The 72089-nt window shown below is 35.6% G+C and overlaps 3 protein-coding genes and 2 long non-coding RNA genes across 10 annotated transcripts; 4 read left to right on the plus strand and 1 right to left on the minus strand.

Moving 5' to 3' along the window:
• The first annotated feature begins 2776 nt into the window (after nucleotides 1–2776).
• Nucleotides 2777–7488, plus strand: LOC110868808 (AP2-like ethylene-responsive transcription factor TOE3). 4 transcript variants are annotated; one of them, XM_035975342.1, is made up of 9 exons: nucleotides 2778–3656; nucleotides 5508–5533; nucleotides 5621–5651; nucleotides 5734–5821; nucleotides 5910–6055; nucleotides 6128–6172; nucleotides 6264–6373; nucleotides 6972–7063; nucleotides 7192–7488. In XM_035975342.1, the coding sequence occupies exons 1-9, from the start codon at nucleotides 3106–3108 to the stop codon at nucleotides 7366–7368; spliced, it is 1266 nt and encodes a 421-aa protein (XP_035831235.1). In that variant the 5' UTR covers nucleotides 2778–3105; the 3' UTR covers nucleotides 7369–7488. The 4 variants fall into 4 exon arrangements, with proteins under 4 accessions (XP_035831236.1, XP_035831235.1, XP_021973757.1 ...); XM_022118065.2 differs by having other exon boundaries at nucleotides 2779–3656; nucleotides 6987–7063; XM_022118066.2 differs by having other exon boundaries at nucleotides 2779–3656; nucleotides 6990–7063.
• Nucleotides 7489–7500: 12 nt separating this feature from the next.
• Nucleotides 7501–18168, minus strand: LOC110868807. Of its 3 annotated transcripts, none has more exons than XM_022118062.2 (12): nucleotides 18066–18168; nucleotides 17673–17772; nucleotides 15773–15900; nucleotides 15537–15687; nucleotides 15350–15459; nucleotides 14440–14523; nucleotides 14305–14353; nucleotides 13267–13358; nucleotides 10749–10887; nucleotides 8942–9755; nucleotides 8437–8535; nucleotides 7501–8172 (listed from the first exon to the last, which is right to left on the minus strand). In XM_022118062.2, exons 2-12 carry the CDS (start codon nucleotides 17766–17768, stop codon nucleotides 7610–7612), a joined length of 2325 nt encoding a protein of 774 aa, XP_021973754.1. In that variant the 5' UTR covers nucleotides 17769–17772; nucleotides 18066–18168; the 3' UTR covers nucleotides 7501–7609. The 3 variants fall into 3 exon arrangements, 2 of the variants coding, with proteins under 2 accessions (XP_021973754.1, XP_021973755.1); XM_022118063.2 differs by having other exon boundaries at nucleotides 18062–18162; XR_004862861.1 differs by having other exon boundaries at nucleotides 7507–8172; nucleotides 8437–8595.
• Nucleotides 18169–18244: 76 nt separating this feature from the next.
• Nucleotides 18245–21427, plus strand: LOC110868810. Its single transcript, XR_002552771.2, has 3 exons — nucleotides 18245–18646; nucleotides 20426–20468; nucleotides 21176–21427. It is a non-coding gene; the product is annotated as an uncharacterized LOC110868810 (long non-coding RNA).
• Nucleotides 21428–57803: 36376 nt separating this feature from the next.
• LOC110868806 (probable membrane-associated kinase regulator 4) lies at nucleotides 57804–58958 on the plus strand. The gene has a single exon (XM_022118060.2). It carries the CDS (start codon nucleotides 57846–57848, stop codon nucleotides 58791–58793), a length of 948 nt encoding a protein of 315 aa, XP_021973752.1. The 5' UTR covers nucleotides 57804–57845; the 3' UTR covers nucleotides 58794–58958.
• An 11879-nt stretch (nucleotides 58959–70837) lies between these two features.
• Nucleotides 70838–71926, plus strand: LOC110867394. Its single transcript, XR_002551570.2, has 3 exons — nucleotides 70838–71243; nucleotides 71316–71376; nucleotides 71724–71926. It is a non-coding gene; the product is annotated as an uncharacterized LOC110867394 (long non-coding RNA).
• Nucleotides 71927–72089: the final 163 nt, after the last annotated feature.

The raw sequence follows: 72089 nt of genomic DNA on the forward strand, positions 1-72089 counted from the left end.
AATGTCCTCAGATTTATTCCTAGGCTTTATTCTTCTCTCTTTTCCCCTCCCAAAGTAGCCTGTGGACCTGTATATACAAAAAGTTTACGGAATGAGCCGAATGCTCAGTACGGAATTTTAGGCTCAAATAACAAATAATGCTTCATATGAAATCTTATCCGGATGGAACTTTAGGCGAAAATGATACGATGCAAGAACAAAATTTCATAATCATATCTTACGGATGTACCCATGAGCAAACTTAAAACGTGACAATACACAGGTAGCTACTCCTGCATAATTATCACATGAGATGGCGAATTGGCATACCCGTTATCCACCTCCTTATACTTAAATTCTAGGATCGATCCATACGCCTCCTAATAGCCTTATGTACCACACTTGTACTTAAGAGACGCCGTGAACTGATCTCTCCGTCACGGATGGAGCACATGATGTTGATGCCACAACAACATGCTCGTGGGACACTCCACGAGAAGCGATACTCAGGGTATCAGAGTACAAATGGTCTTATTCACATAACTTATAAAACTTATTTTCATAACAAAACGGAACATATATTGGAACATGCGATAATGAGTATAACAACATAATACTATCGCATGACATGCAAGTTAAATCAAATGATTAGGATAGGAATCGAACGGACTGTCAAATGAATCGATAATCAAAGACGTGAGGAGTTTTTAACAGATGTAGTAATTTAGTGGTTTTATAACAATTTGAATATGAAGCAATAAAGAGTGGGGTAAGGATCCGTACCTTAATAACTCCAAAGTGAAGCTACCTTGTGCTAATGTTTTAGATTTATACAGGCAGAGTTTAGACTACTGATTAATCTTTTAACCTAATTTAAATAACATGCACACAAACTAGGTTAGTAACTTAATACAACATTTACGTCAATTCACGAGATTAAACCTTCACAACAATTAACAAGTGCAATACTTCAACTCATTTATCGAATTATCGACAAACGACAAAGTATAATACTTAATAATTCGATCGGATTCACAACGAATAACAGAGCATAGTCCGAATTCGAACAGCACTCAAATATTCAAGTCGAAATCACGATGAACAATAAAGTATAAGCTCAATTTTGAGCAGCACTCGGACAATCGTCGGATAGTTATAATCGATCGGATGTTGAATCGTAATAGCGATCGAGTTATTACCCTGATTGCGGCAGCGATTCGTGAATTGTGTGTGTTGTGAACGATTTCTGCTATAACTCAGCGTATACTGTGAGTTTTTTTCGTCGTTCAAGTGCCCAATTTCAAGTCCCAGACTCCTCTATTTATACCCGAAATTTGACCCTGTCGCGTAGCGCGAGGGGTACCCCCATGGGCGTCGCGCTACGCGAGGGGTAACCTATGTTTATAGGGTAGCTACGTGTGTAACTAGGCTTGCTGTGTTGACAGTTTCTTAAATTTCGAATTTGACAGATAGTTATGAGGATAATCGTAACTAGGGTTTTGCCCCCCCTGAGTTTTAGGGGCCCTGATTCTGATGATTCTGAAAATTTTAGGGTTAGTGCAGAATTACTTGGGTGTCTTAATTAGGGTTTTCTTAGTGGTTAATGATTTTAAATTTATGGGCATTACAATTTTCTCTCTCCTCCACTCACAACCATTTTTTATACCCTTTATAATATAAAAACTACCCCTCACATATTTTGATGGTTTGGATGAGAATGCTCTAAAAGCATTCACATCCAACTCCCTAAAAATATACATACATTCCACTAAAAAACAACTCCTATATCAATATATTTTCACTAAAAACAAATACTTTTTCTCTCTCATTTTCAATTAAATAATATTTTTATACCTTTATTATTACATTTTTCTCTCTCCTTCACTCACAACCACTTTCAATATATATTAAAAAATTATAGTGGGTGAACAGTGTCCCTCCAAATATACAGATGAACAGTAACATTTTCTCTCTCCTCTACTCACAACCACTTTTTATACTTTTTATATTTTAAAACCCCACACACAGATTTTGATTCCCAGGATGTGAATGCTCTAAATGCTCTTACAAAACTCCAGGACATTTAGATTGGGTGGAAACGAAGTGTTTATCGTTCAATATTTGAAACTTCAATCTTTTTTAATAACATGGTCATCTTTTGGAAACCGGCCCGATTGAGAATAAGCCACCTAGTCGGTTAGGATTGTAACAATATAATTTGTTAGTGGTAGGTTGTCACAGGCTTAACTAACGGGTCAAATGGTATAAAAAAAACTTTTTTTTTAATTTCTAAGTAACTAATTTTTTTTATGAATAATAATTTCTAAGTTTTTTAGGATAAATACACCAATACCTGCACACCACAGGATTGGAACTACAAAGCATTTGATTGTGAAACATACCACTTAATTACCAAGATATCACAATTGGGACATTTATATTTAAACTTTGAAAACAAAAAATATACACTACCACTAGACGTCACCCATTGATCTGTCCCATGACCAACAAGAAAGAGTTAAATCATGCATCCAAGAGTAAATTGAATAGTGTTGGGGTTTCTCTACAATGTATTTCTACCTTCCATCCATCTAAGAGGTAAAAAGTTTAAATCCCGTAAAAAGTATTTAAAAGTAGGTTAGTTACCGCTAAAAAAATAAAATGCGTTTCAATAATTCGATGTATCAAATTTTCAAATAATAGAATTACTCAATAAAACAAAAGTATTTAAAATTAAATTAAATTAAATTAAATATACATATGTATAAAGTAATAGCATACGCTTCACGTGTTATTTCAACTCCAATGAAAAATCCCCACCTCTTCTTCATCGTCACTATCCTGCGACCTTAAACGGCGTCGTTTCATCAATATTCCATTACACACACTTAACCTGTGTTTGCGTGTGTAACAAATCAACACAGTAGTTTGTTATAACCGTTTCAATTTCCCTCCATCTCTCTCTCTCTCTCTCACACACACACAGAGCTAATCCTTTCACGAGAATCACATGATTTGATCGGAAACCTAAAAACCGGTTCTAGATTCATCGGAATGAGCTACGGAGCTTGTTCCGGTTGAATAATCATACACCTCGAGCTTGTTTTCACGCTTCAAGGATTGAAGATGCTAGATCTTAACGTCGACGCAGATAATAACTGTAATCGCAGTGGTTTCAAGACTAATAATAACAACAATGCTCTAGAAGATCGTCAATCGGAGATTCATTCCGGTGCGTCAGTTTCCTCCGGCGTGTTCTACTCCGGCGAGGATGATATTCCTCTACTCGCCGGTGACGGTGACGGTGATGTCGACGTTGATGACGATGACTCTGTATCATACAACACTACTGATATTTTAGGTCAAAAAGGAAAATCGGATGAAAATTCACATCAATCATCCGTCGATTTGATTACGAGGCAGTTTTTTCCGGTGGCTGGTGATTTAGAGTTAGGTTCTGGATTGATGACGTCACGTTCGTCGGCGATATCTGTTTTTGGATCGGACTGGTTGAATCTCAAGGTTCCGGAGTATGCGCAGATGCCGAAGAACACGCTCACGCAACTGGTGCCGCCGCAGAAGGCAAGGAAAAGCCGCCGTGGACCGCCGTCTAAGAGCTCGCCTTACCGTGGAGTGACGTTTTATCGTCGGACCGGACGTTGGGAATCGCATATATGGTGTGTTGTCTGTTCGTTCTCTTATCGTGTTTGAAACGTATTGCAGTTTTTGTATATTGTTGAATGTTGATCTAGTTTCTAATTTAGGAAGTTTTTTTGAGTTTTTTTTTATCCTAAACTGGCTTTGGTTGAAAAAATATTTACCGAAATAGTATTCATCGAAAACCATTTATTAATACTCCAGTGGTCCGTCAGTGATCCAAATTTGCCGTTCAAAAAAAAAATGGTGTTTATTGTTTATTTGCTTTTCTTTTTAAACAACATATGGTGCTTATTGTTTATTTTTATTTGCTTTTCTTTTTAAACAACATATTAAATTTTTATAATATTTTTTTTTAAATAAATCAAGTATTTATTTTTTATTCATTAATGATAATATTTTTTTCAACCAATCCAATATTTTTTTTAGTTTTTTGATTTCTTTAATTTCTCCGATTAACTCTTTATATTCTTTTTAGCAATAACTCTTTAAAAAAAACATATTAGCTTTCTTTTTTCCCTATACAATTAAATCATTATCTATTTCTTCATTCTTATATTACACTTATGTTTATAGTAAGTTGAACCACTAACTCTTTTTATTTATTTATTTTTTTACGAAATAAGAATTGATCTTTTATTTATCTTCATCTTTAATAGTATTTTAATATTAATTCACATCTTTAACAGTATTTTAAGATTAATCCAAGTTATTATTAGTTATTACTAATAATATTAAAATAAAACTAACTAGATACCGGGCACTATAGTGCCCCAAGAATTTTTTAATAATGTTCAAATTTTGCCACATATGTTTGTTATTGATAATACCACAATCAACAATAAATATGTGTATTTGTTTGTTGGGTTACGCACCAACTGATGAAACAACCAGAATCGAATCATTTGGCTTTGTATTTTTGAGTTCATCTTTATTCCTTAATTTCTATGCCAAAAGTTGGTAAAAAATATTTTAAGATGCAACATGTAAACAAAATTTTAGTTGTGAATTGTAATAATCTCAAATGGCATCTTTGTTTGTATCAACATTCCGAATTAATTTTTTAACACTTTCGTTTTTATTATATATGTGTTTACGAACGTAAACGAGTTATAAAAATATATTGGAGAAATCAAAATAAAAAATATTGGATTGATTGAAAAAATATAAATCATTAAAGAATAAAAATAGATACTTGATTAATAAATACAAAATTAACAAAGAACACTAATTTGGTAAACAGTTTTCAAGAAATATCATTTTGGTAAATATTTATTCCACCAACACTAGTTTGGAAAAAAACTCGTTTTTTTTATTATGTTAGAGACTTAGAGCATTTTATTGGTTAATAACTTATTGGATCTGCAACAGCTTAATTTAATCATGTGCATCATTAATTGTACGGTACAATACGTCACTGCACGTCTCACTTAATGGTTAGAAGTTAAGAAGTCTGTGTTTAAAGCCTCTATGAATTTGAGTTCTTATTGAAATCAGAATATGAATTAGTAGGTTGTGTAGGTAGGGGTGTTCACGGTTAAAATCATCCAAACCGGTCAATTTACATATCATAGTAATAGTACCAGTAATCGACTCATGAGTTATTGTTTTATATTCTATATTTCTCATGTGTGTGAACTGTGAAAACGTACATCATAAAATTGGTTGGAAAACTGAACTATGCGAGTGTCATTTCTAGTTTCTATTACAGTTTCAAACCTCAATTACAAAGCTCAAACCGTGAAACTCTGGTTTCGGTTTTCGATGATCAAAAACTGTTACCAACGGTTGGCTCACAATTTGACCAATGCTGCTTCTTGTTTTGTTTGATGAAATATGAATCTAATATCTTCATATTTAATCTTGTTCAGGGATTGTGGAAAACAACTGTATTTAGGTAAGCATGCTTGATATCTCAATATTATTCAACTCACAAATAATTAGTTTCACTTTGATATATTAGCTTATTTTTGTATGGTTACAGGTGGTTTTGACACATCCTATGCTGCAGCAAGGTGAGTGTTTCCAGTGAAAAATCTAGTTTGGATACACATTTTTTTAATCTCGGTTTTGACTAGTTTGCAAATTAAATTTCAGAGCATATGATCAAGCTGCAATCAAGTTTCGAGGAACCGATGCGGATATCAACTTTGATTTAAGTGACTATGAGGAAGATCTGGCCCAGGTGGGGTCAATTTAGATAGTTTTGATGGGTAGTATTTGTAAGTTCCATGATCATTGTAAGTTTTAACTTTTGAATACTGATGTAACAGATGAAGAATCTGTCGAAAGAAGAATTCATTCATATGCTGCGTCGACAGAGTAACGGATTCTCACGTGGAACTTCAAAATACCGAGGAATAACCCTTCACAAATGCGGTAGATGGGAGGCTCGCATGGGTCAGTTACTTGGGAAAAAGTAAGCAAAAATTACTTGCTACTTTTGATGAAACAATATAGCTTTCGATAACATTAGAAAGTTGGGTTGCAGGTATGTTTACCTTGGATTATCCGACAATGAAGTAGAAGCTGCAAGGTTATTGGAAGTTTTGTGATTACACAATAGTCATCTCAAGTTTGTAGAGTTTATTTTCCTACATAACCCGCAATTTTTTCTCTGTATTCAGGGCTTATGATAAAGCTGCTGTTAAATGTAATGGAAGAGAAGCTATCATTAACTTTGAGCCGAGTACTTACGGTTATGGTGTAGATACGAATTGCGGAGGAAAGAATGAAGGTACTAATGTTTGCTTACAAGTAGTGCTGCAAACGAACGGAACGAACACGAACAAAACCTGAACAAAACCTTGTTCGTGTTCGTTTGTTAAGAAATATATGTGTTCACGAACTGTTCATGAACACTTACCGAACAAGATCTTATGTTCGTGTTCGTTTGTTAAGGAAATGAATGTGTTTATGTTCGTTTGTTAATTTTAGTCAATGAACGAAAACGAACGTTCACGAACACAAATGGAAATAAACGAATACAAATCAACGTTCGTGAACAAAATATATGATACACAGACACGTAATAAATCTTTTTATTTGTCAGAATTTTGGAGTATTTAATTAAAATATAAAAACTAAAAAACTAATGAACTGTCGAACATAAGCGAACATGTCACAGAACGTTCGCGAACACAAATGAACGAACGCGGCCTCTGTTCATGTTCATTCATTTAACTAAACAAAGGAAATTTCTTGTTTGTGTGTTTAACAAACGAACGAACACAAACGAACTTTCCGCCGAACGATTCACGAACTGTTCGTTGAACGTTTGGTTCGTTTGCAGCCCCACTTACAAATTCCGTGTCTTCTTTCCTATTGAACCAAAGCATCTATTGGTGCAGCAGGTAGTTTCAATCTTGATCTGAATCTGGATATCGGTTTTACCTCTCGTGAATCGCCTTATGGTAAACGACCAAAGGTGTGTGCAAACCCCATCTTTGTACAACATTCCCACCATGATTATGTGGAAACAGTTCATTGAGCTTTACATGATTTGTTTGTGATGATTATGAACTAATAGTGAATTTGTGATCATATATAACGTAGGAAACGACAGGAATTGGGGTCTCGAACACATCGTGGCAAATGCAAACGGCGATTGGTCATAATGTGGCTGTCGCCTCTAACGCAGCATCATCAGGATTCTACTCTTCTGTAATCAAGTTCAGCGACCCAATTTTGTTCAACATAAACATGCATAACAAGGCTTCTTCCCAATACTAAATCGGTCAAACTAATCAGTCAAATATATGTTCAGTGGGGGTAACATAGACCTATAATTTTCATCTCTTTGATATGCTTATATAGATGACTGCACAAACTATAATATCACCGAATTCATTATGTTTCACTGTTATAATAACTTGTTTGACATAATATGGAAACTCAAAGCCAAAACCGAAAGCATGTCGAATGACAAGCACCCAATAATTTTTTTTCTTTTGAAAACACAACCAGAGATAATTTACATTCCAAATACCCGAGTGTATACATCGCCAGAACTCGGCATCTGAAACTTATAATCACCATACCCCGGCAGTAATTTCTCCAACCCGAATCTCCCATTCCCATGAATTCGTGCCTGCAAGCCTCCGACTTCATTTCTAGTGTTAACTTGTTGAGCCCCATCCAAGTGCAATTGCCGATACCCGTTTGTTATATGACCATTTGAAAACTTGGGATGCGAGTACTGTTGCTGTGTGTAGCTTTGGTCCACTAGTCTGGAAGTGAGATCTTTATAATAATCATCTCGTGAAGGAAACCGGGGTGAAATGTGTTGTTGCATGAAGGATGTTCGAGGGTCGTGATCATGGTGTGTGGCCGAAGCAGATTGTTGTTGCTGTTGCATCAAGAGCCAGAGCTTTGTCTCTTCATTAAATGAGCTTGATCTGGTGTCATAAGATGATGAATTGCCTCTTCCGACAGCCATTATGGCAGGATCGATTAGATCATCACTACTGTTGCTTAAACTCCCTATCGATGGCATACGATAATGATTGTTCGGTAAAGAATTCTTCACATAAGTTCCTGATAGTAGAGCAAAGAGAAATATGAATCCAAAATATTTTTTAAACATAAAGAAAATAATCATCCCATTCTTGGTGCATTTCTATGAAAATTACCAACAATATTACAACTTCTAAATTAACTCATCCGGGCCCACCAAAATCCATTATTTTGTCAAAATTGTTGAATATGATTTGACGTTTGCAAAGCCGAAACACTTTCATGGCACCGGTAGAACATAATATAAAGAATTACAAATCTATGCATATAGAGAGTGCTACATACCGGAACTCGCAGAAACAACCGGCTCACTTCTCACACCCGAGGAAAACCCGGGAGGGGGTTTGGAGAACCCCGGTGGTATCACGCTCTGAACCCGAGGTGCTTTCATTACAAAACAATCGTAATTTAGAAAGAATTATGAGTTAATTACTGTTTTCGTCCCTGTGGTTTGTCAAAAATCACTATTTCAGTCCATTAGTTTAAAAATTGTGATTTCAGTCCCTGTGGTTTCACTTTCGTAACCATTTCAGTCCCTGTGGTTTCACTTTCGTAACCATTTCAATCCATTTATTCTGTTAGTATAGGGACTGAAATGGTTACGAGGTGGACTGAAATGGTTACGAAAGTGAAACCACAGGGACTGAAATCGCAATTTTTAAACTAATGGACTGAAATAGTGATTTTTGACAAACCACAGGGACGAAAACAGTAATTAACTCAAGAATTATTAATAGGACCCTAGACATAGATAATGCTCAAGACAAGTATATGGATCCAATAGGCATACCTTGATAGTGGGGCTTATAGGCACGGTCCTGGTTCTCAACGGAATCTTCATTTGCAAAAGAAAATCTTGAGTGATCACTATTTTGAAAACTCCACGAAGAACCATGTCGTCCATCTTTCCCTTCAAACAATCCAGTTACAGTTCGAGGCAAAACCGAATCTTCACACCCATCAAAATCCAAGGATAGTATATTCGATATTATACTGTTTTCCACAGCAGCCGAATTTTCGTCATCATCCGCAAGACTACTATCGTCAAGCCGTCTCAAGTGCTCTACTATTTCTTCACTAAAAAAAGATTTAGACCCTCCATATATCCTATCGTATCCATTGCTTAATAAAGAATTTGCATTGTTATTTACACCATAACCGTTTCGACTACTTGACTCCGTATGCCACCAAGCATCGTCACTATAGGTCTTAACAACCCCAACGGGATTCAAACATGATTGCTCTTTTGTAATGTTAGTGTCCTTAAGGGTTAGATCATCTAGTTCTACTGACGGTAATCTAGAAGCTTCCCGAAAAGGCTCGCTATACAACTTGCTCGTTGATGATTTTGGTGACACTAAATGTGAACCTTCAGCGTTATCATGATTACTCCTATTGACGCATACAGAGGACATATCGGAACATATGTTTAGCATCGGCCCTTCGGATACTGAAGAACTGGTATCTTTATCTGAACCTGAATTATACGACCGTCCAACAATATCTACAAAACTTGTCGTATGTTTTGACAGTTTTATTGCTCCGTCTTTGTCCTTAGAACAAAACAAATGATCGCCAGAAGCTACTGCAGCATACGCTACATCCTGAACCATGGCAAAGAGGTACATACTTACGAACTAATGATACAATCTAGAGACGCCATTTTGACCCGTTTACTTATTAATGAGCAAATTTTGGGTTGTATGTTAATCTCCAGTGGGTCAAACAAACAAACTTAAGCAAAACTAGCTTACAAGAAAACAGGTCGAAAGTCAACCAAACTGTATTTTTAATGCATGAAGCCTCTTTTTTCAAAAAAAAAAAAAAAAAAAAATGGGAAAGGTTAACGTACAATAGCCCCTTAACGTGCGACGGTACCTTGGTTTTAAATTGCGTGATGCGCTCCGAGGCGTTTGGTTCAAAAAACTGATGTGCAATGCGTGATGTGCGATGCGCTCTTTATAAAAAAATATTTACGCGTAACAACTTATTATAACAGACAATGTTGCGTGCATCAGAGCGCATTATGCGAAATTGTCGCAATATCATCGCATCATGTAAACGCAACACATCAGGTATTGCGATGCGCTCTCACTAGCGCAACAGGCGCATCACGCATTATGCGCGCATTTTAAAACCAAGGACGGTACGCGACTTCATTTCTAAAATATGCACGTTATAATACATAATTACGCACGTTATAATACATAATTACGCATGTTATTTGCATAATTATGTACCCTAATTACGCACCTTATATGCATAATTACGCACGTTATATTGGTGGTCACGTACCGCACACGTTAAGAGCCTTTTGTGTTTAAACCTTTCACAAAATATATAATATTAAAAAAACATATCTTTTGTAATCATACTTGACACAAATTATTTATACAGAAGTTAACTTTTTGGAAAAAAATAAAAGTATTTCGACGTTGGAGAAAACCAAACCATTTAGACACAAAGCAAAATCCGATCCAACAAATAACGTATTTGGACGTCTTTGCATACGACAGAAGAAACTTGATTGATAAATCAAAAGAAAAAAACAAGTGAGTTTTTGCCGGTCCGAAAGAATTTAACAGATAATATCTTACTTCTTGGCACCGGCTAAAAACAGGTTCCTGAGCCGAAGCACTGCGGCTATTTGAGTGTTCATCTACCGGGGATGGCAATGTACTTCCGGATCGTTTATGCAAATACTCAGTGGCACCAACAATTTCTTGAACTCTATTCCTGAAAGAAAAATTGTTAAGAAGCTTTTTTATGAGATAAACGCAAACACTGAGTCACAAAAAGACAAAAGTGGAATTCGAGCTTTCGCGTGTAATATAATTGTTGGAAACCCGATTTCACTTCAGCGGAAGCATTGTGTTGTTTTGGATTAACAGACATATTGTTTTGATAACGTGCAGATGATTAACAAGAACAAGAGGTATGATGGACAATTTCGGTTAATAATGAAACTGTCTTGATACCGGATCTTACTGCCGGAAATTACATAATATATATGTGAGATTTGGCGGTTGTTTATGGCGGGAATAACTGCCATAAACCGTTTGAACATCCAACCCGCTTATCTCTATGTTCATAAGTCATAATACATATCGAAATGATAAGTTGCATAATAAATATTAACATAATTAAGTTTATATCTCTAACACAACCCCCTAAACTTAATTATACTTGGAGGCATATGCTTGAACACTCCGATTCGCTTCATCCACGGCTTTCCTTGCTTCGTTGAAATTAAAACGGCGACGCTTCTTATGCAGATTCCATGAACCTTCCCAGCTATTTCCGGCATAGAGAGCATAGTGCTCCGAAGCAGCATCCTCCGGTGTTGGATCTGCACTCTTACTTCTTCCTTTATCATTGCCTGCCTTTGAGGTTTCACCTTCTTCCATCATCTCTTTAATCTGCACCTTTTCTTCAGTAGATTTAAACTTATAATAGTAAATCAAGACATCCAAATACATGGCATATATGACTCTAATAAAGTCACCATCTTGATATTCAAAGCCTAAATCTTTTGCTATTGCCGGCCATAAGTTATCAACAGTCACACTTCGGTAGCCTCCATCCCTCTCAACCATCACATACAACCCGAGCAAGTTTATCTTTCTCCCATCAGTTAACAGAGGAGGAATTGATCTTGATGTTATGCCCATCTTTTCTTTTAAGAACCAACCCACCATTTCTTCAAACTTCAATTCGAGATCATATTTATATTTGAATATGAATTCCCGATCATCAATCATGTCGAGCAGTGCTTTCAATCAGTAAATTCATGAAATTCGAGTGCTCTAATGATCATACGAGTCCAGTCATTCTCGTTTTCATTTGAAACATTTAGTGTTTCAAAATATGAATTCAAGTAGTGTTCTTTGAATTCATCATCTACAGAACATAGAGATTGTAACTTTCGTTTTTCATACAATCCTAATTCTTCTTCCTTTGACAACCCACTAACATCACTTACAGTATTTGCAACCGGGGATGAGAACATGGGGTAAATCTTGCACATATCACCGGATTTCTTGACGGTAAACCCTTGAAGGGTTAATTGATCAAGACTTAGAACATTACGTTCAAGATCCGGTGAATAGAATACGCTATGTATTCTCATCGTATCGTTCCCAGTTTTTATTTCTACATTTCCTACCCCTCTAATGAACATGAAATTATTCATTCCAGTTCTTGTTTCTACACCCATCACATGTTTCACTCTCTTGAAGACATTCAGATTACCACTAAAATGATGATCAAACGTCGGATTTACGTACCAGATGTCGGACCATAATCCGCCTTCAGTGCCTGTAACGATCATCTCATTCTGACAGTGTACATCTCCTTCTTGCCTTTTCGTTCCAGAATTTATCGCCTGCTTCAACAATTGTGTCACTTCATCGTTTTCTTTGACTTTGCAATTGTAAATTTGATGGCCTGGAGAATGACAATAGTAGCAGAGTTTTATGCGAGGGATTCGTCGGTCTTTTTCATTCTGTTCATCAGTGCAGTGTTGGCACGGTAAAGTGGTTGAATTGGGTTTGATTTCTGCACGTTTATCAGACATGACTCTGATACCACTATGTTGGAAACCCGATTTCACTTCAGCGGAAGCATTGTGTTGTTTTGGATTAACAGACATATTGTTTTGATAACGTGCAGATGATTAACAAGAACAAGAGGTATGATGGACAATTTCGGTTAATAATGAAACTGTCTTGATACCGGATCTTACTGCCGGAAATTACATATATATATGTGAGATTTGGCGGTTGTTTATGGCGGGAATAACTGCCATAAACCGTTTGAACATCCAACCCGCTTATCTCTATGTTCATAAGCAGTGTTGTGGTAATCGCTAGTCGCTAGTCGGGCGGCGGGGTGGGGACTAGCGATTAATCGGGATTAATCGGGGATTAATCGGAATTTATAGGCATTAATCGGGATTAATTTGATTAATCGGCGACTAATCGGGGATTAATCGGTGATTAATCGGCACCTAGTCGGGATTTTTACAACCATGTTCATAAGTCATAATACATATCGAAATGATAAGTTGCATAATAAATATTAACATAATTAAGTTTATATCTCTAACAATAATACCTAGTATGAACTGCGGCTATCTCATCTTTGCCAAAACTATCTTCTTCGGCACCAATACTATGCAAATATAAACACGCAACATTGTTGCAGGGCTAACCAAAAATAAAATATTAGCTTTCCCAAAAAATGAAGTGTAATATGCCATTTTTGTCCCTGAGGTTTGGCCAGTTTTGTGACTTTTGTTCAAAGGTTTGTTTTTCCGCATCTGGATCCAAAAGGTTTGAAATCTTGCCATTTTCATCCGGCTCGTTAACTCCATCCATTTTTCTCCGTTAAGTCAAGAGTATTTCGGTCTTTTTCGATAACTTAAAGAGCAATTCGGTCTTTTTCACTAGAGTAAACTGTGAAAATAGTCCCTGAGGTTTGGTCACTTTTGCCATTTTAGTCCAAAACTCAAACCTTTTGAATCTGGGTCCCTGTGGTTTCACTTTTGTTGCCATTTTCATCCAAAATTAAAATCTGGTCGGATTTTTCAGTTAATATCCAGTTTTTTTTTTGTCTTTTTTCTCTCTTTTAATGAAGGGCAAAATGGTCTTTCAACGTTTTATTATAACAAATTAAAAAAATCTGACCATTTTGCCCTTACTTAAAAGCGAGGAAAAAGACAAAAAAAGTTGGATGTTAACTGAAAAATCTGACCAGAATTTGATTTTGAATGAAAATGGCAACAAAATTGAAACCACATGGACCCAGATTTAAAAGGTTTTGAGTTTTGGACAAAAGTGGCAAAAGTGAACAAACCTCAGGGACCATTTTGGCAGTTTACTCTTTTCACTATCTTTTTACATAAATTGAAAAAGACCGAATTACCCTTTAAGTTAACGAAAAAGACGGAAATACCCTTGACTTAACAGAGAAAATGGATGGAGTTAACGAGCTGGATGAAAATGGCAAGATTTCAAACCTTTTGATCCTAGATGCAGAAAAACAAACCTTTGGACGAAAGTCGCAAAACTGGCCAAACCTCGGGGACGAAAATGGCATTTTACTCAAAAATAAATCTTGATGATTTCTTAGTTGAGCGTCTCATATATATACCGTATTCCTTAACCATGCATGACAATACTTTGCTGTCCCAAATGATGCTCTGCAAAAGTTTAAATGTCAACCGAATGATTGATAATCAAATACATATAATACAAGCTAACGGCCGATAGAAGGTTATGTACTTGCCTTAAAAACCTACCATCCAGTACATAGCCATGCACAGATTGAATACACCTCACCGCTTCTTCCTCCTTTGAGTACGTAATATATCTGGGCGCATATAACGGGAAAAAAATAGTCACACGCGAAGCCATACATAAAATAGCATGGTTGTAAAAGTCCCACCTAGGCTCCGATTAGTCGCCGATTAATCACTAATCGGAGGTTCACCGAGTAATGGCCGATTAATCGCTAGGCGTTCAACGGTGGTCCTATTGTTAGGGGTATCGGATCAGAGTAGGCTCGAGCGGAAGCGGAACAAACACACACACACACTAGCAGAAAATAAAGAACACGAGAATTTACGTGGTTCGGTCAAGGTGACCTACGTCCACGGGTTGCAACTAGGGTTTTACTCTTATTAGATGCTCACAACTGTTTTCAGAATGACACAGACTACAATTACATCATAGGTATTTATAGAACAAGATTAGGGTTTCCTACTTGGTCAACAAGTTAACTAAGTGGGCCTAATAACTAGGGCCGACTAACCCTAACTAGGGCCGGCTAACCCTAATTAGGGCCGGCTACCTTAAAGCCTATGAACCCAACACCTATTCCGGCCAAATTCTGACCAGATTCCGGCCAAATTTCAACCAAACCTTATAAATTCTCTCTAAATACTTAAAAAATGGGTCAACGAGGGGTTAAAACATTTCTACTTAAAAAAAATTTATATATAAAAATGTGTGTATGTATAAAACTAAAAATTACATATAAAAATCCCGATGCGATTATTCCCGATTAATCGCTAGTCGGTACCTCACCGACCGACTAGCGCCTACCGATTCTTACAACACTGTAAAATAGCATACAAGATAGAGCGCGCATTTAACATATACTTAAATAGAGCAACTTTAAAAGATGTAAAACATACACACTACAAGTATCATTGACAAACTGTTGAACGGTCCCACCCGCTGTCCGAGAAAGAGAAACCTTGGTAACTTTCCCGTACCGCCCAAAATAATCTTTTCGCTGCAATAACTGCACAAGAGAAAACCAACGTCACATAAATATACGTACGCCAGATAAACATAACCGAAATGATTATGAGCTCATACGTCTTCATCGGCTAGACTAATAGGCAGCCCGATGATATACGCCATTCTTCGCTGAATAACGCGTACATTGCTAAGGTCTTTCTTTACTTCGTTCGGTCTTTGCTTGGCCTTCGGTTGCTTTTGTTTTCGACTAGAATTATTGGCAGCCACCCTATACAGAGGACGAGTTTTATGAATTTTATGGTAAAATGAAGCAAATAAAGTTAACGGGATTGCAAAGTATTTCAAGTTTTAACCTCTGAATATTTGATTTTAACCCGACGATTCTACTCTTGTCGTAAGGTGTTCGGCATGCAGGACATAGTCCCTCTGTTGCACCCTTCTCTGCCATGTCCATTATGTGATGCCAACACCAAACACACACCTGCAATGATATGTAATTTGAATTGATGTACGATCGATAAAAAGCGAAACGAATTGGCTCTTATACTAGTGATGTCTTTATTGTCAAGAAAACCTGAATTCCGTTATGTAGCGCCTCACGTACATGAAATTCGCCCCTTGGCCATAGTTGTCGATGGCGAATAGCGACAAATAGCGACAAGGCACCTATAGGCTACGTAGCGAATAGCGACAAATAGCGACGGCTATTTTATAAATAGCGATTACACTAGAAAAAGAATTTTGAAAATTTTTATATGTATATTACATCAAAACACCCTTGTATATATGATATTTTACATGTATATTTAACAAAAACCTATAAATCCAGCTATTTTATAGCTATATCTAATTGATATTAACATCAAAAAAAAAAAAAAAAAAACCTAACTGTCGCTAAGCTCGCTATTCATCGCCATAACCTATATAGCGACACATAGTCGCATCGCCATATAGCGCGCAATAGCGACCGCTATAGCCGCTATTGACAACTATGCCCTTGGCTTTTGGGCACTTATTTAAAACCAAGAATTGCACAAGGCAAATACTTTGACTTGTACATAACACCGTTAATACATTTGTCCCGGAACATATATATAAAAACATAAACACCGTTGAGAATTTTGAAAATTTTTATCTGTAATCGTAATACGTACCACTATAAACCTAATTTCCCTCCATCCAAAATTGAACATTATTAACTTGGTTTAAAAAAGCGCGTGGTGACCCAATGTGTTTTGATCCCAAAAGACGACGAGTGATGCACAATGCACGAAGCGCCCACATCACGTATGCGAAGCGTTCCTTACTGAAAAATACTAACTTTTTTTTATTATATATAGAGCACATTAACTTGTTAACTTGTAAACACTAAAATATAAGATGTTCCCATCATCTCTAGTCATATTAGTTCAATCGACGGTCTAATTGTTCAAATACTCAAACCCATCTCCGGTCCACTATGTTCAAATACTGATCATTTACAGTTACACAATGTACCACATCAAACCACATCATGTGATGCACGCATTATGGGCTTCTGATGCACACATCTTAGGCCGGGTGTGGTGGGCGCCAACCCCACTCCACCTCAGCAACTCAAAGCGTTAAACACCATTAAATGGGGCGCCATCACCATTCTTGTTAGACCGTGGGGTATGGTGGGGCGGGGGTTTGGGGCATGGGTTGACACGTGGACTTCGAGGGGCACCGCTGGTCAGTTGCATGTTGGGTCGGTATGGCGGGGGCGTGGCTAGCCCGCATGGGTTGGCTTGGCCAAACGGTTGTTTTTTAAACTTAAATCCTAGCCACCTATAGCCTAGCCAAACCAGGCAATGAGAGCCGGCCACGGAAGACCGCTAGGCCCGCCCAACGCCCGGGCTGAAACCCCCGCCCAAGGGGCCACGCTGAAACCCAAACCCACCCGGGGTGGTGACTTGGGCGTTTGTACCCAACCCACGCCCCATACCCCATAGTCTTATGCCCTTAACGAGCGCGAATGTCGAAGGTGATATGGGGTCCACCACTGTAACCAATCACCAACTTTCTTTATTATTATTTTTTCTTTTATTCAACTTTTTAGTTAACCACTACAACCTTGTAACCCATTGCCTATTGCCTACGTGGCACTGACGTGACAGTTGCTTTTACACTTTTTTGTTAATCCACTATGCACAATCTTAAAACCCAGATTACTAAACCAACAAAAATATCAACTTTAAAAAAAAATTGAGATAAAAAAATTAAAAACCAAACCTCATAACCACATTTGCAGGGCTTCAACTGTTGATCAGTCCAATCCATCTCTTCAGCACACAAAGGACACCTCTTCTCTTCTTCATTACTCATCATTCCTCTAAAAATCACACCAATGCCAACACATGAACAACACACACACACACACATTCTAACAAAAAAACCCTAAAATTTCCAAAATATAAATGCAACAAAACCCAATAGTCACAACTCACAGATCAATGAAACCCACAAAACCAACAGTATGATGAATCCAACTCAGCATTCACACATAACATTAGTGACACACACACACACTGTAAATGTTGTTAAATAAATGTAGGAAATTGAAATGCAAAAAAGATTGGTGGTGCAGAAGAAATTTAGAAACTTTGAAGGGATGAACTCACTTACAGTATTTGATTGATTGAGGAAACGCGAAGAAGCAAAGTGAATAGTACGGCACAAAGAAAGAATTGAAAACCACAGGATTGAGACGAGGATGGGTCTTTTTGTTTTTATTTATGTTTATTATTTTTATACTTTATCGTATTTATATATACTCTAATTTGCAACTACTTTGTTCAGTTGCTAATTGTACCTCTTGCTTCTAAGGTATTCTATGCTAATGTGGGATTGTATTTTCCGCTTTATGAGTTGTAAATTTTTCCTCTGATGCGGTGTGGCCTCTTCAAAATACGTGTCTTCTTCATATCCCCAATACAAGTTCACTTTCTTTCCCTCCCATGGCTTCACCACCGACAATTAACCTCATCTGGGTAGTCTTCTCCAGCGTACCCATCGGAGATCCTTGCTATTCTTAGAACATCACAGCTAACAGAACTTGAAGACGATTGTTGCAGAATAGGTCAAAATTAGGGTTTGTATTTTTTCAAAACAAACAGAGATTATGAGCACCTCCGTACAATTTCCAGAATAAAAAATCGTGACCACCATCTTCAACCAAACAGAGCACACGATGGCGACGACCAACGGTAATTTTTTTATTTGTATTATAGATCACTGATGACATGATTATTGTACATTATCTTTGTGGTAGGTAGATTTAGGGGTTTTGCTAATTTATTTGAAGTATTGTTGAGTTTTGCATTATAAATGAGTCATTTATGTGGATTTCTTTGTTTTGATGGCGATTTCGAGATTTATTGATGCTGATTAAGCTTTTTTGGGTGAAGAGAAAAGGTTTACTTTTTAGTCAAAATAAGTGCATTTGTATTAGAAGTTTGATATGAATCACAGCAACAAAATGTTATGAAAAGTCTTGGAGTATAGGCTCATAATCAAAAAGATTGATGTCTTCAGTTTTGTTCGTCCTCAGTTTTGTTTTAAGGGCTGATTAGGCAAATTTGAGTACAAGAAGGAGTTTGACTTCAATGAAAGAAGAATTTCTTAAGAAGTTGAGGTTGTTGAAAGAATTTTATTTTGTTGATTAATGGCATCCATTTGATTACCCCCATCTCTCTCTCTCTCTCTTTCCGTTCATCATACACACTACCACTTGCCTTTTCCCCCAAACTTCATCTCTACACACCACCGGGACATCAACTGGCCAGCAAATCGTCGCTCCTACCAGGCCACCACCAGACCCCCGGGGGGCTGAATCATACTCGACAATCAACAAATAGTCTAAGCGGTCGTGGTATTGTTGTACAATCAGCATGTTAGGGTTTTTTTTCTTCTCGGGTTGACACGTTTCTTGGTAAGTTTTTAATCGTTCATGTTTTGATTCTTGCATAATTAGCGATGAGATATTTAGTACATGTTCTGCTACTTTTATGTTGACGGGATTACGTGCCAACTGTTCTCGATAAGGTTAGTACAAATATGGTGGTCGGCGGGAGCATGGTTAATCTAAGATTGTGGGATACATCAAGTTAGTTGCTGGTAAATAATTAGTACTTATTGCAGGTCGAGGACTTTTAAACAAAAATCACTTAAGAGTCCTCATGATATTGTACTTACATGTATAATCATTTTTTATTGTTCCGCAAGAAACAAAACACCCCGTTGGTTAACTCATTTTGATTGTTGGATTTAGTGGTTTGATTAGGGCTTTGAATGTTGTTTTGTTTAGGTGATTATAAGCCGATAATGTTTCCAGGTTTAGTTCTGAGCCGATTATCATTTTGCCAGGTGAATTTGAATTGACTGGTTGAATGTTTTTCTTTCTTCTAATATTCATCGTGTGCTTTAGGCATACGAAGTCTTGGTTTTTCTACAAGAAACCTTTAGTAAATATTCATTCTCTTAGTTACCTACTTTTCCTACATTGGAGTTCAGTTTTGACCAAATTATTCAAAGTAGGTGACCTCTTAATTGCATTTTGTTTGAGGTCAATAGTCACCATGTTCATTAATCACATGATATAATACCTAAAGAGTGAACCATCACCTCTATCACTGTATGTATTCTCCTGTCGTTTTCTTTATTAAAAAGTCTTGCCATAGCTTTATCTGTCGATGCTTTTTTGACAAGAAAATACAAAAAATGATTTATTGTTTAAAAGATTATGAATTTGTAAAATGCAGTTTGTTTGCTCTATTTAAATGAAAAGAAAGGTTTTTTTTTTCATGGCAGTCACCAAATCTTTGTATATATTTTATTTGAATGAAAAGAAAGGGTTTAATGGGTCAGATAGCTTTTTTTATCACAATGGGAATTTGTCAAGTGAATTAAATGCCGTCAAAAGTGTACTTTAATGCTTGATCCATTATATGAAAACTAATGTTCTGTACCTGTGATGTATAATATAGGTGACACCCATATTTGTTGTTGCTAGCACGGTCTAATATTAAGGTAATGTGTTTTTGGTTATCCTTATAAGATCTTCTGTTTTCCTACACCTAAATTTGTAAAGTCCTTCAATTGTATGCTTCAAACTATATGGTATGCATCTATGGTTTAGAGTTTTATATATATGTCTAATTGTGTTGATCCTTGGCGCTTTTTACATGGTATTAGTCATTTGGTTGTTAAAAAAAATATTATGTTCTAATATGCAAAACGTGAAAGGTCAGTTTGGTTTATAGATTTCTTAATGGGTCAATTTTCTTTTTTTCTTTTTAAGCAAAAAGTTGAAAAATGTCGGATGAGTTAAATTTTTCATGACGGGTCAATTTGGGTTGTACCTAAAAACACACAAAACCATAGTAGGTGGTACCACCTTTAATGAAAAAAACGTTACTCTATTTTTATGAAAAAAACCTTACTCCGTTTTTTATGAAAAACCTTACATTATTTTACTATTGCTTATGAGTTATGAATGACTTAAAAACTGAGGTTGAGTCATTTCAAGAAGATGATTCTGTTGAAAGCCATAAACAAAAGGCTGTAGAAGCTTTAAGACGGATGGAAAATCGGAATTCGTTTAGTAATTTTTCATCGTGATGTATACTTGGTTATGCATGATATTATCTGAACACTGATAGTTGTTTTCCCAGAATTTGCACGCATGATGAATTGATACAACTATCATATTTACATCCTATGTTTTCAATACTTAGGACTACCATAACTACACAGTTGCACGCGTGCTGTTCTTGCGCATATGGGCGGAACATTATGGGGATCTATGAGGCACATTATACCAGCTTCCACATCAACACTTAGCACCCCCGCTGCAACGCGGGGGGTGCTTCCTTCTAGTTTTTGTAAAATATTAACTTTCAATTATTAGAATTTTCTACGGATAGATTTTGTTCGAGTCTATATCTCTATATATATTTTTAAAAGATAAACTTCATTCACCAAAGAAACCATAAGCAAGTTCTCAAATTAAGGACCGTAAGGAAAACCAGAAATTATATCAATACTAGGTTAGAACCCCGTGTAATACACGGGTTGAATAAATGTAATTTAATTTATATACCAAATAATAAAAAAAATATATCTTTAAAAGCCTCGTTTATTACACGGGTTGAATAAATGTAATTTTATATACCAAATAATAAAACAATATATATCTTTAAAATCTCGTTTATCACACGGGTTGAATAAATGTAATTTTATATACCAAATAATAAAATAATATATCTTTAAAAATCTCGTTTATTACATGAGTTGAATAAATTTAATTTTATATATTAAATAATAAAAAAATTATATCTTTAAGAACCCTGTGTATTGTATGGGTTGAGTAAATTTAATTTTATATATTAAAGAAAAAAGTGCCGGATAGTCCCTGTGGTTTACCTATTTTTCACCTTTAGTCCCCAACTTTCTAAAATTACAGCTATAGTCCCCAACTTTTGCAATTTCGTTCCTGGATAGTCCCTGACACTGATGGGGGTTAGTTTTCTCAGTTAAGTTGGTTTAAAATGACTATAATGCCCTTAGTATTAAAAAAATAACAAATAAAACATTAAAAGATTAAAAAATATATGTGGGCTCCACCATTCACCCCACCCACTTCAACTTCCCCACTCTTCACCACAACCACCTTTCACCACCATACCACCATCACCACCATAACACCTCCACACCACATAATACCACCAAATTCAATCATTCTTAGCAACAATTAATAATGCACATATAGTTATGTTGATGCTGATGCTGCTCCTGCTTTATCTGATGCTGCATCTGAAACTGCGACTGTGTGAAAAATGGACAAACCACAGGGACTATCCGGGCACTTTTCTCTATATTAAATAATGAAAAAAGTTACATTTTTAAGAACCTCATGTATTGTATGGGTTGAACACATGTAATCTTATATACAAATCATTAAAAAGTTATATCTTGTTATATTTTTATAAACTTTGTGTATTATAAAACCTTTGGACTAAACTGACAAAATGGTCCAAACCACAGGGATTAAAATGACATTTAACTCCTTACATTATATTAATTTATATTTAGTGTATGTATTTTGTTAATTTCAAGATTTTGAAATCTAATAAATATTTCAAAAGACTATATTATCTCCAATACGAATTGTTTAAATTTATATTAAATTTTATTTTATAATTATCTTTTATTTAATATTAATTATAATTAAGTAGGAGATAGAGATGAGAAAACTAAAAAAATAGATGGCTCTAGTGAATGACATGTGTCCATTTATTGGTTTCTTTTATTATATAGTATAGATAAGAGGGGATTCGTATCAATTCTTCTATTTATTTCTAACAAAAAAAAAAAGAAAAAACGAACTGGTTTTAATCTTCGCGATAACATCCACCACTTTAGCGTTCTTCCTTTGAAAAACCATCTCATTTCTGGCAATCTAAATACACCATAAAGTCGTTAACACAATCTCGTGAATCGTCCTCGTCTCATGTTTCCACAGCTTCCTTTGAATTTGAAGTAAATAGATAAATATAAAAGTAATAATTAATTCAAATAAATAATATTATAAATGAGAAGAAGATTAAACTAAATAATAATTATCCATAAGATATTAAACTAAATAATATTTAGTAGGAGGGTTATCTATAACTAATTAGAAGAGATTAAACTAAAATAATAATTATCTATAAGGGATGCCCTAATATGATAACAAGTGTCTCTAAATTGATTTTTTTTATTATATAGTAAAGATTCTTTTTAAACTCTCTTATCCATCTCCCTGATGATCGCTGAGGGGCACATAAATTCATGAAAAAAAAACCTGAAATCAGGTGTGGGGGGTTGTGTTTCTAGACCCGGCTCCCACTATGTTCACGCTAACATTCACAAGCACTTAATTTATTTTTATCTTTTATTAGAGCATACCCAAGTTCTTATCTATATCTTACCTTGTTAATTTAAGTATTTAAAAAAAAAACCCCCACATTCGATTCCTTATATTTTTCTATACTCAATTATTAATATTTTTAGGGGTAACTTTGTAGAATAGTAACCAAGTTTTAAAAGTGTTCCAATTAGATCACTCAGGTTTTAAAAGTGTTCCAATCAGGTCACTCAACATTCATTTTTCATTAAAATTAAGGGTTTTTTCATCCATTTCATAAGTAACCATAGTGATGTGAATTTTTGTTTCTTTTTTCCCTTTTATTTGATGCTAACTTTGAGTGATGACGTGAATTGTAACTTGTTTTTTTTTAATTTTTAATGTAATTAAAGTGTTTTTATTTTTAATAAATATAATTTCATATATTAAAACAATCCGACCCCAACATCTTATTCTTCATTTTTTTCTTGACACATAGAAAAAAAGACATAACTCGATTTGAATGTTAAGTTATCTAATTGAGACAAAAACAATACGAGTGACCTAATTAGAACACTTTTGAAACTTGGTTACTATTCTGTGACATATTCCCATATTTTTAACATGTTTTGCTATTCGTTCACTCTTCTACTTGCAAGTAGGCCTGTAAATGAACCGAACGAACACGAACATAAGCATGTTCGTGTTCGTTCATTTAACTTTAACCGAACACGAACATATAATCGAACATATTTTTTTGTTCGTGTTCGTTCATTAAGAAATCGGACATATTCGTGTTCGTTTATGTTTGTTCATTTTAAGGCTAAACGAACAGTTCACGAACATAAACGAACAAAAATGAAAATAAACGAACACAAATGAACATAAACAAAAAAAAATTAACTGAATATATTTGAATAAACATAAACAAACATAAATTAACATGATTGAACAAACATAAACAAACACAAATGAACGTAATTGAACAAATATAAACAAACACAATTTAACATAGTGAATACAAACAAAAAAGTCTAATATAGTAGTTTTTTATATCCGAAAACACATCTAAATTAAGGTTTACAGATACTAAAATTAAGTAGTTTTTTATATAAATATTAAGTGATTAGTTACCATCTAAGAAAAATTTTAAAATGTTATTTTTTATTACTAATAAACTCAATTACTAATTAGTTATATTTATATAAGTAGTTAGAAAACCTAATATTTGTATAAACATAACTATTTATGTATTTACTAAAATTTAAACGAACATAAATAAACGAACGTTATCGAACAGAAACGACTTGGTTTTTTCGAGTAAAGGGGTCAAGGCTGAAGACATAATAATAGGATGGATTAAAACTTAATGGGTTCCTATGGTTTAAATTCAGGTCAAAGTGTTTAGTCTTGATTGGAAAAAAATGGTGTCAAGACCCAATGTGTATATGTATGAGTTTAAAATATAAATAGGGGCTGGATGTTTTTTTTTTCTGTTTTGGTTCATTGCTGGTGGTTTTAGCTGTCAAGGGCCTGATGTATTTTAATGAAAGTTTCTATTAAAAAATGTGAAGAAAATTAAAAAAAAAAAGTCTTATGCAGGTTTTTGATGTTATGCAGGTCTTCAATATTATGCATTAAATTTGAATTTTCATGTACACTTTACCTATTGATGTGTGTATCAAAAGTTTGACAGTAGTTAATTTTAATTAAATTTGATACATGTACAATTGTACGTCAAATACATAATTTAGTACACCATTCTGATTTATTTGTTGATGCATCAATTTAGAATATTCAGCAGGTATTGCAATGGTGGAACAAAATTTGTTGATGCATCAATTTAGAATATTCAGCAGGTATTGCAACGGTGGAACAAAAATTCACACTACTACAATAGCAATCCATTTCATAGAAGATACTATTAACCTTTTGTTTACTTCCAAAAAAGGCAGATCTACCCATCTCAAAGAAATCGTCATCTTATTCATGAACAACAAGGCAATAGTGATTTTTTGGAGGATTCTAAAAATCACGACAACCAGAGGATTATTAGTGCATTCTTAAGAAAAATAGGTTGATTATTAGTGATTATTTGGTCGTTGTTGGCTTAACGGTTTTACACCACCCCGCTGGTCGGTATAAATTCAAGTTTGTCTACGGTTTACGTCACGTGAGTCACCTGATCTTTTTCCAGGTTTTGGTTATCGTTAGGTTGCTACTTAACATATTTTTTACACTCCCGCCCCGCAACGCGGGGGGCTTATTTCTAGTTTATAGCATTTTCCGAACATTGTATCCAAAAAAAAAAACCTTACCTTTTCCCTAAGAATCGGCCCATTCGAGCCTCCTATCGACCACATTTATGCAAAGTAACTCCGCGATGTGCTCATCTGTTGTTTCAAAACAATATATCACCAAAATCAAAAACAAAACCTGACATGCTAGAATCTAGAGTATTTGTGTTTTTTTTTCTTGAAACACAACACAAATGTAAAGGTGTTTCAAGATAAGGCTGCAACACCACTTGATCGGTTGAGGAGACGTCGGAAATGACGTCATGGCCGGTCCAACGGACGTGGTGGGGCCTACATCAGAACCATCCAACGGGAAAAACTGATGAGTGATCGGCGGGTTGGAGGCCCAGGATGAGTTGTCGGTAGGGGTGTTCAAAAACGGATATCCGAATTTTGGATATCCGAAGATTTCGGATACCAAATTTCACTATCCGAATCCGTATCCGAAATTTCGGATATCCGATTGGATAGTGAATCGGATATCTGAATATCCGATTTTTATTTTTTGATTATTATTTTTATATATAGAACCGGATATTTCGGATAGTTTCGGATATTCGAATAAAAGTTTTCAGATATTTTTCAGATATTTCGGATATTTTCGGATATATGTCGAATACTTTTCGGATATTTTCCGATATTCGGATATTCGGATATCCGAAAAAAATTAAAAATTAAATTTTCGGATATTTTGGATATCCAAAATATCCAAAAATTTTTAAAATCACTATCCGAATCCGAATCCGAAAATTCGGATATCGGATAATTCGGATCGGATTTTCGGATACGGATAGTTTTGAACACCCCTAGTTATCGGTCATGTTGAACCCAAATAACCGGTTATCACCGGTGGATGTAGGGTTTGTAAACATTCTGAGGACGCTAAGACTTTGCCAAAATCGGAGGAGGAGGTAGTTTCGGCGGACGTAACCGGAGAAGACGAGTTGTCGGTCTTGCTTTACTTTAAATCAGCTGACAATAATAATAGGCCCAATAAAAGAACATCAAAAATCAGGCCCAGGAATAAAGCTTCAACTCAAGCTGGGATCTCAAGCCCAAGCTCCAACGACAGGCCCAGGAAGAGAGTAAGGGACAATGGAGAATTTTTGTTTGACCTCAATTTGCTGGCAGTAGAAAACTACTGTGAAACATCTGTCGAGAATCAAAACGACAAGGTCAAAAATATTATCCTGAGGGAGGTTCCGTGTTCGAACCGACAGGATGGCGACTTCTCTCCGGCTCCAAGATCCGCGAATGAGAACAATGGAATGACTGATGAAATTGAAGCAACAATTATACATATCAAAAGAAAGTGAGCATGAACAGTAAATGAATTTTTTTAAAGATTTGTTTTTTTAGTAATATTTTATTTATTGTTCATTTGATTTTTTAGAAAATAATATTTATATATTAAAGTAGAGGGATCATGAATAATAAATAACATTTTTAAAGTATTTGTTTTAGCTATTCTTCATTTAATATAATTTTTAAATAATTTGTATACGTTAATTTTTTTAAAATAATCTAAATACACATCTATTGAAGATGGATATCGTGCTGCGATACCGAAAAGAAAACCGACTAAACAACATAAGTGTTGGTATTCATATTTATGGTTTTCGGCAAATCTTATTGAAAGCAGACACTGTGTCGGTACTGTACCGAACGTAAAAATGAATGAACAACATCAATATTTCGTACCGGTATTTATATTTTTGCTTTTAGTTTCAATAAATTGATAGTATCACTATTAACTGTATTGTACCATATTGAGCCAGACCCAACAACATCGGTATTGGCACCGTGTTCGTTTTATGGTTTTCGGTCAATGTATAGCAGATGTTGATTGCTATATCGAATGCATGTATTGTGTCAGTACGAAACAAACCGAATCGATACCGATCAAGATCCCGCTGCGAAGCGCGGGGGAAATCAACTAGTTTATATAATATGAAAGATCAAGGTCTTTCTAATTTACAAAACCAACCTTTATACTTTTGAAAACCTTCAAACAACTTTATAAATTGTCATTTCAACCCTTAAGTTTTAACTTTTCAAGTTTACCTTATGTATTTTTTATTTTTAGCTTAAAAATGTAAACCCTTAAATTACAAGTCAGTGACAGGGACAATAAGACAAAAAAACGAACTTTTTAAATTTACAAAACCAGCCTTTATACTTTTGGAAACCTTCTAACAACTTTATAAATTGTCATTTTCAACCCTTATGTTTTAACTTTTCAAATTTACCACATGTATTTTCATTTTTAGATTAAAATACCAAAAAAAAATATTTTCTCACGTGGTTATTTTTGTGTACCTATCGATATAATTTAACGTTTCAACGTAAATGATATACGTATTCAACCCAAATCCTTTAGTAAACGACACACTAACCACTAATTTTTGGTATTTAGCAACTTTGACCTCCCATACGAAATAACTTCACACCTCATCTTCACTAATACTTCAATTCCTTTGTTTAAATTACTTTTACCTCTTTACAGCGCAATGTGCGAGATATTATACTATTTTTGTCAATGCCTAACCACGTTAATGTTACTAACGTGTCACATCACGCGTGGGCCCTATACGTTAACAAAGTAAAAAACGTCTGTAACAAAGTCACAAATGTGACGTTGCCGCCGCAATGTGTCACACCCCAACCGATGGCGGAAACATCGGGATGTGACGAAGTGTGTAGATTGCTCAAAACGTCATAACACTATGTGACAATAATTAATTTAAATTCAAATTTCATTTCAAAACTAAAAGTCATACATGATTCAAAAGGAAATAACAACATTGTTTCAACAAGTAACATAACAAACAAAAGATAGAATATTCTAGGCGTGTATCTAGTCCACCCTAAACTTGTTTCATGAATCGTCCATACTTCAATAATCAACCTGCAACATGTATTAAAATAGAGTTTCAATGCAAAAGCAAAGAGCGAGTATACAAGTTTGTTTACATAGCATAATAGAATAAAACTCATATCCAACATGAACATAATAAAATAGTTTCAACGTGCTAGTTTACGTAGTCCAAGTGATAGCCCAAGTTTCCCAATGCGTTTAAGTACCTAACCCAAAGTTTCACGGGAGGTTGATATGTCTCCTCCTAACAATACCCCAAAGACTAACGGGGAGGTGCATTACTCCTATAGCGCTACTATTGTTAAGGCGGAACTACACACAAGAATTAAACGTTCACATAGCACAAAATAGTCTCAAAATTCACAAGTTTCATGTTTCATGTTTAAATGGATAGAGTAAGTTTCAAATAAGTTTCAAGTGTCATGTGCGTTTAATATAGAATACATGTTGCACCCAAAGTGTTAAAAGTAAAAATGGGTTCGAGTATACTCACGGTTTACAAGTGGTGACTTGAAGTTCCGAGAGCAAGTTTGTAGATGAATTAGTTCGGAGCACCTTGTCCTTCTACACAAGGAAACGTAGGTGTGTGAGTTTGGTGTGTAACGGAAGATTATAGATTCGGAGTTTTTAAAATATATAGAAAGTAACATAGGTGAAAATAATCATCTTGTACACATAACTCTTGTTCTTGACACTATTGAAACTCAAAAGAGTTGGTATAATTTCATGGATTCTAAGATCCATTAGAGTCGTAACAAGGGCATGGTCATAGATGATGTAACGTCCACTTAACAAGTAACTATTAAGTCATCATCAAGTCTTGGTTACTTAGATGTATACATATAGAATAACTTAGATATTATATAGTTTACAAGTCTTATGATTCAAGCATGAGGTAGGAGATTAATGTCTCCATTTAGGTACCTCTTTGTGTCATAGAATACATACATGAGGTAGGAAGAACAAGCTTCCATTTAGGCACCTCTATTGTTCACCACTACACTTGTTGTTATAAACAACAAGGAGGGTCATGAACGTACAAGTATCAAGGTATTAACAACAACTAATCTATAGCAAAACATCAAGTAATGAGTGGATTCTTATGAAGGATAGCCCAAGCTAATCCAACCATCTCACATTCAACAAGTTTCACACTTGAACATTACTTGTGGGTAAAACCCTAATTAAAAACAGAAAGTTTATGAGGTTTTAACCTCTGATTTAGATGTCTCAACCATGTTTTTAAGCCTAACCAACCATAAGAGAGGTTGTAAGCATTAGGACATTGGTTTGAGATGTGTTTCACACAAGTTGGATGAAGTTTGCATAAGTTTGAAACAAAACAGAAAGTTTTTGGTCAATTTCGGAGCAATTCCAGGTCTGATTTCTCCAAGGAGAAGTCAAGGAATCAAACTACATGATTAACCAAGCAAGTAGGAAAAAGAATGAGCAAAAACGGACAAGAAACGAGTGAGATATGCTCACTTTTGTGAAGTAGGATGAATCTGCTCGAACACCAATTTGCAGCTACGTTTTTGGATGATTTGAGAGAGATTTAGATGAGTTTGTAAAGTGTTTAGGACTTGGATTAGTGTGGTATTTATAGGAGAAGGTTTGGGTTAGGTTGTAGTTGAGTATTTAATGTTAAAACATGTTTAAAACTAAAAAAAAACACAAAATTCGCGCTTAAACGAGCAGAAATGAGGCTGGTCGCGCTGATCAGCCATTTTAAAGGAGTGAATATATGTTTTAAGTGTTGGGTTTGTTCACAAAAGAGCCAGCAGCTCAGTTGGTCAGGCGCGTGTGTGTGAAGATGTTGACCCGTGTTCGAGACCTGCGGTTTGCATCTTTTTATTTCTTTTTTTTATTTAAACCTAACCTTATACTTTCAGCATATTGCCCAATGGTCCCTGCAACTTTTACACTTTCAAAAATTGCATAACTCACCCCTGAACTATTAAATAACCAAGTTATATTAAAAGAAAATTAACATTTTAGTTTAAACTAACTAAGTTAGTTTACTAACCTTAATATCTAACGAGATTAACTAGTTATTAATAAAAAAAATAAAAATAAAAAAAATTTAATTAATTTAATTAATATAATTAGTTTAAATAATTTGAATAATATCCATATTTATAACGAAATAAAATCTTTAAACGTTTATTCGTTTCACAAAGCTTTCGAGTTTCACTATTTTACGAGTTTCAACTAGTTTAACGAGCATTGAGCGTAATAACGAATCGAGAGTCTATGATAATATATCGTTCAAACGTGAAAATCGCACATAAGTGTAACACAAACATGAATAAAATACCTTCGTTTTCATTATGATCAATAGTCTCGGATTACAAATGAAACGAAAGTAGATTACAAAGAGAGTTCAAGTGTCTAAATATGGAAGGTACAACACGACTTGCTAAAATAAGAAAGGTTCGAAAATGCGGAGCGTTACACAATGCGCGGCACGGGATCGTTTAAACTGAAAATACCCAATTATTTTATTATAAGTTTCGGGACAAACCCCGTAATTTACAATAAAGGAATTTCACTGGGAAATCCCCTGATTATAGAAACATGTTTATTTATTTACTGAGCCACTTCATTCAAGCTGGAGTGCTACGCGACACTTTTCCTTGTTCACAGTAAATCACCTGCAACATGTTTTAAAAAGATTTGATCAACGGGAAATACTGGCGAGTGCATTCAATTTGTACAAAAAACACATTGTTATAATTTACAGTATTAAGAGCGATTACAATTGCCCCTATCTTATAATTATCTGGTCCAGTTGTCACTCGACCGGATCTATGACTGTGGTCATATCACTATTGGGTCCTGTCACCCAACAGTGACGTGTATCACTAATTAGGCTTGCCCACCTAAGAGTGATAATACAGCAGTAATGTGCACAATACCCCACTTACTGCCAGTAGTTAAAGATTTGCAAAGACTTAATCCCTGTAATTATAAATGGAAAATATTTAGGGTTTTACAAAGCAGTTTGATAAAAACAAAATGACTCACATTGCAAGTTTAAATTGACAGAGTCTGCCTACTGATTAAGCCGGTAACCTAGTTAAATAAAAATGCAAACGAAACTAGGTCAGTAACTTAATTCAACATTTACGATAATTTCACGAGATCGAAACCCTCACGACGAATGACAAAGTATAGCCCGAATTCAGGCAGCACTTAAACATCCATCGGATCGGTTTTAATCGATCGAACATTGTATCGTAGCAGTTATCGAGTTATTACCCTGTTGTCGTAACAGAGGTTCGGGATTTTGATTGTTTTTGAAAGAAATAGCACATAACTAAACGTATATAGTGAATTTTTACGTCGGAACACTCAAACAGTTCAAGTCCCAAGCCCCTGGCTTTATAGCCAATTTTGCACCCTCCCGCATGTCGCGCCCGGCTCCGCCTATCCTGGCGCATGTCGCGGGGCCGACCAAAATAGGCTAGGGTAGCCTTGTATCCTGCTTAGCCCTGGTGAGTCGACACATCTCGCATTTATGTGTTTTAAAGTCGTTTTGAGTGGATAATTATCAATTAGGGGATCCCCCCTTGAGTTTTAGGGGGCCCTGTTCCTAGTTTCTCCTGTTTTAAAATTTACAGGTTGCGCCATACCACTTGGGGGTCTCAATTAGGGTTTCCTAATGTGCATTAATAGAATAAGAAATAACAATTTTAGCAAGGGTTGTTACATCCTCCCCACCTTGTTTAAAATCTCGTCCTCGAGATTTACAGGAACAAGGGTACTTTCGCTTCATTTCCAATTCTAGTTTCCATGTATACTTCGGTGCTCTTTTCGAATCCCACTTTACTTTGACCAACACCAATCTCTTGTGTTTGAGGTGCTTGACCTTTCTGTCTTCTATTTGGAGAGGTTTCTCAACATATTTCAACTTTTCATTTACCTCTATATCTTGAAGAGGTACTACCAGTGATTCATCAGATAAGCACTTCTTAAGATTAGATACATGGAATAGATCATGTACCCCGGCTAGCTCGTCTGGTAGTTGTACTTGATAGGCAACTGGTCCTATTCGTTGGGTAACTGTAAATGGTCCTATGTACCTTGGACTCAGCTTTCCTTTCTTACCGAATCGAACTACCCCTTTCCAAGGAGAAACTTTCAATAGTACCTTGTCTCTAACTTGAAATTCTAACGGCTTACGTCGATTGTCTACAAAACTCTTCTGGCGATCTCGAGCCGTTTTTAGTCTTTCTTTGATTTGAGTTATCTTGTCGGTGGTTTCCTGCACAATCTCGGGACCTGATAGTTGACTTTCTCCGATTTCTACCCAGCATACTGGAGTTTGACACTTTCGTCCATAAAGTGCTTCGAACGGGGCAACATTGATGCTTGCATGATAACTATTGTTATAGGAGAATTCTATTAGTGGCAGGTGGTCATCCCAATTTCCACCGAAGTCTATTACATACGCCCTGAGCATGTCTTCTAAGGTTTGGATCGTCCTTTCACTTTGTCCATCTGTTTGGGGATAGTATGCGGTACTTAAATTTAATCGTGCCCCCATTGCTTCTTGGAAACTTGTCCAGAAATGCGAAGTGAAGCGTGTTAGTGCACCTACGTCTGCTGACTACGTCTTCCATCGAGTCTTGAAGTTGAACAGATCGGACATGGCACGGAAATCTAGAACTAGATGTTTTGTATAGGATCGCTTATATGTCACTAGTCTAGGACCGCTTTTATGTCATGAGTAGTGTTCAGGACCGCTCATATGTACACTAGGTTGGACCGCTTTTGTGTCAAGATGTTGGACCGCTCATACGTACATGTCGTATGAGCGGACCAGCTTGTCTATATATAGTGGAGCGATCCTAACACATAGTTAACGGTGTAATCTTCCGGTTGAGCCACGAAGTGCTGCCGAAGTGCTGTCAAACCTTGTAATTGAGTTGAAGATCAATAAAACAGCAATATTAAAGTGAATACAGCTTCAATAGCACCGAATTATTAGTTTCCGCCTCTTAATTCGGATACGAACTTCTCTGAACGACTCAAACAGGTCGGAGAACGATCCTACAAGTGGTATCAGAGCTCAGGAGGAGGAGTTCTTGCCATTTTAGCTGCATTTCTTCTGATTTTCTACACTTTCTTCACGTTTTCAAAATTTTTCACGGTGAAACCGGCTCAAAATCGCACAGTACGCTCGGAATCATGAATTAATAAACCCTTGAAGTTTTCAGATCCAAATTCGACCTAGAAAGTTGATTTTTCGGTGGTTCGTTCTTTCGGATTCGCTCAAAAAGTGACGTAAGCATCAGGACCGCTCCAAGGATCAAATTTTGGGTTAGGATCGCTTGAAATCTTAGTTTGGACCGCTCAAACTAACGTTTCTGGACCGCTCGAATTGACAATTTATGAACCGCTCGAATTAATAGTTTCTGGATCGCTCGAATTAAGTTTTCTGGACCGCTCCAAACTAACTTTTCTGGACCGCTCAAAAGGACACTGTCTGGGCCGCTTATCTGAATAGTTTGGACCGCTTATTTGGCAATTAGTCAGTTCACTCGAACGGATTATCTAGTTGGTTCGCTTATCTGGCAGAGTTGATTGGACCGCTTATTGATCAAATTACTGTTTTGGCTCGCTTGTGAAACAGTCCGCTTATTTGAACAATTTGTCAAAGTTAAGAAATTGTTGTAAATTTGAAAACAATTTGTGAACAATGGATACTGAATTTTATAACGCTTTTGCTACCCCGGCCTCGATTACACAAAGTGCTTTGATTGAAAATGAATCCGGAACGTCTCTGAAACCACCGAAACTCATGGATATTGATGATTATAACGTGTGGTCAGAACGATTCGGAAATTGGGTCGAAGCTTATCATCTCGATGCATGGGAACACACTGAAGAGCCATATGTTAGACCAGTTAAAAATGGTGTGCAGCAAACACTTCGAGAAATGAGTTCAGATGATAAAAAGAAATACCGTGATGAGAAGCTTATGGTGAGTCTACTTCAGCAAGCAATAAAAGAAGATATTCTGATCTTGCTTCAACATGACGGAACTGCATATTCAATTTGGACAGAGTTGGAAGCAAAGTTTATTGGAAGTGATGATATGCTTAAGAATAAAAAGTCTCTCATGAAGAAAGAATTTGATTTGTTTCGTGGTTTAAAGTCTGAAAACACCAAGCAGATTATTGATAGATATTGTAACTTGGTGAGAAATATGACAAAACTGGGTATTAAGAAAGAAACTGATGAATTAATTGAAAAACTTGCAGATGCCCTTCCACACGAAACATGGGGAACATTTCTGATGATGCTAAGATCTAACAGAAAAGATTACAGAGCTATGACTTTGGGAGATTTTATCAAGCATTTGGAAGCTCAAGAGATGGAGCAGAGAAAGATTGCCAGGATGAAAAACTATGATGGAGAGCAGGATATCAGCCTGTACTACAAGCATGGTGCTAATGATTCAACAAAGTTTTCTCCTAAGATCGAAACTGCTTACAGTGTTAAAGATTCTTCTGAGAAGATGGCATCTCAAGGATCAAGCAACAGCACAAGATTTTCATCTTTCGATCCTAATATCTCTGTAACAAAGAATGGTAGAAAGCTTCAGTGTAACATTGTGTTAAGCCTTGAAAATGATCAAGACTACACTGAAGATATTGCAAAAAATCAAATGTCTTTGTTAGGGATGATTTTAGAGTCTGATGGAGAGTGTGAAACACGGGTGCTAAAGTGCGTATCTTGTGTGTTTTATTTAGTTTTAAGTAATTATACGCGTCAAATAAGATAACTACGAGAAATGGTGGTTTTGCAGGTTTAATTGTTTAATTTGGTGAAGTTAAAGAGCTTAGAGATGAAGCAGAACATCCAAAGATGATAAACGGGGTAAACAAGATTGCTCGGTATGTGTTCGGGTTGGAAAATAGGTTGGATACGTAAAGAGTGAAAGAATACCGAAGTACAAGGGCTATTTGGTCATTATTTGGAAGTGAATATAGTGAAAATATGAAAGGAATAAAGAATATTGAAACTAAGGGGCCAATGTGTTATTCAGTGAAAGTTGTTTTTGTGAGTGGAAAACAAGATGGGGAATGGCTTCATGAAGTTTACGGTTCATATATCAACTTTCATGGTGCAAAGTGTAACTTAGAATGTAAACACATTTAATGCTCATAAATTGTGATATAAAGGAGGAGCATATTCTAGTTACGTGACTAGAGGACACAATTATCATATTGGCTGCTATATTCATAAGGAGATAATTGTTTTAGTAATCAAAGTTCAATGCATATCATTATTTTGTGGAGGTGGTCAACGCAGAAGAAAGAAAAAAAAAAGAAACAGTAGATGGAAGTTGAGGTTTACGGAATTGATATGGGGCTTACGGAACCGAATACGTGGCTACGGATTGTGCATGGCAAATCAAAAAGGTAACAGAAGCATTGACATGTGGTTTACGGATGTTACTTGTGGCCTACGGATTGAACTAGCAGCAACAATTGACAAGACTTTTGGATCCCATAATCTCATAATTAATACATCATCATCATCATCGAGAATATGGGAAAAAAAAGGATCACATGGGGGCCAGCACATGTCACGCAAGAGGCAGCCAACATGAATTCTTTTTGGGCTTTCAAATATCACTTGATCATGGTGGACTTCTAGTGGGCCACGAAAAGTAGCAAACCATATTTTTTGGGGGCTTTCATAATAAACTGGATCATCATCACCATCGATGGGGGAGCCATATAACATCTATTTTTGGGGCACTCGACAGGAGGAATCATCATTAATCATCATCACTTCCATCAATCATCGAAGCATCATGATTTCATCATTCTTTCAAGCTATCGAAGATCGCACGAACGACATGAGTGGCTAGTCGTCCCGTGACCGTCTCCGGGACTAGGGTTTATGTTTGAACATTGGGTTTGCGTATGTTAAGACTTTTTGGATTAGGATTCGATTAAACATTCGGTTAGTCGTTCCTATTGTTTTTGTTTTGGTTAAACAATATTTGATTATCGTATTCATTCGTGTTCATCAATTATTTGGTTTGTTCATCAACAACCGGGATTAAATTCTAGGATGTCATTGTTTTAAACCTTTAATCATTGAACTGCTTAATGTTTATGAAATCTGAAATTGGTAATTAACTGAATTACTATTCATTTGCATCAATCTTTCGGTTTCGATCGTGGATCATTGCAATCAAATATATTATTCGTTAATTATTTATCAAAACAAGTTTTCAAATCATGTCTATGTGATTTCCAATTATTCGTAACTAAGTAAACCGATGTTCTACATAACCTGAAAACCCGGAGATTGGTCCCTCTTCTCACAATTGTTTACAAATCTAATTTATTTTGTTTTCACAATCATTCTAAAAACTGCAAAAAGCAATTAGTTTGGACGTAGATGGTAATTAAAGCAACAAACTTTCATACTTTCCACTGATTCCCCGTGGATTCGACACCCTACTTGCCCTTTACTAGTAAAAGGTGAATAGGACACTTTTAACTTTATTTTTGACCGACCTTACGACATCAATCAAAATGGCGCCGTTGCCGGGGAATCGGTGCGCTTAGTGTTTAGTAAGTTGTTTTTCTTAAAAAAAAATTAAAAAATTAAAAAAAAATCCAAAAATATTTCTTTTAGTTTTTAGGTTTTTTTTTATGTTAGTTTTCTACGCGGGTATGTTAGTTTGTTTGTGCAGGAAGTGAAATCTTTGAATCATGGATAGAGCTCATCAGTCATGCCCTTGTTGTGGAAAAATTCACATAGATGAAGATTGCCTAGTGTTTTGGGCTGACCCAGTGTTTTGGAAACAAAAATTAATGTCTGGATACAAGGCACCTTCATATCAGGGACACTATCAGTCAAATGTCAACCACAGGTATGAGCAAAATTTGGATTACTATGAGTACGAATCCGAGGTTGTGCCCTTCTCAAGATACCAAGAAGATTATAATGGTCGTTACCATGACTACTCTGAGTCAACATACAATGATTTTTATATGCGGAATCAATGGTGTAATCATGGTAATTACCAAGGGAGTTCAGATCAGCCACACCAAAGTCAAAATGATTGTCAAGGTAAACACCAAAATTCTAAACTTGATGAAATCCTGGATATTATGATGGAGGTGGCACAAGAGAGCAGGTTGAGAACTGAGGCTATGGTCCAACGATCGAATCGAATAGACGAACAAATTGCAGCATTGAAGGTGGTGAAGGATAATACCACATCCATGCCTGCATTTGTTGAAGAAACACAAGAAATACCAGTTTTGGTTGTTGAAGATGAAGAAGAGGTTGAAAGTCTTCCTGAACTTGAAGTTATAGGTTTAAACCCACATGAAGACTTAGCACCCACTGAAGAACTAGAGACTGATGTAGTCCAAGTTTATCCCGAACCGCTGCATACTTTGATTACTTCAACTAACAAAGTGGGGGATGATGGCTCGAGTGGGAATAAGAGAAAGGTGAGTAGAGAAGACCTCGGACAAGGTATATTGAAGTGGCTATACAATGATCCAACCGACGTATTCATCATAGGAAAAAAGGTGAAGACTCGACATGTCAACTATCGAAAACACCTTGGAAATTCGGTAGGAAAATGTGGATTTCACTTGTTTCGATTTGATTCTTCAAGTATCGTTGGCAGAAGAGAGCAGATAGGAATTTGGAATGTCAATCACCGAGCATATGGAGGAAACTCGGTGGGTAAATGTTCACTTCTACCTCCATGAACGAACGTCAGGTACGGTCTGGCTGAAGACCCATAAACTTAGCGCTCTCGGGAGGCAGCCCGAGGATGTAGAGTAGTGTATATTTGTTTTGTTTTTGCGTGAGTACTTTTGCAGGTTATCAGGTTATTAATCTCTACGGATGCAATGGTCCAAGTGTGGGGATGTTTGGTGAAGTCCCAATAGGTTCTAGTTGCAGTTGCGGACGATGCACGGATTAGAGTTCAGTCAAAACTGTCCATACTCAATCTCCATTTGGACGGTGATGATCTGAGCACTAATTGTAGAGATTGACCTGAGTACTTGTTGGATACGGCCGCGAATGAAATGCTATACGGTCGTGGTGGAACAGGGCGCACGAGGATTCTACGTTTTAAACCAGGGGAGTTTGTTCCACTTTTATTATCGTATTTTTATTGCATTTTTATTCATGTTCTTGGTGGTGTTAGACTATGTTTAGGGAATGTGTTTTTGCTAGTTGTGTTAGAAATGGTTGCTCATGAGGTTTGTTAGTTGGTATTCCCGGGTTTATTTTAAAAGCACGATACATTGGGGACAATGTCACCCAAGTGTGGGGATATGGAAACCCGAGAAGGGAAAGGCTTGGGACAGAGTTTGAAAATGATTGAAAATGATGAAAAGCGAAAAAATTAAAAATTTTAAAAATTTTAAAGAATTTCATCGCCTTAAGTGAACTAAATGGTTACGAAAACCGAACGTTTCAATCACTAATGGGTTCCTTACCGGTAGTAAACTAACATAGTCCCTTGTCATGGTCGTTCCTTTAAGTTTCATGAGAGTAGGTCCGACATGTGTTTTTAGAAAAAAAAAGAAGTGAAAAGAGATGTCTATTTAGGGGTAACATGCTTTAGATTGCATATGCTACCTGTCGGCAGCCTTTTTACCCTTTCTTGGTGAGAATTTGAGCCTGTAGAATGATAGAATGATTTACTTTATGACTTCATTTGTTGAGAGCAGGCCGCATGTTATTTTGTGTTAGAACTTGTATGATTTGATGCATGCTGAGACTGTGGTTTAATATGTGCACGTACATGATAAAGGCATTAGGATATCTCGTACACCTGTTTGTTTGTTTGTTTGTTTGTTTTGTGTTTACTTAGTTATCACCCTTAGTAGCCCTGTTGAGCCTATTTACCCTTTCGTTTGTCCACCCAATGTGAATTGTTTGATACCGACCGTGAACGACAGATTATGAATATGTGAAAATGAAAAAAAAAAGGAAAACAAAGAAAAGAAAAAAAAATAGAAAAAGAAAAGACAAAAAGAAAGTGTTGTGATATCGTTCATGTCTTGGGTAGAAACCAACCCGAAGTGTTAGTCGTTTTGTGTTGCAAATAAAGTTGTCGCGGTTTGGTCGTTTGTTCGCCACGAAAAAGAAAAAAATATATATATAAGCAAAAAAAAAAAATCTCCTACCCTTAGCCTAAGCCCAAAACCGAAAGTCCTTTTGATATGTGCCATGTTATATGATACAGTGGAGGTATGATTGTTATACAAGCTTATGATTATAGAATTTCATGTTTGGTTTTGAGTGTTATAATTGCTAGCACATTACACGCTAGTTCAGTTGTTAAACCGAGAGGAGAGTTGATTGTGAGGGGCGTGTAGCATGTGTATAATCCTAAGCATGTTAGTTTTGAATAGACAAGTCTTGAGTTTTAGAAATTGCACCAATTGCTTGTCGGACTGTCAATCTTGATTGTGTTAGTCTATGGAACAGGTATGACTTGGGACTTAAATTGTTGCATCGGTTAAGGGGTTTAGAGGTATTGTTACGATGGTGAGTAGTTCCGTATCGGTTTGCTTGAGGACAATCAAAGGTAAGTGTGGGGATGTGATGGAGAGTGTGAAACACGGGTGCTAAAGTGCGTATCTTGTGTGTTTTATTTAGTTTTAAGTAATTATACGCGTCAAATAAGATAACTACGAGAAATGGTGGTTTTGCAGGTTTAATTGTTTAATTTGGTGAAGTTAAAGAGCTTAGAGATGAAGCAGAACATCCAAAGATGATAAACGGGGTAAACAAGATTGCTCGGTATGTGTTCGGGTTGGAAAATAGGTTGGATACGTAAAGAGTGAAAGAATACCGAAGTACAAGGGCTATTTGGTCATTATTTGGAAGTGAATATAGTGAAAATATGAAAGGAATAAAGAATATTGAAACTAAGGGGCCAATGTGTTATTCAGTGAAAGTTGTTTTTGTGAGTGGAAAACAAGATGGGGAATGGCTTCATGAAGTTTACGGTTCATATATCAACTTTCATGGTGCAAAGTGTAACTTAGAATGTAAACACATTTAATGCTCATAAATTGTGATATAAAGGAGGAGCATATTCTAGTTACGTGACTAGAGGACACAATTATCATATTGGCTGCTATATTCATAAGGAGATAATTGTTTTAGTAATCAAAGTTCAATGCATATCATTATTTTGTGGAGGTGGTCAACGCAGAAGAAAGAAAAAAAAAAGAAACAGTAGATGGAAGTTGAGGTTTACGGAATTGATATGGGGCTTACGGAACCGAATACGTGGCTACGGATTGTGCATGGCAAATCAAAAAGGTAACAGAAGCATTGACATGTGGTTTACGGATGTTACTTGTGGCCTACGGATTGAACTAGCAGCAACAATTGACAAGACTTTTGGATCCCATAATCTCATAATTAATACATCATCATCATCATCGAGAATATGGGAAAAAAAAGGATCACATGGGGGCCAGCACATGTCACGCAAGAGGCAGCCAACATGAATTCTTTTTGGGCTTTCAAATATCACTTGATCATGGTGGACTTCTAGTGGGCCACGAAAAGTAGCAAACCATATTTTTTGGGGGCTTTCATAATAAACTGGATCATCATCACCATCGAGGGGGGAGCCATATAACATCTATTTTTGGGGCACTCGACAGGAGGAATCATCATTAATCATCATCACTTCCATCAATCATCGAAGCATCATGATTTCATCATTCTTTCAAGCTATCGAAGATCGCACGAACGACATGAGTGGCTAGTCGTCCCGTGACCGTCTCCGGGACTAGGGTTTATGTTTGAACATTGGGTTTGCGTATGTTAAGACTTTTTGGATTAGGATTCGATTAAACATTCGGTTAGTCGTTCCTATTGTTTTTGTTATGGTTAAACAATATTTGATTATCGTATTCATTCGTGTTCATCAATTATTTGGTTTGTTCATCAACAACCGGGATTAAATTCTAGGATGTCATTGTTTTAAACCTTTAATCATTGAACTGCTTAATGTTTATGAAATCTGAAATTGGTAATTAACTGAATTACTATTCATTTGCATCAATCTTTCGGTTTCGATCGTGGATCATTGCAATCAAATATATTATTCGTTAATTATTTATCAAAACAAGTTTTCAAATCATGTCTATGTGATTTCCAATTATTCGTAACTAAGTAAACCGATGTTCTACATAACCTGAAAACCCGGAGATTGGTCCCTCTTCTCACAATTGTTTACAAATCTAATTTATTTTGTTTTCACAATCATTCTAAAAACTGCAAAAAGCAATTAGTTTGGACGTAGATGGTAATTAAAGCAACGAACTTTCATACTTTCCACTGATTCCCCGTGGATTCGACACCCTACTTGCCCTTTACTAGTAAAAGGTGAATAGGACACTTTTAACTTTATTTTTGACCGACCTTACGACATCGATCAGAGTCTTATAGTTGTTTTGTTGCAGGAAAGATCGGCAATCCAATGCTCACGAAAGAGGATTACGATCAAATTGATGCTGAAGAAATGGAATTGATGGATATAAAATGGTGTATGGCGAGTGTGATGAGACGCGCTGAGAAGTTTAAACAAATTACCGGCCGTGATGATTTTCGTGATGCAAACGTTTCAGCTTTAGGTTTTGATAAATCTAAAGTTACATGTTTTCGTTGTAGGGAGAAGGGGCATTTCAAGAGGGAATGTAAAAACCGTGAAGCTACCGGTGCCCAGAATCCTTTCGGAAACAATGATTATCACAAGAAGGCCATCTATCATCAAATCACTCAACCAGCACAGCAGCATCAGGCACAAACGGCTCATGGGAGAGATGTGGTTGATAAAAAGGCATGTGTTGTTAGTCAGGGAAAATATGATAATTTCACTTGGGAAAAGTATCTTCCGAAAGAAAGCAAAGTGTGTTTAGCTGAACAAGATGACGAGAAGTTGGCTGAGGGATTTACTTGGGATGATTTCTGTCCAGATAAAGACTTTATGGCCAAAAATACTTCTCATGCTTTCTATGCTAATGCTTATGATCTAAAATGTGCAGAAAGGTGCAGGAAAGTCATGGAAGCTGCTGAAGAAAGACGAAGAAAGATCAGAGAGGAGGCAGAAGAGGAAGAGAGAGTGAAGGAAGAAGCAAAAGCTGAGAAATTGAGAAGAGCTCAATTTTTAAATTCAAGCAGGACAGTGAAAGAAGTTCCTGAATTTGAGATTAAAGTGGATGCTGAACCGGTCATGGTCCAAGAAAAGTGCATGAACTGTGATTCGCTGATTAAGCAGAACAATGAGTTGTTGCACAACATTCACAAGTTGAAAGAATCGTATGATACAATGAACAGAGAGATTAACAAATATACTGATTCGAGTGGTGAACAAGCAGTGGCGATGAACACGTTGAAAGTAGCATATCTTAGACAGCTTGATGATGCTAACTTTCATATCAAAAAGTGTGCTGATTTAGAGTTAGAGTTGGCAACACAAAAGATAGAGACTGAGAAAGTTAAAAAGTTGTTAGACAGTTACTCATGTTCGTCTTTTGTTGTTGACAGGATTTATCCAGTGGTGGAGAACTTGAAAACATTTGAAGAAGTGAAGATGTCTGAAGAAAAGAAAATTGTGACTGAAGATGAAGAAAAAGTGAAAACTTCTGGTAAGAAACCGAGTGTATCCTACAATAGATGTCCGCCCCCGGTCGAATATGGATTTATGCCACGAAATCCGAATTCTGAAAGAGTCAATAAAGCAATCAATTTGAAATGGGAGTCTGGATCGTCGGATAACTTACCGAAAAGTATTGATGTCACATATACGTCATCAGATACTGATCATGAGTCAAAGTTGATAAAAAGTATGGTCGATCAGGTGTTAGACACAGATGACAATGAGGAATCAAAACCGAAGTCAAAACCCGAGTCAAAGTCTGGGTCAAGTGTGTCAAAGCCAACAGTCAAAAAGGACAAACGGGTTTATGATAAAGAATTTTTAATTTCAAAGTCTAATTTGAATGATGAATCGGTCAAAGTGGCATATACTTTGAAAGGTTCTGACAAATTATATTCAGACGAGAGTTTTCCAATAAGAAGTGTCAGACTTGAAATGATTCACAAGGTTTTCAAAATAACAGAAATTAATATTTCTGAAATAAAAGATTTCAATCTTAATGGAAAACCTAAACAATACACTTCAAGAGATCAACAAAGAATCAACAAGAAAATGGGTTACAATTGTGGTTATAGTTTCCGACAGAAACCAAACCATAATCGTAATTTCAAAAAGAAAGGTCTTGGTTTTGTTCCACAGAAAAACTATAAAAATGAAAAAGTTTATAAACCAAAAACAATGTTTGTTGCAGGAAAAACAACAGAAGCTGAAAAAGAAAAATCATTCAGAAATCAGACAAATCAAGAATTCCTTGCTAAGAAGCAAGAGGATATGAAGAAGAAGGAAGATCCGAAGAAGGTTGAAAAGAGATCTTGTTTTCAGTGTAAAGTTGTGGGTCATGTTGCGAAAGATTGTCCGAAGACATTTCGACCAAAACAAGAAGGCTCAAGAAAAATGAAAGAAAAAGTTGTTGAAAAGACTGAACTGTCAACCCGGAAGTTTACTGGCTTTGAAAATTCGATTTTTGAAAATGGAGAATGTTCAAAGAATGCTTCAAAAAGGAAAGAAAATGTGCCAAATCAGAAATGGGTTGTAAAAGGTTTAGGTAAAAAGTCTGGTAATGATTCTGATTCCATAAAATCAGAGGAGCCACATGTTGAGAAAGAGATTGTAAAGAAAGTTCTGAAAGTGGACGATGTGAATTTTCCGCCACTAAGTGCTAAAAATTACAAATCTAAAATCGGAAAAGTTGAAATTTCAAATCAGTTTTATTCTGACAAGAAGAAAATTGATGTTGAAAAAACTTTCAACGGAAATGTAAAACGCATCTTTGGAAAAATGGTCAGTGGTAAGGCCCAAAGCATTAAGGATTTTTATGCTTCCAAAGGATGGGTTTACAGGTCGGTTGAAAGAAACAATGAAAACGATGAGGTTACACCCAAAGAAGGTCAGGCTTGGGTGGATATATTTTTTCAAGAATAAAATCCTGACTTGCCGGAGATCCCAAGATGGTATTGTGGATCATGAATCGACATCTTTCTAAATTTGTGTTTGAGGTTTTTGCAGGACTTGCCGGAACTCCCAGGTTTGTAAGCGAGGAGTAGGAATCGGCACCTTGAGAATTCAACCAAAAGATGGTAATTGGTTGAAAAACAGGTTTGAAAAATTTAATAGTTGATACTACAAGTGGTTAAACCAAGGTCATTAAATTGAACTTGAGTTAATTATCATTCATGAAATTGGTAAACAATGTGATGATTTTGCCCCATTTTACAAAAGGTAAAAACAACTAAACTTATTTTCCGGAAAAACCATTCTGATTAAAACAAACTTGAGTGTTTTGAAATCATTATGGGAAAATAGTTTGTTGTGAGGGGGAGTTCTAATTGTTTAAGCCAAACGGATGGAGAATTGAAGTGTTTCGATATCAGTTGTCATGTTTTGTACAGTTTGTTTTCAATTTTCATTAGACGTATTTGAATTTTAGGGGGAGTAAGAATTTTTAGAAAATCCAAAAACATCAGAAAATTTGAAAAAGCCAAAAACATGATAAAACTGAGAAATGAGTTTTTGTTGCATAAAAGAGGAAATGATAGTACATCAGTGGACTATCACAACACACTAAAGAATTGAAAAGTCAAAATGTGATAAACAATCTTACTGCGGATGTGTCAGTAGATTTTCGCACATTTAGTAAATTGAAACGAGATATAAACCTAAATCAAACTTACTTAATTCGTGGGTAACTATTCTTGGATATATGGGTAACCCCCGAAATCTTGTTTGAAAGGTCCCGTATTCTGAGATACTAGGTCTTTATGCTCAGTGATATCTGGGGTATTATTCCGGGACTTCTGCTGTATGGAAATACTGACCTAGTCCCCGAATAATACTTTCTGCAAAAAGCTTTGAAACATAAGCGCCGCCCTCAGCAAACTGATCAAACAATAAAATTGGTAATCTTTGCTGTTGTAAAAAAGATCCTCTAAAGGGGACTCACCAAAAGTCGAGCCGTCATCTCTCTGCTGAACGGAAGTTCTGACCTGAGCTCTCACGGTTTCGTATCTACCCCTTTACAGATATCATCTGTGGTATACTCACCTGTAAGACTGAATATTTGGGATCTGGATACGGGAGTATATTCAAGTGGAGTGATACACAATTAAGTTTAAGTCTCTAAAACATTAATATCGTATCTCGAATCAATTGAAATCTGTGTGAAAATTTAAGTGGACAAACATACTGACAATCTAGGTAAATTGTTTAGAACTTAAGATGTAATCAAGCTTAACGGTGTTTGTGATATGTTTTATAACTGATATGATCCTCTTGCACAAACTCACAAAAATATTGTTTGTAAATATTTCATTTCTGCATTTATTTTCATTCAGAAAATTCAAAAAGATTTTTGGTGTGTTTTAGCATAAATTTTGAAAAATCAAAAAGATTTTCGACAACTGGTGTTGAGATGCTGATTTTCGAAATTCAAAGAGCTAAACTTGAAGAACTGGTTTGGGGAGTGTTTGTGTAGATGGTAAAGTTGTTTTGATAAGAACCAGTAATAAATTCTTGAATGCAAAAACATTACTGTATTGGTTCAACATAGTTTCTAAATTGTTGAAAAGTTTTAATCTTTGTAGAAACTTATAGTTGGGTAGAGATTGTGCAGGACTTGAGCCAGATATTGATCCTGAGAGAGAATGGAGCCAGGTATCGATTTGGAACCTGATGGGAGCCTGTTAACGATCTTAGAACCAGTGAAAGTTTGAATTCCAGACTACGATCCCAGCTGTGTGAGAGGGGGAGTCTGAAGACACCGTGTCAACTTTCAAGAGAGAAGAGTTTGTTGATAATGAAGATCGAGAACGAGGATTCTTGGAACGACAGATATTTCAGAGGCAGATTGTCGACTGATGAAGATTGTAGATAGTCATGTGCGAAGACTCTCTGAAGACTCCGTCAACATCCGAGGGGGAGTCTGTTAGTGCACCTACGTCTGCTGACTACGTCTTCCATTGAGTCTTGAAGTTGAACAGATCGGACATGGCACGGAAATCTAGAACTAGATGTTTTGTATAGGATCGCTTATATGTCACTAGTCTAGGACCGCTTTTATGTCATGAGTAGTGTTCAGGACCGCTCATATGTACACTAGGTTGGACCGCTTTTGTGTCAAGATGTTGGACCGCTCATACGTACATGTCGTATGAGCGGACCAGCTTGTCTATATATAGTGGAGCGATCCTAACACATAGTTAACGGTGTAATCTTCCGGTTGAGCCACGAAGTGCTGCCGAAGTGCTGTCAAACCTTGTAATTGAGTTGAAGATCAATAAAACAGCAATATTAAAGTGAATACAGCTTCAATAGCACCGAATTATTAGTTTCCGCCTCTTAATTCGGATACGAACTTCTCTGAACGACTCAAACAGGTCGGAGAACGATCCTACAAAGTGACTATCCCTATCTGACACAATGGAGAGTGGAACTCCATGTAATGACACTACCTCGTCTACGTATAACTTAGCTAATCTTTCCATGCTAAAGGTTTCCTTCATCGGTAGGAAATGAGCTGATTTGATTAATCGATCTACAATTACCCAGATTGCATCGTTACCCTTCCTGGTTTTGGGTAGCTTAGTAACAAAATCCATTGTTATTAATTCCCATTTCCATACAGGCATTTCTAATTGTTGAAGTAGACCTGAAGGTTTCTGGTGTTCTGCCTTAACTTGTGAACAAGTTAGACACTTAGAAACATATTTTGCTATGTCCTTTTTCATTCCTATCCATCAGAAGTTATTCCTTAAATGTTGATACATCTCGTAAGTTTCCTTGTCTAGGTACCCAAATCCTTTCTTATGGAATTTCCAAATTCCATCAGCCCCTTGCTCTAATTCCTTTATCCATCCTTTCATTCCTTCTGCATTATCCTGAATTGCTGCCTTTTGAACATTTTTCAATTGTTCAATTAAATCTAATTGTAGATTTAGTCTAAGAGCACGAACTCGCCTTTTCTTCTCATGGTACTTACGACTTAGGGCATCTGCTGCTACATTTGCTTTTCCTTCGTGATATAGAATATCACAGTCATAATCACTTAGAATTTCCATCCATCTTCTTTGCCTCATGTTTAATTCTTTTTGCCCAAATATGTATCTTAAACTTTTATGATCTGTATAGACAGTAAACTTACTTCCCTAGAGATAATGCCTCCAAATCTTAAGGGCAAAAATTATTGCTCCTAATTCTAAGTCACGAGTCATGTAATTTTCCTCGTGCTTTTTCAACTGCCTTGATGCATACGCAATCACTTTCTTACATTGCATTAACACACATCCTAATCCTAGTTTAGAAGCATCACAGTAGATTTCGAAATCTTCTATCCCTTCTAGTAAGGCAAGAATTGGGGCGTTAGTTAACCTTTGCTTTAGAATTCTAAAGGCTTCCTCTTGCTTGGGTCCCCATTCAAACTTAACAGTTTTACAGGTTAGCTTAGTTAATGGAACAACTATCTTAGAAAAGTCTCTTATGAAGCGCCTAAAATATCCGGCTAATCCTAGAAAACTTCTAACTTCGGTAGCTGATTGCGGGACCTTGCAATTTGTGATTGCTTCTATCTTGGAGGGATCTACGTGGATGCCTTTGTGATTCACCATGTGTCCTAAAAATTGCACCTCTTGTAGCCAAAATTCACACTTCGAAATTTTAGCGTAAAGTTTTTCCTTTCTTAACAGGGTTAAGAGTGCATGCAGGTGCTCACAATGTTCGTCCTGGCTTTTGGAATAAATAAGTATATCATCGATGAAGACAATTACAAATTTATCCAAATACGGCTTACAGATTCTATTCATCATATCCATGAATGCTGCAGGAGCATTCGTTAATCCAAAGGGCATGACTGTAAACTCGTAGTGACCATACCTAGTCCTGAAAGCAGTTTTAGGTATGTCTTCTTCCGATACCTTCAGCTGATGGTATCCGGAGCACAAATCTATCTTAGAGAAGTACCTAGCTCCTTGAAGTTGATAAAAAGATCATCAATCCTAGGCAATGGGTATCGATTCTTAATGGTAACCTTATTTAATTCCCTATAATCGATACACATCCGCATCGAACCATCCTTATTTTTCACGAACAACACCGGTGCTCCCCAAAGGGATGAACTGAGTTGTATAAATCCTTTGCTTAACAATTCATCTAACTGCTTTTTCAGTTCTAACATTTCTGTGGGTGCTAACCGATAAGGTGTCTTAGCTATTGGAGCAGTTCCAAGAATTAGATGAATTCCAAACTCTACTTCCCTATCTGGCGGTAATCCAGGTAGCTCTTATGGGAATACATCCGGGTATTCTGATACTACTAGAATTTCTTTAAGTTCTTTGCTTTTAGTGTTAATGATTACTGAAATCATATACACTATTCCTTGCTTTCGCTCATAACTAGCAACTTTCATTACTTAAATGAACTTCATTGGTCTACGCGGCTTATCTCCTGTAACCAAAATTACTTCTCCTGCTGGTGTATGAATTTCTATGGAATTTTGATCACATGGAATTCGAGCATGGTTGGCGACTAACCAATCCATTCCTAACACGACATCGAATCCTGCTATAAGTAGAAGGTTTGCAGAAAATTTATGGCCTAAGAGTTCTATATTTCCTTCTTGGAGTACCTTATCTATATTAACACAATTTCCTTCTGCCGTTTCTATCGTATAAATTTGCCTAAGTTTGGTTAAAGGTTGCTTAAGAGCTTGGCAGAATGAAGTATTTATAAAACTTTGGTTTGCACCAGAGTCAAATAATACTTTTGCGTAAACGTCATGTACAAGAAACGTACCAGCTATCACGTCTAGAATCAAATCTGCTTCTTGTGTTGTCAGCTAGAAGGCTCTTGCATTTTTCTTATTAGTTCCTTCCTTCGGTAGTTTTTGCCTTGTTGTCAGTTGGCTTGACCAATTTAGGGCATGGCTTAAAATGTCCGGCTTCTCCGCAGTTGTAATAGATCATTGATTTCTTCCTGCACTCCTCCTCTCGGTGCCCCGGTGCTTTGCAGAAATTGCAATTCTCCTTACATTTTCCAAAATGTTTCCTTTTACAGTTTCCGCAAAATGGCGGTGCGGAAGACTGCCCGGTTCCCTTTTTCTTGAAGTTACTATTATTATTACCCCCACGGAAACCTTGGGTAATCTTTTGAGCCAATTCCTTTTTTCTGTTTTCTTCTCTCGTACGCACCAATCCGTCAGTCAAGGTGTTAGCCAATTCGACCGCATCATCAATCATTCGGGGTCTCGTAGCCTTGACTATGTCGCGAATCTCGCTAATTAGTCCCCAAATGTAACGAGAGATAAGCACCGGTTCTGGCGAGGCCAAAGTCGGTACAATTCTAGCATACTCAAAAAATTTCGAAGTATACTCACGACAATTAACGTCCATCATCCGGTGGTTCAGGAACTTGTTTGTCATCTGTTCCTTTTCGTATGAGGGACAAAACTTTCTTTCTACCAATTCTTTAAATTCCTCCCAACTCATGGCACAAGCCATGTCACTTCCCTTAGCTTGCAGCACCGTGTTCCACCATTCCAAGGCCTCTTCTTTGAAAAGGTGGGATGCATACATCACCCTGTCTTCTTCTGCGTACTTACTTATTTTAATCACAGCTTCGGTCTTTTCTAACCAACGTAGTGCGGCAATTGCCTCTTCATTGCCCGCAAATGCGTCTGGCTTACAGACGAGAAATTCTTTGTAAGTGCAACCAGTTGCCATCACCTTCATTTTCTTATATACTAGGGCTTGAATTACATTATTATTATTATCGCCCCCATTTACACTGTTACTGAAATTATCGTTGCGGGTGCGTTTGCTATGGTTGGCTTGGGAAGGTTCAACGGAATTTTTAACGGCGGCGACGATTATCGGGATAGCATTGGCTATTCCCTGAGCAACTATATTTTCTATATCTTGTCTATTGAGAAAATGTTCTTCGTTATTTGGTTCTGATTAGTTAACTTCATCTGCCGGTTGGTTTACTGCGTTTGCCATCTGAATAATTAACAATATATATAAATTATTGTCACAAAAATGAATAGCAACTAAACGCAATAGGGCAATCACAAATACAAGTAAGTCAACACATATAGCCAAAATCATCGACATTGCGACATTTATATTTATATATATTTTTTTATGCATCCATACAAACCAGATATTTACAGATACTTTATTTGGTGATATTATACAATATTATACATTATTTTATTGTGATATATACATATATATTTTATTTTATTATTATTTATTTTATTATTATTATTATTTTTTCACATATTATTATTATACAAAATAGCTAATCTACCGTTATCCGCCGCCTTCAGTAGTGGAACTCCCTCTCATCGTACTTCCAGGTAATATTTTCTCCCACAGTCCGGATCCGGGTCCCCATATCCACCAATTCTTCGCTATAATGGCGTAATTCCGCGACGTTCTCTAGGTTCCTGGGTGGAAAAGTTGTAGGGGGTGGTTCATACTGCGGGTAGTAAGGATTTGGATTGTTCATTATGTTCTGGAAGTGCTAGTCACTGGTCCACCATTCTTCCATTTGGTCCGGAAGAGGTTGAGGGTTAACAATTGGGTCCGGAATGGCAGGTTCCAGATTGATAGGAAGTTCTGATTGAGCAGGAAAATTCAGAAGGGTTTCATCAGCGGGTCCAGGGAGATCACAGTTTGCCAATTTTCTGTCGAGTTCCTCCCAGGGTGGCAATTCCTGAGCTTGACCAGAGCTCTCTCCTACTTCTTTCCCTTTTCCTTTTGGATCCACCGTCTTCTTCACCCTTTGGGCAGCGGGTTTCTTCTTTCTCCCTCATTTCCAGTCCAGAAGCCTTCTTCTCTTTTTGGGTTTGGGTTTCTCCTGGGATTGAAACACCATTGGCTCCTCGGTGTCAGCCTGATAATCGGACTGGGTCCCCGTAGTCTCCATATCAGTAGTATGGATTGTGAAATTTCGGAGGGCTTCTGATAGTTCATTCATGCTGTTAGTCACACATATGGAAATACAAAAACCCAAATTAAATTTTTATTTATTGTAAATTTAATTTTCACAGAATCACAAAATTGCAAATTAAAAACTTAAGTATTTTTCAAATACTTAATTGGCTTAAATCAGTGGCTCTGATACCACCTTTTTCTGTCACGACCCCCGACCCGTTTTACCCGGTTCAGAAGCCGCGGGACAGAAGCCCGTGGTATTGATGTTTAATTGGCAGCGGAAATTTTAACAGGATCGTTTAAACTGAAAATACCCAATTATTTTATTATAAGTTTCGGGACAAACCCCATAATTTACAATAAAGGAATTTCACTGGGAAATCCCCTGATTATAGAAACATGTTTATTTATTTACTGAGCCACTTCATTCAAGCTGGAGTGCTTCGCGGCACTTTTCCTTGTTCACAGTAAATCACCTGCAACATGTTTTAAAAAGATTTGATCAGCAGGAAATACTGGCGAGTGCATTCAATTTGTACAAAAGACACATTGTTATAATTTATAGTATTAAGAGCGATTACAATTGCCCCTATCTTATAATTATCTGGTCCAGTTGTCACTCGATCGGATCTATGACTGTGGCCATATCACTATTGGGTCCTGTCAGCCAACAGTGACGTGTATCACTAATTAGGCTTGCCCACCTAAGAGTGTTAATACAATAGTAATGTGCACAATACCCCACTTACTGCCAGTAATTAAAGATTTGCAAAGACTTAATCCCTGTAATTATAACTGAAAAACATTTAGGGTTTTACAAAGCAGTTTGATAAAAACAGAATGACTCACATTGCAAGTTTAAACCGACAGAGTCTGCCTACTGATTAAGCTGGTAACCTAGTTAAATAAAAATGCAAACAAAACTAGGACAGTAACTTAATTCAACATTTACGATAATTTCACGAGATCGAAACCCTCACGACGAATGACAAAGTATAGCCCGAATTCAGGCAGCACTTAAACATCCATCGGATCAGTTTTAATCGATCGGACATTGTATCATAGCAGTGATCGAGTTATTACCATGTTGTCGTAGCAGAGGTTCGGGATTTTGATTGTTTTTGAAAGAAACATCATATAACTAAACGTATATAGTGAATTTTTACGTCAAAACACTCAAACAGTTCAAGTCCCAAGCTCCTGGCTTTATAGCCAATTTTGCACCCTCCCGCGTGTTGCGCCCGGCTCCGCCTATCCTGGCGCGTGTCGCGGGGCCGACCAAAATAGGCTAGGGTAGCCTTGTGTCCTGCTTAGCCCTGGTGAGTCGACGCATTTCGAATTTATGTGTTTTATAGTCGTTTTGAGCGGATAATTATCAATTAGGGGATCCCCCTTGAGTTTTAGGGGGCCCTGTTCCTAGTTTCGCCTGTTTTAAAATCTACGGGTCGCGCCATATCACTTGGGGGGTCTTAATTAGGGTTTCCTAATATGCATTAATAGAATAAGAAATAACAATTTTAGCAAGGGTTGTTACAGGGGTTTCCACAGTAACCGGTAGAACATATACAAAATGGATTCATAATCATAGTAGGTAGTCTAGGCTTCACACGTTTAAGGTTAAAAACATGGATGAATTAACAAATGAAACATGGTATGTCAAAGAAGGAAAAAACACAGAATTATCATTCTATAAAACATTATAGTGACTTAGATATTGAATGACATCCCTTAAAAAAGATGAAGATATTATTTAACTAGTTATGTATATTGGAATTTGCGGGGTTAAAAAGATTGGAGTATATGCTCTAGGCAATGAACTAACATATGCTTAATGATGAGAAGATATAGGAAGCATAAAATTATTCAATATACGGGTTTGATTAATGATGAGAAGATAGGAAGTGTAAAATTATTCAATATACAGGGTTTAATGCTCAAGGAAGTTTTTTCTTAAGCGAAGACGTAATATTTTCAATGGAAAACAAGTAGCATCCACCATCCCCCTAATCGTCCTAATCCAACCCAAACCGCACCGTCCCGACCCACCCTGGACATCGCCTGCCGACCCGACCCGCAAAGTTTCGACCCGTCCCAACCCCTTGTCGACTCGCATGGTCACGACCCCGACCCGGATCATGTATGGCGGTATTTACGTGTGCAATTGTGCATTGACAGAAATAAAAGTAGATATGCAACTGTGGAGTGACATAACTGTTGATGCAACTATGGAGTCACATAACTTTTGTGATTTATTTGTATAAAAATCCTAAAGAAAAAAATAAGGCAAGGGAAGTGAGGGATGTATTGTTTAAAGCTGTCTAAGAGATGCACTAAAGTGGACCATTATTAGACATTCATGGGAGGCAGCCTGCTCCACACGTTCTATAAATGCACTTGCATCATTACATTGCTTAAAGCTTGCACAAGAACACAATCATCCAACATTTAATTTAATGATATTTATGTTATATTTTTTGTATGATAGTAAAGACTTCAAATCTAAGAATTTAGTTTACTTTTATCTTGGACTTATACTTCTTTCTTTTATTTAAATGTATGAAATATTGGATTATAATAATCTCAACAACTTAAAAAATAACCATTAGTAGTCCCAACTATTGACACATTGGCCACTAATGGACCATGACTAACAGAACCATAACGCCGTTAGTTTTCACTCGCCGGAAAACCATTTTTGGCCAGAAAAAGGTTTTTAAAGTCCGATCTAAGGTTCCAAAGAGGTATGGGACGAAAATGTTAAGTTTTCCAGCCAAAAAGTTGAGTTTTCCGGCGACAAAAAGGAGTTTTCCAGTGACATCAATAATTGGGGCTTTTACTAGAAAAAGGGTTCCTAAAGGTCCGTAATAAGGTTACAAAGAGTTTTGGGCCGAAAATGTTGAGTTTTCCGGCCAAGAATGAGTTTTCCGGCTAAAAACGTTTCCGGCGACCGGAGACTAATGGCGTTAGGGTTCTGTTAGTCAGGGTCCATTGGAGGTCAATATGTTAATATCTGTTAGTCAGGGTCCATTGGAGGTCAATATGTTAATAGTTGGAACTGACAGTGGTTATTTTTGAAGTTGGGGCTGTTGGCGGCCAACGACGAATAATTAAGATTATTAAAAATTTAAAATCAACCATTCCTCAATGTATCATATATTGTTGAAATCCGTACTAATCGTGTGGGAAGTAATGCTTAAATACTTTTGGTTAGTTCTTGAGTTTAGATTTTTTTTTTGTATAACATATCTACTTTACGACCATTTCATTGCGTCGCTATGTTTAGATCATTTCCGTCGGTAACAAATTTTTAATCCCCTTAACCGTTTTTTCAGTGAATCTATTATGAAGAGAATTTTTTTTTTTTTTTTTTTTTTTGTGGAGCATTTATTGATTTAATAAAATCGATGGTTAATTCTTAATTAGGGTTGTAATCAAACTGAAGAAACACAAACAACGCAAACTGTTCACAAATGCATACCGAACATAAGTTTATGTTTGTGTTTGTTCGTTAAGAAAATTCAGTTGTTCGCGAACAGTTCGTGAACATTGGTCTCGAACACAAAACGAATGTAACGAACCTTTGACTTGAAAATAAAAACTAAAAACATTGTTAACCTCAAACATTTGACATAAGTAGTTAAATACAACCATCAAATGATAAATCAAAACACAAGAAGTCTACTACAACCACCAAATGATGAATTAAGTTTAACAAATTTAGACATAATTATTCAAAGTTTAATTAACATAGACAGAATTATCCCAAAAAACGTCTTGAATGCCCAACTTTTAGCTAACTTAGAAAAAAATAGGATTTCAAGTTTTCAGTATGTTTAGATAAAAGATTTATAATTTTTTTTTAATATAAATCGAACACGAACAGATGAATGTAAGCGAACATATTATCGAACGTTCACGAACACAGTCGAACGAACAAGACCTTTGTCCATGTTCATTCGCTAAGCTATCCGAACAAATTTTTTTGTTCGTGTGTTCGTTCGTTAAGCTAATCGAACGAACATAAACGAACTTTCTACCGAACAGTTCACGAACTGCTTGCTGAATATTCAGTTCGTTTACAACCCTATTCATAATCACTAATTATGAAATTATATTTCGAAATCACATATCATATGTTTTGAAAGCAAGAGAATAATAATATAGAGAAAACCAAACACAAGTTTAACGTAACAGAAAACAAAGAGAAGTGGAGAAGGTTAAAAAGAAAAAAACAAAGCAGGAATCCAGTAAAAGTTGGAAAAGCATAAAGAGATGGTTGGCCATTTTTTCTTTATGCATATTATTATATTCATTTCCATTGATCAATTGCCACACAAGATTTCATTATTTCACACTCTTGGTGTGTATCCCACACACACTTCTACCATAAAACAAGGTATTGAGAAATGGGATGGTTTTTTTAATTTGTGTTTATCAAGACATGTTTAGGTTGACATTTTACTTGATCTTCAGTATTCAGATTAACAAACTATTAACATTTTGAACCTAAAAACTATTGAAGTTTAAGAACGTTTTATTAAAACTCTTTAGTTAAACATTTTGAAATAGTTTTCCTAGGTAAAAGAGACAAAAAGTATTCATAATTGATGTACTTGTATGATATATCATTTTAAAACTATTTCATAATTGATGATAAATCATTTTAAAACCTATTGGTTAATAAAGGAACTACATAGCCATTCTCTTTTTCTTTTTCAATAATATTGAGGGGCTGTTTGTTTTGTCTTTTAATGATTCAGATATCTTACTGGTTCAGACTGTTTGTTTCGCGAGCAGATGCCTAAATGGTTCAGACATTTGCCTCTAAATGGTTAAGCATTATACAAAGTCTGAATGGTTAAGACCTCCTATCTAAATTGGTCAGACATTTGTCTCTGAACGATTAAGCATTATACTGGCTCCTTTTAATGTTTCAGACATCTTACTGGTTTAACACTTACCTATTCAGGGTGCAACACTTACCTATTCAGAAGTTGCTAAACAACCCCTGAGTTTGTATCCAACAATCCTTCCATCGAATCCATACTCTTGGGACAAACTAGGTGATTGGGTCCAGATCATGAATATTTTCGATACAAGGCACAGGAACTGATTTTTAATAGGGATCCACCTTCTCTGAAGAACGACTCTTGGTCATTCCATCATAGAACCAAGTTCAAATTGAGGTTGCACCATATACATAATACATGCATCATCCACATTAGAGCTAAGCCATAGCTCTAGCAGCACTTGATACGACCACATGGAGTTTCATTGTAATACAATTGGCATTAGAGGAAGTAATCCATAAGCTTATATATAAACATTCATTCTTTTCATATAGGATTGAATTTTCACCCAACAACTGAAATTGTTGGTAAAACACCAATTAAAGAAAGAAAGAAAAAAAATAATAATCATATGAAGATACGTTTTGACGTGGTTGGATAATAACTAGAGCGGCCGGCTTAATCTACGCAAAGGCAAGAACCAAAGTTCGCCTTTTGTAATCGACTGTTATCTAGTATTACAGTCATGAAACTCTAGCTATGTCGTATGACAACAACTAGAGTGATCGACTTAATACACGAGCAAGGACCAAAAATCTCTTTCCGTAGAGTGCATGTTATCTACTCTTATAAACATTAAACTCTAGATATTGATATATCTAGCAATAAAACCAGAATCAGTATTGGATTAGACTATATGCAAGATACATCCCATATTATCACATGTCAATATATACTTAGGGCCTAACTCCTTTTGAAATTCCACTACAAGTCTTGATGTTCAATTCTATGTAACACTATAACCATAACAAGTTAAAAATTAGAATAGAAACATAAATTTATAGATCTCTCTCTTACTTTTTTAGATATCAGTTTAATAGTTATATATAAAGTATATTTATATTGTCCAGTCACATGTCATATAAGATTTAGCATTTTTGGTTCATTTATTTTAGCATATCATGTTAATAAATAAATACAAGTTCCTCTTGCCCCTCAAAATAGAAAACCCCCCAAAAGAAGCATCAAGTTCGGTCACAAGAAAACATCTTTAATATATTTATAATCATCAACTTATTTTAATATGTTTATCACACATACATTAACATGTAACAAAAGTCTATATAAGAGCTTTAGCACGTACCCTTTAGCATCTCTAAATCCTTTCTAAAACACCATTTTCAAACACATCATTCCCTACCCTAAGCTTTGATCACAATGGCTGTTGATTCGGTTTTCGATTCTTTTTGTTACAACGATGTTGAAGACGAAGAAGAAGAATACATAGACATGGAAGTAAGCTCGTACAAAAATATATTCTGTCACTCGGATTCAATAAACGAATTCGAGTTCCAAATGTTTTCAAGCTCATCAGACAGAGAATTAACAACAACTTCTCCGGCTGATGAGCTTTTCTACAAAGGGAAACTACTTCCCCTTCATCTCCCACCGCGCTTACAAATGGTTGAAACGATACTCCAAGACAAAAACCAGGACACTTTTGAAGATTTCTTCAGCACCCCATTAGCCACGAGCGCCTACGCCACCCCTATCTCAAATACCCCTTTCGGGTCTTGCAATGTGTCACCTTCGGGTTCATGTCAGGTTAGTAGAGAACTCTATCCAGAAGATTACTTTCTTGATACTTCAACTGAAAACCCTAAAAAATCTTGGACCAAAAAGCTTAACCTCACTAAACAATCTTCTCTGGGATCAAAACTAAAAGCATCTAAAGATTATCTCAAGTCTTTCTTTGGTAAATCGGGTGGTTCGGATGTATCTCGAAGCAAGTTTCCAAGAACTAATGGAAAGAAGAAAGAAAAACTTGATAGTAACAATGCCGGTGGTCATCGTCACAGAAGATCATTTTCTGGTGCAATGATAAAAAGATTTTCTACTACAATCACTTCACCAGCTGGGCCTTCATCGATATCAAATAATTCGAGTAATCCCAACGGCTCTATTGAGTTGCAAGTTCAGCATAGAAGAATCAACACGAGTTCTGAGATCGAAAACCAGATACAAAGTGCAATTGCTCATTGCAAAATGTCACAGCAACAATTGCATTCAAGAAATAAGACCATAAGTGACATGGGTTTTTGTTCTTTAGCAGCTTCAAGAATTGTATGTGATGATCAAGAAAGGCAAGTACTTTGTAGGGGTTGACAAAAAGAAAAAAAAAGACCTTTGTTATAAGTTTGAAAATTTTGTGTCATATGTGCAAAGATTCAAACTTGCATGGTGTCTTGTACTTTACAACATGTGGACTACATATGAACCAAATGGTATGTAACTAAGTTTACATACAATGAGAATATGATAAAATTTGGCTATTGTATGTTATAATTTGATTCGCCACTTCTTGTTCAATGCACTAAGAAATTAGTTCACTTAAATATCCTTACAAAGACTTAACAATCTTGACGTTGATGATACAAATGTTAAAAATATAGTTATTTAACGCCTATGTGGTCTCAGGTTCAAACCTGCACGAGAGAGTAATCTAGAATTATTGATGGAAATTAGAGTAGTGGAACATTTGCCGTTAAAAAAAAAACTTTGAAATCAACTTAGTCCTATGTAGGGATGGCAATGGGTCGGGTTCGGGTCGGGTATTGGTAATCCCATACCCATACCCGGTTGTAAAATCGTATCCCATACCCAGCCCAATACCCGTCGGGTATTTGTTGGGTAATTACCCATCGGGTATCGGGTATACCCGCGGGTATCGGGTATACCCATTAGTTTGTTAAAAGATATACGTTGGGATTTCCAAATAAGTTCTATCATAAATTAATAATAACTTTATAATACTTATACACTTATATGTATATACCTCACAACATGTAAAATATAAATACCATTATCAAATATATATATATATATATATATATATATATATATATATATATATATATATTAAAAGAAAATTTATTTTTTCACACTATGAACATACTAAAATAAATCATTAATAGATAAAAGTTAATATAAAATAAAAATATAAATTAAAAAAAGCGAGTATATGATCGGGTATATAGTTCGGGTAAACGGGTATGTAGTTTCGGGTAATCGGGTCGGGTATCACCTAATCCCATACCCGACCCATACCCACGAAAATTTTTAAAACTAATCCCATACCCGGCCCAATACCCGTCGGGTATCGGATATACCCGTCCCATTTGTGTCGGGTTTCGGGTATTTTTACCATCCTTAGTCCTATGATGTTGGTTATTTGCCAAGATATTGGTTTGCCAAGAGTCCGAATAAAAGGTTATTTGAGTGTATATGTCCAAAATTATTACGATTTCAACTTCCAAGAATCATAAAGGGTTAAAATATAGGCCCAACTACTCAACTAGTTAAACAATTAAACCCGATAAAAATTTAAATCCAAATAAAAGTTCAAACCTAATTGGATTGCAGGGTCCCGATTTTTTTACTAGCCCCGGGCCCCAAGTCTTTTAAGCATTCTTGGGGCCGACCCTGTAATTAGTTAATTAGATATTTTTTTAAAACAAAATGACTAATAGTTAAGCAACCTTTACCTTTAATCTTGCATTTATCTTTTTATTTAACAGATTAATTTATCTATCTTGGACTTCTTACACTCTGCTTAAAATCAGATTATTGGCATATTAAAAAGTAGGGAGAAATGGTAATCAACATCAATGTTGCAAAGATGGATCATCTTTTGATTTAAGTGTATTTCAAGTCAAAGAAAGTAATAAAAGCAAAGAAACAACAAAGACCAGGAAAGTGTATTAATGACTTTGAGCAAATACTATATATGCTGATATGGCTGCCACCTACATTAAGTTATTTATTTTGGGAAAATCCTTATAATATACATATGAGTAGTCAATTTTTACAAAAACTTTAGTAACCTTTAAAGTCACAAATTAGTGGGAAAATCCTTAAAATATACATATGAGTAGTCAATTTTAAAAAAAACAAACTTTAATAACTTTTAAATTCACAAAAATAAGATGTAATCTTTAGACAAAAATGTGGGTGAATGTGGACACCTTAGTGCGGCAAGCGTTAGTTACGTGGACACCTTGGGGACTTGACACATGGCTTTTTTAGACGAGAATGACATTAGAGAAAATCTTGAGGCGAGATGCCGGCCACATCGCACAAAATTTTCTGGCGAACGTACAATTATTTTAAAATCGACGCCGGTCGCTAGAATATTCTGTGACATGTAACCGGCAATATCGCCTAAAATATATCTCCCCGAACATTTTTGCTTAAAAAAGTCACGTGTCAAGTTCCTAATATGTATTTGTTATCTATTTTCATGGAATATCTATGTACATTTTAAGATTTAAATTCAGTACTTATAGTTTGGTTTAGTAGACTTGTTATACAATTATCATATCTAAAAAGTATCTATTTTACTTTCTATACATACAAATCAATAATCATTCCTTCTTGGTTTAACTCGTGATCAGGGTCATGTTGCTAATAAATTCTAACAGCTAGATGTTAGTGCTTATTGTAATTATCTTTGTTATAATACCTTATTAGAGTTTTTATATATTTTAATACAAATCTCTTATGATTTGTTTTAAATTCTCAGAATTAAACATATACATAATACATGTAGACCTTTTGATAACACTTGAAAGACACCTGATAAGGTTAACAAATAGTATATAAATTTAAAGGAAACATTCACTTTAAAGCAGAAAAATATGGAAGACAAAAACCCTTATAATTATGCTTTAATGTTATTAATTTAATTAATGTGTGGCCCAAAATCTTAAATTAAGTTAAGATGTCATCCACCAGCACCTGTTTTGCTTAATGCTATAAAATAAGGTTTAGCTTTTCAAATGTAAATTTGAACCTTTTCTAAAAGATACATTTTTGTTCATTTTCTATTTTTTAAAAAGAAACATGATTAAATTTCTAGGTAAGATTAAAGCAAACTTGAATGTTAAGGCTAAGTAATAATTTGAATGTCAAGTGGGGTAAGTGTCACACCCCCAAATTACCACGTGCGGGTTTCATCGCAAGGCGTGTGACGTATTAGGATCTAGCCACTAATCATGTCGAACTAATAATAAATATTATTAAACACAAACGTCATGTCCAACATGAATAGTGTAATTCCAAATAACATTTCAAACAAAGCATGTGTAGCGGAAGCAATTGTAATTGTTTCAAAACAATCAAAACCAAATCGTTATAAAATGCATAATATGAATCGTTCGTATCAAGTAGCATGCCCCATGACACTTCCAGCTCCCCAGACTGTAAGTTCCCGTGTATTAATGTATCTAACGACCTGCAAGCATCGTAAAATATGTAAATGTTTAGCTTAAATGACATGTCAAGAATAATAAACTCGGTACCGATATGACTGATTGTTTGTTGTGCCCTCATCAATGTCTATCAGCATTTATCCAAATGTTTAAGGTCCTTAGTTCACGCCCGGCTCCCAACACGGTGTGAGGTTTGTCAAACCTAATAGCGCTATCAACTAATACCCCGCTGCCTCCCAGGCAACTAGCTCGGTAAAGTAGGGAGTTAAATGATAGAGTTTGAGTTTATTAACCGACATCAAAATTAAACTACAACATTTAAAAAGTATTCCTCCCAGGAATAATAGTTTGTCCCTCCGGGCCGCATGCTTGTGAAAGAGTAGTGAACTCACCTTAGTTTGCTCGGTATGTGTTAACGTGCTTCTACGCGTTAAATAAGTGTTAGGTCCGTTACACGCGACCTAATGTACAATAAGTGTAAGTATGTATATTTGTAGGGTTATGCCATACCCTAATTGTCCAAACAACCAAGTGTTTATGTGACCAAGTTAGCCAGTTTAACATACAGTAACATTCTACGATTTCTATAGTTGGTGACATGTAGAGTGACTTTGAGAAACACAGACATCACACAATTCTCATGACTCAGATAACTCAGATAGTTGTAATAAACTCGGATATATTCATCATCGTGAACTTGGAACACCAAAAACATACTCGGGCTTTTATATATATTCGGAACACTTATATAACAAATTTACAATTAATAACTCGGAAACTATCATGTATGTATAAACTCGGAGTTATCATAGGTATAAATCTAAACACGGAACTTCCATTATATATATATATATCAGTAAAGTCAGACAACATATATATAAATTCGGTCATTCATTGAAACTCGGACACACATCAACATCTATAATCAAACTCAGACACTATACTCCCACAAAAACTCGGGCCATACTTTGTTAACAAGCTCGGACTATAAACACTGTGAATAACTCGGACCCGTTGATGTTACACATATAAATTCGAACAATCTAGATCCAAAAACTCGGACTCACTTGCTCATTATAAAACTCGGACTCAATACCATATATATATATAAAGTCGGAACTTTATAATAAAAACCCGGATCCCTTGTTTCATCTTAAACTCGAATCTAATCATACACATATATATAAGGCCGAAAACTTTATAATGAAAACTCGGATCCCCTGTTTCATTTACATTAAATTCGGACAATTATAAAAACACACATAAACTCGGAAGCTTTTTAAATAAACCTGGACCCTTTTTATTTTTAAACAAACCCGGAATATAAGTATAATCAGAACAAATACACTTAAATAAAGCTGGACTTTGTGACTTCACAAAGTCGGACCAAATCCTAATCGCACAAAAACACGAAATAAGCAAATATCAATGTACCAGTTGCATTGTAGTTTGCAATCAAACTCTAATCTCTACAATGTTACGAATCAAACCAACATATTAACAGTTCTAATATCTCAATAGCATCCCTAGTGTCTGACAAACAATGCGCATTTATTCACAAACACATTCATTCAGGCATAATCAATTAATCATAGATGATTGTTTGGATATCTAGGGTTTGCATGAAATCAAGAGAACAATGTTAACAAGTATAACACAAAACACTTACTTTATAATCAATCTAGAGTTTGTTCTTGCAGAATTGAAAGTTCAGAGAGTAGATGATTGAGTGTGAGATTTGTGTAGCGAAAATGATTAGAGAATTGCAAGTGTCGTATGATTGAAATTATGAGGAGTTTAGGGTTATGCAGTAGTTTTATTAGAGTTTCAGTGTTAACCCTAAACACCCTTAACTATATCACTTTTACACAAAGCACATAACATCTTGCAGTTTACAGTTAAAGCATATAATTCACGTATTTGTCATGCAACGTATAAGTTTCGTATAAACCGTCCATTTATAATTATTGTTAGAATTAGTCACAAACGTTCGAGAATTAACTTGTGTATGTGTTCCGATAATTCCCCGAATTACCAAAGTAGACTCATTTAACTAACCCTAATTAAATGCAGTGCTATGAATTTATGTTTAAACTAACTGTGGTTAGGTTAAAGTATTAACCTGAAATTGCGGGTTGTCACAGTAAGAGTTTATAACAAGAATCTGCTTGAGCGTGCTCGGAGAACTGACTCATTTATTCTAAATTTTGATGATTTTGTATGTTTTTATACAAGTCCCATATAACAAGTTAACAACGATCTTAAGTTATATAAGTTTCAACAAACACTATATCAAACTACAATATATATAAAAAACATGGACTAGAATTTGTTTGAGCGAACTAACGAGCGAGTGACCGTCAACTCAGATGTTTACATGAGCCAAGTAGATCGAGCTGAATTAAGCAAGCTTTTACCAAACTAACGACAAGCGGGTCGTGCGCAATAACTCACCGGCACTGAAGACCAATAGCTTTGTTGTCAATAGGAGGTCGTGACATAGCTTGTTGCACCTTTACCTGACTGTCTATTGTAATTGGATCCCTTACAAAATTATAATGATTAATAGTAGCTTATATAACTAAAATAAAGATTACAAGTGAGTCGCAAATCACAAACAAATACAACAAACCAGCTCCCAAATATAGAAATACTTAATTAATTTGGAGATCAGACTAATCATTGTTATACTATAGTTATGGTTTTTTTTATGGTTAATTAACAATACTTATACGGATCAAGATAACATGTAAATTTGGGGCTGTAAACGAAACGAACGTTCAGCGAACAGTTCATGAACTGTTCGGCGGGAAGTTCGTTTATGTTCGTTCGATTAGCTTAACGAATGAAAACGAACAAAAAAATTCGTTCGGTTAGCTTAGCGAACGAACACGAACACAGGTCGCGTTCATTTGACTACGTTCGTGAACGTTCGGTAATATGTTCGTTTACGTTCCTTCCTGTTCGTTGATTATATCAAAAAAAATAATAAATAATAAACCTTTTATCTAAACATATTGAAAACTTGAAATCCTATTTTACCAAATGTTGCTAAAATTTGGGCATTCTAAGACATTTTTTGGGATAATTATGTCTAAATTATTTAAACTTGATTTATCGTTTGGTGGTCTAGTAGACTTCTTGTATTTTGATTTTATGATTTGATAGTTGTATTTAACTACTTATATCCAATGTTTAAGGATAACGATGTTTTTATTTTTTTTTTATTTTCAAGTTCAATGTTCGTTTGCGTTTGTTTGTGTTCGTGTTCGAGACCAGTGTTCACGAACTGTTCGTGAACAACTGAATTTTCTTAACGAACGATCACGAACATAAAATTATGTTCGGTATGCGTTCACGAACATGTTAATTTCCTTAACGAACGAACACGAACATGATGTTCGTATTCGTTCGGTTCATTTACAACCCTACATGTAATAGGTAATAGGGGATAATAACATATATCTTACTAAACTATGTAGTTTATGCTGTTTTAAGAAAATTTCATGTTTTAATTCTAAGTATTTTAAATAGAATTTAATTACTTGTCTGTATCAATCAGTTAGAGCTTCTCTTAAATAAATAATTTTTTACATGTGCCAACATGAGTTCAAGAGTAGATCTAAGTTTAAGTCGGTCTTTTAGAAGAATTGGTGTAAATTTGTTATTATGTAATTGCTTATGAGTCGGTCGTTTGTGCTCCCCGGTTTGAGGTTGCCGTGTTTTAATGAAGTTCGCCTTTCAAAAAAAATTTGTAAAACACTACTTTTGATATAAGGAATAATACTCATTTAAGGAATAATACTCATTTAGCTGTGAAAAATGTGGTCGCTATTGGTCCGAATCCTTATAGTGTCAAATAATATTTATCATGATTAGATATATGATTTGCTTTGGTTTTTTTTGTATAATATTGTACTAGCTTACAACCCCGTGTATTACATGGGTTGAATGATGAAAAATATAAATTATAAACTTGTATATAATCCTTATTAAAGAAATGACTTATTTAGATAAATTAGTAAAACAAAAGAACAATTATATATATTCGTTACTTGTACATGTGATTTGATACTTTATTAGTAATTATTGTTTATATCCAAATAATATATTTTATCTTAACAAATATATATGGTCAAGGTAAAATGAAAACTTCTACGAGTTGTGAGAACTTAGAGAACTCAACCTTACAAAAGGGCTTTTTTTTTTTTTTTTTTTTTTTTTTTTACAGAGGGTCTGAATGAGCGATTAGAGACTCAAGGTGTTAAACCTTTTCATTTTGGATTCAAGTGGTTAAAACCACTAAAACATAGGGTCTCAAAAAGTAATTTACTATTAATTAAATTTGAAATTATACGTTTGATCTCTAACTATATTAAATAATATTATACTTATTATATTATTTGATACATTTATATTTGTTATAGATAATTGTTAATTAAATTTGAATGTAGACGTTTATCTCTAACTATATTAATTAATATTATATTATACTAGGTTAGAGCCCACGTGTACACGTGGTTTAACAAATGAAAATACTTTGAATTTATTTGGTTTTAATTAAAATAATAAAAATAATTTTAATATAAATAAAATAAACTTAAAAACCCATATGATAGGTAAAAAAAATACAACATATAATTCAGATTTCACTAAAAAAAATTTAATACACCACATTGGTTGTCTTATTTGTAATATTCTCATTGTTATCTAATTTGAATGTTTAATGGTCTTGATTGAAACTAAAATTAAACGTGCATAAAAGAAAGTTGCATATACATACTACGTAAGTCTAATGACAAAGTGAAAGTATCTCAGCTCGTTTGTCGCTCGGTTGTCGCATCCCCTTACCATATGGAAGATACGATCTCGCCTATAAAAACAACCAATTAAAAATGATTAATTTGTAAAAATAACTAACAATAAAAAAATTCAAAAAAATTCTAAACAAAATAATCTCATATGGATTACGCCTACCAACTTTAGTTCTTATATATTTATTTTATTCTTAGTTATATTTTATTGATATTTTTACATTAAAAGTCTAAAACGTTAGTAAAGCCATTAGTTATTTACATGTTTATTTTATTATAATTGAATTTTATTAATCTCTACTATAAAGCAAAGATATGATAAATATAAATGGAAAACAAAATGATAAAAGATAAAGTTTATGGATTAAAATAATATATTTTTTATTTGAGATATAATCTATATCTATTTATTTAGGGTAAAGGATAAAAAGATAAAATTCATGTATTAAAATAATATTTCTTTTATTTGAATCTTATTAAAAAAATATTATCTATATCTATTTATTTAGGAGGGAAAAAATAATTGAGATTAACTCATAAAATGCCATGTGTCCTCATGTGATTTACTTTATTATATGTATAGATTTTGTGTATAAAATTAATATGTAATACTATTATTAAAAGGGAGGAGGCACCAGAGAGTGACACGTGTCCAAAAAAGATTTTTGTTTATTAGTATACGAAGATTCTGCCGTTAAAAAAAGAATTATATTGTATTTTTTTTTTTTTTTGAAAATTAACTTTCATTCAACAAAACGCAAGCACGGACCTCAAAACAAGGACCGGCTGCACAACACCGATTACAACATATACAACGGGGACCGACGCCACTCCTTCCAAACTATACTATTACATTTGCTTCTATTTTTTAGCCATAAAAATGACATCGACTTGATTCTAGCTATAATATCCGAAACGCTAAGTTTGTTCCCCTTAAACACCAACTCATTCCTAGCAACCCACAAACTCCAAATAGTGACTAAAATTATACCGTGCACAAATCTTTTCCGCATCTTGTCACCGTTAACCGTCTTGAAAACCTCCGGTAAATCCTTGACCTCAAAAGCGAAAATAGGAGCAATCCCAATCAAACATTTGTAGAGATGATGCAATCCGAAAACAAATGCAGACTAGTTTCATCAAGAGTATCACAGAAAGGGCATTTGGTATCCGTTAAAGCTACATTTCTCTTTACTAATTCAACCTTGGTGGGGAGCCTATTCAGCTCCGCTCTCCAAACCATAATATGGCACTTAGTCGGCACCTACGAGACCCATTTAAGAACAAAACTAGCAGCCCCAACAGCACCATCTAGAATGCAATCTCTCACTGACTTAGTCGAAAAGACCCCGTCAGAATTTCCAGCCCAAACCCAGTCATCATTTCTGTCAGCAAGCTCCATCTGTTCGACACTAACCAGCAACTGCAGCCACTGCTGAAAAACATCAACCGAGTTAATCTTTTCCACCCACTCAGCGATCACAACCCGTCTTTGGTTTACCATCTTCACTCGGTCAGCAATAGTGCAGCACTTATTTGATTCTAACCGATAAAGGAGAGGGTATCTATACTTTAAAGCCTCGTTACCTTGCCACACATCCAACCAAAAGCGCACAGCATCACCCCTTCCAACTTTGGGCCGTATATAAGAGTGCATATGATCCTCTCCTGATTTAATAGCCCCTACAACCTTAACAATGCTTTTCCAATTCCTTCCTGCATATTTGTTAACAGGTAATACTGAACTGTGATGATTTAAAGACGGTACCAATCGACAAAAGGGAAGGTTTGATTCGGGCGTTTTCTAAAGAAGAGATTAAATGTGCGGTTTTTGAGTGCGGTAAAGATAAGGCTCCGGGGCCGGACGGGTTCAATTTTAATTTTGTGCAGAAATTTTGGGGAGAATTGGAAGATGATTTTGTCAAGATCCTTGCCGAGTTCTATGAGTCGGGTTTTATTAGCCCGGAGTGTACTTCGTCTTTTATCGCCTTGGTCCCGAAATGCAAGAATCCTATTAATATGAAGGACTACCGTCCTATTAACTTGATAGGAATGATTAGTAAAGTTATATCGAAGATCTTGGCGAATAGAATTAAGGAGGTGATGGGGGAGGTTATTTCCGAATCTCAGTCGGCTTTTTTGAAGGATAGATATATTCTAGATGGTCCGTTGGTTCTTAATGAAGTTGTTGAATCGTTAAGAAGAAGGAGCAAAAAGGCGTTTATCCTGAAGATAGATTTCGAGAAGGCTTATGATAATGTTAATTGGAACTTCTTGGTGTCGATTTTAGAGCAAATACGGTTTCCGGATAGATGGTGTATGTGGGTATTGGGTATATTGAAGTCGGCTAGATCGGCAGTGCTAGTAAATGGGTCACCTACGTTTGAGTTCACTTGTCATAAAGGCCTTAGACAAGGTGACCCCCTTTCCCTTTTTTTTGTTCTTGGTGGTGATGGAGGCGCTCTCTTGTATCATAAAAAAAAGCCGTCAGGATTGGAGAGTTCAAAGGGATTAAATTGCCAAATGAAGAGGTTAGTATATCCCATCTATTGTATGCCGATGATGGGCTTATTGTGGGGGATTGGGCGGATCATAATGTTCTTAATTTGACCCGTATTTTAAGATGCTTCTATATGGTTTCGGGGTTGAAAATCAACATAAACAAATCAAATCTCCTTGGGATTGGGATCGGTAATGAGGAAGTAGATAACATGGCGATGGTCTTGGGTTGTAAACGTGGAGAAATTCCTCTAGATTATTTGGGTATACGAGTGGGTGCTAATATGAATAGGTGTGGTAATTGGAAGAAGGTGGTAGAGGTTTTTGAAGGTAGACTCGCTTTGTGGAAAGCAAAGCTTCTTTCGATAGGGGGTCGTCTTACCCTTATCAATTCCGTTCTTGGTAGTCTTCCGATATACTACTTTTCATTATACAAAGCACCGAAAAAGATAATTGAGAACTTGGAGAAAATTATGAAGCGTTTTCTATGGACCGGGTCTAACGAAAAAAATAAAATTCATTGGGTTAGTTGGGATAAGGTGACTACCCCAAAGAAACAAGGTAGGTTGGGGATAAAAAGATTGCAAGTTGTAAATGATGTGCTATTGTTCAAATGGGCTTGGAGGTATAGGGTATTTCCGAATGCGTTGTGGCGTCGGATCATAGATGCTTGTCATAACAAAAAAAAAATTATATTGTATTCTTTGATCTAGGTAAATAATATATATGGTTTTTGGGGGAAAATCAACTCAACATTAATTAAGTTTCCTAAATGTTCCACTAAAGTCTCTTAAATGTTTTTACTTAATTATAACTTATAAGTCACCAACTTATATGAGGTGTTTCATTATTCTTCATAGCTTCATAATGCATTTTGGTTTGTTAATAAAGCGATTTCATTGCCATTCGAAAAAAAAGGTGTTTCACTTTATGAATTTTTTTATAAGTGTTATTTTTTAAAATAAATGACCTAAATGAAACATATATAAATCATAGTTACTATTCAGTTATTATTATTTTCAATATGGTAAGCTATGATGTGTTCTTACCGGTGATAAAAAAATCGGTAATTATTTTATTTATGAAATAAATGTGTTTATGTATATGAAAGCATGGATATCAGGAGGGTCCTAGAGGGTGCGCAGAGTGTGTGACTGTATAAGGCCATGTTCTAGACTCCTAAAGTAGGCCCAATATTTTTTTTCGTTTAGGTACCGTAGGTCAATATTTATAAAAGTTATAAAATTATTAGCGATTTCAGGTTTTAAGGGCCACTTTTACTTGTCATACCTTACCTCTGAAATTATAGGAACGACCCTGATTGATGTGTGAGTTTAGGGCGTGATTTCAGAAGACATTTACCGTGTCCATTGTAACAAGGACTTTCTAGAGTTTTAAGTGATATAGAAATTCGTCTGGTTTTACTAACCTTCTTGTAAAGCCATTTTACCATGTCCATTGTTAAAGACTTAAAGAATTTTGTCAATCATATTCTTTGTTATGTCCATTGTTAAAGACTTAAATGTTGTGAAACTAGCCTAATAGCAAAAAAAAAAAAAATAAAAAAAATAATAGGGAGAAGAGATCTAATATTTCATTGATTAAGATGTATCTATAATACTATAAAAAGGAGAAGTGATGTACAATATTGTAATTTTACTATAAGTACAAGTTTTAAAGCAAGATATACAAGAGTGTGCAAGCCAATATAATAGAGAGATGGATTTATTTTTAAGACGCATTAGGGGTAAAACTGAGATTTCGCAACAGGATCGATTGAATGCCGCATTCATTCATTATCTGTTATACCCACCTGTTCAGTTTCTTTGTTTATGGCTATAACTCCCGATTACAATTGACATGACAGTACAATTCATTTCTCATCTTCCTACTCTCTCTATCTTTTCAAATCCAAACTACGATGGTGTGCTCCGATGGTGTGCTTGCTTTGGCGATGATTCAAACCATGACTACAGATCTGAAGAGGATTGAGATCAGGAAAGGAATGACAAAGATTGAAGCTGCTACGCCTGGTAAACACAATTAGGGTTTCATTCATGATTTGTGAATTGTGTTCTCTTTGATTTCATGGCTCTGTTTTCCAGGGACATGACCGTTTGACGGCTTTGTCATCCACAACACTGTTGCTGGAATCCTCCATTTTAGGTGCCTCTTCTTCTCTTCTTTGTCCCTCATAATTGATAAAAGGTTGTTCTATTACCTATTAGTGTTGATAAATTATTATTTTTATTTATTATTTATCTTGTGAAATTATGAACAGGGGAAGAAGGGTTTTCAGTTACTCTAGGGTTTAAGAAGGATTTAGGGGTTTCATTTGTCATCCATTACCTTGAATCGAATGCATGTTATAGCTTCTTTAATGTTATGGGCCTATGGCTCTTTATTATGAGTATAGGGTTTGCTTTGATGATGGAACTTTATTTTTTCTAAGCTAATTTGATGGAACAAAATTCTGATATAAACTGTCATTTGCTGTTTTTGTTCTGATTTAGGGATTCTTATTCATCGTTGCGTTGTTGGTAAAGGGTTCAGATTTTTCCAAGCCTCTGTCGATGAAGGAGTTTTTTATTTGGGGAAACCTTTGAAATCTAATTTTGTAAGATTAAAGCTTTTATTTGAAACTGAAATTGAGAACTGGTGTGTTTTAAGGTTTTGCATATATGCATCCGTGTGGTTACTTAACTCATGATGGTAATTTTGCTATACGTATTAATTTTAAAGCAACATGTACAAGGTGCTTAAAGCCATGAAAATTGGAAATTCCACTCAAGTTTAAGACGCCTAAAAGGCAATTGTGGGATTTAAGTGTGAGATTAGCATTGAATATAATTGTAACACACGACCAGTTTCATACCAAT

The sequence above is a fragment of the Helianthus annuus genome, chromosome 7, assembly GCF_002127325.2.
Source record: "Helianthus annuus cultivar XRQ/B chromosome 7, HanXRQr2.0-SUNRISE, whole genome shotgun sequence".
In the NCBI taxonomy this organism is placed as follows: domain Eukaryota; kingdom Viridiplantae; phylum Streptophyta; class Magnoliopsida; order Asterales; family Asteraceae; genus Helianthus; species Helianthus annuus.

What these genes read in the sequence shown, in the direction of transcription:
- LOC110868808 (XM_035975342.1), top strand. Translation starts at nt 3,106, where the DNA reads ATGCTAGATCTTAACGTCGACGCAGATAATAACTGTAATCGCAGTGGT. An exon ending in TGGAAAACAACTGTATTTAG is followed by an intron (nt 5,534 to 5,620) that starts GTAAGCATGCTT and finishes GTATGGTTACAG; the next exon opens with GTGGTTTTGACACATCCTAT. An exon ending in ATGAGGAAGATCTGGCCCAG is followed by an intron (nt 5,822 to 5,909) that starts GTGGGGTCAATT and finishes CTGATGTAACAG; the next exon opens with ATGAAGAATCTGTCGAAAGA.
- LOC110868807 (XM_022118062.2), bottom strand. Translation starts at nt 17,768, where the DNA reads ATGATGAGTAATGAAGAAGAGAAGAGGTGTCCTTTGTGTGCTGAAGAG. An exon ending in CTGGATGGTAGGTTTTTAAG is followed by an intron (nt 14,354 to 14,439) that starts GCAAGTACATAA and finishes AAACTTTTGCAG; the next exon opens with AGCATCATTTGGGACAGCAA. An exon ending in TTTTTAGCCGGTGCCAAGAA is followed by an intron (nt 9,756 to 10,748) that starts GTAAGATATTAT and finishes GCCATGGTTCAG; the next exon opens with GATGTAGCGTATGCTGCAGT.
- LOC110868806 (XM_022118060.2), top strand. Translation starts at nt 57,846, where the DNA reads ATGGCTGTTGATTCGGTTTTCGATTCTTTTTGTTACAACGATGTTGAA.